Source organism: Chenopodium quinoa, unplaced genomic scaffold, assembly GCF_001683475.1.
Source record: "Chenopodium quinoa cultivar QQ74 unplaced genomic scaffold, ASM168347v1, whole genome shotgun sequence".
NCBI lineage: Eukaryota > Viridiplantae > Streptophyta > Magnoliopsida > Caryophyllales > Amaranthaceae > Chenopodium > Chenopodium quinoa.
In genome coordinates, this window is record NW_018744466.1 from 2,544,587 (window position 1) to 2,616,675 (window position 72,089).

At 42.0% G+C, this 72,089-nt stretch overlaps 1 protein-coding gene across 1 annotated transcript; it reads right to left on the reverse strand.

Annotated features, from left to right (window-relative positions):
* Positions 1–31,368: 31,368 nt before the first annotated feature.
* On the reverse strand, positions 31,369–41,870 carry LOC110697513 (ubiquitin-like-specific protease ESD4). The gene is made up of 9 exons (XM_021874878.1): positions 40,451–41,870; positions 40,231–40,310; positions 40,056–40,149; positions 39,868–39,966; positions 38,240–38,332; positions 38,043–38,162; positions 36,475–36,578; positions 33,928–34,000; positions 31,369–32,247 (listed from the first exon to the last, which is right to left on the reverse strand). The coding sequence occupies exons 1-9, from the start codon at positions 41,282–41,284 to the stop codon at positions 32,185–32,187; spliced, it is 1,560 nt and encodes a 519-aa protein (XP_021730570.1). The 5' UTR covers positions 41,285–41,870; the 3' UTR covers positions 31,369–32,184.
* Between the last annotated feature and the right edge of the window lie 30,219 nt (positions 41,871–72,089).

A 72,089-nucleotide genomic window follows, 5' to 3' on the forward strand; every position in this document is an offset into this window, starting at 1 on the left:
TCACTTGACCTTACTGAAGAATTAGCTCTGTAATAATTCTGAACCCTCTATCGGAATAATACACTTGTTGGAAGGACACCATTCCTTTCACCAAGCTACTCTTCGTTCGATAAAACGTCGCATCTAATTCTTCCTTGACATTTTATCTCCATTGCCACAACATCTAAGGACTCCTTACTAATATCGTTGAGCTTAACCAAGACAACTTGTATACCTAGTATACCTTGCGTTCCTAGGGAAGCGGTGATGCCTCGCTTTGGCGTAGCCCATCACCACGCGCATTAGTTCGGTAAATGTCGTTATTTGAATGGCAAATTTGGCTCAATATTATACGGCCCTAGGGTTTCTATGTTGATTGATTTAAGTGAACTTAATTAATCATCGCAACATTTGAAATCCTAAACATGCATCAATCATACAATTCAATCATATATAAACACAATATATATAAATCATAAGTATAAGATGCATTTGGCAACTAGCATGACCCCTTGAAATCTTCAAATCTTCATGGGTCTCCGATGCAACTTCTTTGACTTATCTTCTTAGAAACGTCGTCTTCAAGACATCTCTGCCAACTATGCATCTACTAGCTACTACGACTAGGAATAATCTAAATATTAAGGTACAAAAATACGCAATGGTACGCAGACCGTATTTAGATTTACAAAAATACATAATGGATCGCAGTCTGTATTTACTATCCTAGTCGGGCCCCACTAGTTGCCATTTTCACAAAACCTGTGAAACAATATTCATTCCATTCATCCATTCACTATATGTGAATGGCCCATGCATTTTACAACGATAAACAAGTAACAATGCATAACACGCGCAAACTAGTAACTAACTTAGGTGGTTAATCCAATTAACGCGCCTAATTAAAACTAGTCAAAGTTGTTAAATATTTTATGCGATTAAGATTAGTTCATGCAATTAACGAAGCTCCCACTAAATTCTGCATCCAACTTAATTAATCTGATTAATTAAGTCGGTTAACCCAAATTTTGTCAAAATTATTTTTGCAAGAGCCGGAAGAACCGAGGCCTAGCCTCATTAAAATAATTAAATAAAATTAAAACGGCAAACTCATAGCCCACGTAACATAAAAATCATCCCACTAAAACAGTGTGCCTAGCATCCTAGCCATGGGGATAGGCTTACTAGGCACCAAGGCTGCTCTTGTGCGTGCTTGGCGCGTTAATTGGATTACCCACCTAAGTTAGTTACCAGCAGCATCGCAGCATGCAAGCTGGCGTTGGCAGTGTGTGGCTGGGCTTGCTGAGGCTTGCTGCCTTGCTAGGTGAAGAGGTTCTTGAATTTTATTTGAATGCAAGCATGAAATATCCTAGTTCTACCTTAGAGAAATGCATGAAATGGACACCATTGATTGTATTGTGAATTCTATGCAAGAGCACTTTCTTTCCACTAACAATGCCCTTGAGAATGTCTTGTTAAACAAGGAAAATATAGGTGATCAAAGCAAGGAAATGGCGTTGTATAAAGAGTTTCTTGATGAGAATGTTGAAGGAAATGTTGAGCAAGCTTGCATGGGAATCACACCCAAACATGCTATGGAGATTGCCACTACAAAGGAAGGTAAGGGTGTGCCTAGGGTAGAGCCTAAACCTCTACCATCACACCTTAGGTATGAATTTCTTGGACCCAATTCCACATTTGCCGTTATTGTGAATGCATCTTTGAATGAACACCAAACTCAAATGTTTATGTGGTGTGTTAAGAAACCACCAAAATGCCTTGGGATATACCCTTGATAATCTCAAGGGTATTAGTCTCGCTATTTGCATGCATCACATAACATTGGAGGAGGGTGCAAAGCCATCCATAGAGAGGCAACGAAAACTTAACCCTCAAATGGTGGAGGTGGTGAAGAAGGAAATCACCAAGCTCCTAGATGCCGGCATCATCTTCCCCATTTCAAGCTCAAGGTAGGTTTCCCCCGTGCATGTTGTTCCTAAGAAAGGGGGTATGACCGTAGTTGAGAATGAGGAAGGTGATCTCATCTCAACTAGGACGGTGACTGGTTGGCGGATGTGTATAGACTATAGACGTCTAAATGCATCTACCAAAACGGATCATTTCCCCCTCCCCTTTATACATCAAATGCTTGAAAGACTAACTAGGCACTAGTATTATTGCTTTCTCGACGGTTATTCGGGTTTCTTCCAAATTCCCATAAACCTAGATGACTAAGAGAAAACAACCTTTACTTGTCCTTATGGAACTTTTGCTTACAGGAGAATGCCATTTGGTCTATGCAATGCACCTGGGACGTTTCAAAGATGCATGATGAGCATATTTGGTGACATGCTTGAAGAGGAAATGGAGGTATTCATGGATGACTTTTCGGTTGGTGGCCTTACATTTGAGGATTGCTTGACAAATTTGGGCAAGTGCTTGGCAAGATGCAAAAAAGTCAATTTGGTCTTGAATTGGGAGAAGTGCCACTTTATGGTTGAGGAAGGAATTGTCCTTGAGCATAAGATCTCCAACAGAGGAATTGAGGTTGACAAAGCCAAGATTGAAGTAATCGAGAAGCTACCACCCCCTATCAATGTGAAGGGAGTAAGATCATTTCTTGGGCATGCAGGGTTTTATAGAAGGTTTATCAAAGACTTCTCACTAATTGCTAGGCCCCTTAATGCTCTTCTTCAAAAGGAGGTTGATTTCGTATTTAATGAAGAGTGCCTCAATGCTTTCAACAAGTTAAAGCAAGCTTTGATTTCTACTCCTATTGTGCAAGGGCCAAGATGGGATTTGCCCTTTGAACTTATGTGTGATGCTAGTGATGTGGCCATAGGGGGTGTGCTTGGGCAAAGGATTGACAAGAGACTTCATGTGATCTATTATATGTCAAAAACTTTAAATGAAGCACAACGCAGCTATACAACAACATAGAAGGAATTTCTAGCCGTAGTCTATGCTTTTGAGAAGTTTTGGAACTACCTCATTGGTTCCAAAACTATTGTTTACACCGACCATGCGGCTATTAAGTATCTTGTAGCCAAGAAGAAATCCAAACCACGCCTCCTTCGTTGGGTGTTGTCTTTACAAGAATTTGATCTTGAAATTCGGGATAAGAAGGGGGCGAAAAATGTTGTAACGGATCACCTCTCCCGGTTGGAGAACATGCTAGATAATGATGATGGGGTCCCAATTTTTGATGAGTTGAAAGATGATGTGCTTTACTTGTTGACCGAGAAAGATCTTCCTTGGTTTGCGGATTTGGTGAACTATTTGGCTTATGGGGAGTTTCCTCCAAATGCTTCAAGGAACCAAAAGATAAGTTGAAAAGGGAAGCAAGACACTACATATGGGATGATCCGATCCTTTTCAAAAGAGGAGTAGATGGTTTACTCCATAGATGTGTGCCAAATGATGAAGTAAAGAATGTTTTGAAGATGTGCCACTCCGATCCTTGTGGAGGACAAATGGGTGCCAACAAAACAGCCTTGAAAGTGCTACAAAGTGGGTTATGGTGGCCTCATATCTTCAAAGATTCATGGGGTTTTGTGAAAACGTGTGACTCTTGCCAAAGAACTGGTAGTATTTCGAAGAGAAATGAAATGCCTCAACAACCGATTCTTGAGCTTGAGGTGTTTGATGTGTAGGGAATTGGTTTCATGGGACCTTTTCCCTCATCTCATGGGAACCATTATATACTTGTGGCAGTCGATTATGTTTCAAAGTGGGTGGAAGCAATCGCCTCTCCGACAAATGACCACAAAGTTGTGATGAAATTGTTCAAAAAGGTCATATTTCCTAGATTTGGGGTCCAAGAGCGGTTGTAAGTGACAATGGTTCTCATTTTGTCCACAATGCGTTTCAAAAGATGTTGAGAAGGAATGGGTTCCATCAACGCTTCGGTACGACTTATCACCCACAAACAAGTGGGCAAGCGGAGGTTTCCAATCGCCAAATCAAGGTAATTCTTGAGAAAACAGTGGCAAGAAATAGGAAAGATTGGTCGGACAAGCTGGATGATGCCCTTTGGGCCTATAGAACTTCTTTCAAAACCTCCATCGGCACTACCCCCTACCGGCTTATATATGGTAAGTCTTGTCACCTTTCGGTTGAACTTGAACACCGTGCTCAATGGGCTATCAAAAAGATCAACTTTGATTTGGCAAGTGCAGGTGAACAAAGGTGGCTAGATTTGCATGAGTTAGATTAACTAAGGATGGATGCATATGATTGTGCAAGCTTGTACAAAACTCGGTCAAAGGAGTGGCATGACCGGCAAATTGAAAAGAAGACCTTCAATGTTGGTGAAGGTGTTGCTTTACAATTCAAGGATGAAACTATTTCCGGGTAAACTCATGTCTAGATGGAGTGGACCTTTTACCATAAAAGGGGTCTTTCCTCATGGAGCCGTTAAACTCAATGATTTGGATGGAACGAGGTCATTCAAGGTCAATGGGCATCGCCTCAAGCTTTACTATGAGGGTGCTCATGTTGGTTTGATTGAGTTAATGCAATGTAATCACACCTTTTAAGTGTGAAGTACGTCAAGCTAGTGACGTTAAAGAAGCGCTTCCGGGAGGCAACCCGTGTATTTTGCTTTGATTGAAAAAAAAAAGATAAAAAAGAAGAGAAGAAGGAAAAGGAAAAAAAATATTAATAAAAAAAGAGAGGGGGGAAGAAGAAAAAAAAAAGAGAGAGGAGAGTTAAAAAATAAAAATAAAAAAAAATAAAATAAAAGGGAAAAAAAAGTTTTGATGAGAGCAAGGAGTAGTGCAAAGAGATAGGAATAGGGAAAGTCTTCTGAGAAGACTGCACGGACGTGCAACATTTGGCACGACCGTGCAAGGATGCGAGAAAGTTAACAAAGGTTTCTGTGAAGACTGCACGGTCGTGCAACATTTGGCACGCCCGTGTTTTTTGCTTCACGGACTTGCAACATTTGGCGCGACCGTGCAAAAAAGTTGGCAAAGGGTTCTGTGAAGACTGCACAGGCGTGCAACTTTTGGCACGTCCGTGCTGGTTGATGCACGATCGTGCAACTTTTGGCACATCCGTGCGTGTTGCGCGAAGGTAATCTGGGTGCAGACCTGCACGTCCGTGCCGTATACCAGCACGTCCGTGCATGTCGGGCAGTGTCGAATTTTTTTCCCTCTAATATCCCCTTCTTACTTTCTCTCTCCTCAAATAAAACTCAAAACCTCCTTCCTCTACTTTTCCCATTCCCGTGCTCCACTCTCTCTCTCTCTTTTTTCCCTTTGAAGATCCTCAAAACTCCATTAATATTTCTCAAAACCTTCAAATCCTCCATCTTTATCATCTTCTATCCTATTTTACAACATCTTTCAACAATTTCCCCCATCTTTCTCCTCTAGTATTCGAATTTCCCAATCAAACTTTCAAACCCTAACTTTCAAATTTCAAATTTGGGGGTTTTCAAAGATTGAATCTTTAAGAGGAATTGGTGAAGAAAAAAGGTTTAGCAAGTGCAAAGAAGTGTTGATTGAGTTCATTTGCGGGTTTTACACCCACATAAAGCATTGGTATACTCACTTCACCTTGATTTTTGATATTCATGTATATTTGCTAACCTTGTTTCAAATTGTTGAATTATTGGTGTTTGTGATATTAATTGATTATTGTCTTGGGTTTTTGTGATTTGATTGGTGTTGTGTTGATTATTGTTGGAATTTGTTTTCTTTTGGCCTTAGTTTTTCACCCATTTCATCATGTCTCGTCGAAAAAATGCCTCTAACGCTAACAAAAGAACCCGTACCCAACCTACCCCTTCCATTGCTCCACCATGGGTGGATACCCTAGGGATTGAATTTATAATCCGGACTTTATGACCAATTTTCTTAGGGTAAGCAAGCGGAGAATGAGGCCCACAAGATTTTATGACCTTTCAGTAGGGAATTCTCTAGGGGTTAAAGGGGATATGAGGCAACTATTTTCATATGCTAGGATGGTGAGTTGGTTAGACTTACATGCAAGCACATATAGAAGACTTACACTTGATTTTTTATCCTCTTTATATGTGCACCGTGACACCAACCACTCCCCGCGTTATATGACTTTTCATTTGATGAACCAACCCCATAAAATGACTATAAAGCAGGTGAACACGGCTTTTGGGTGGCGATCGGGTGGCAAGTTTGGGCCTAAGGATAAGACATCCAAAAACTTCCTTCCCGGTGCCTTTTGGCAAAAGATCACGGGTAAAACCAATAGGAATCCTAGGTCGGATAAGGCCACTTCAATTGTAAACCCCGCTTTCCGCCTTGCTCAAAGGCTCATAGCCCTTACCATCTTCGCTAGGGGGGATAGTTCCGGAGTCGTCTCTAGTAGGGAGCTTCTTTTCCTATGGCACCTTGGTTGGTTGACCACCTAGAGGATGTTTCCAAGGGGGGTGGGGCGATCACTATTGGGGGTATGATTACCATTATTGCTGTTTTCTTTGACCTTAACTTTTCAGGTGAAGAGATCTTACCGGGGCCAACCCGGCTTGACATGAGGGCTCTCAAAGCCATGCATTGGTTGGAGGAGACCCAGAAGGAGGATTTTTTTGTGGCTCGTGGGAGGCAAGTCCTATGCATATCTCCCAAATCCCGAGAAGACAGTCGTCTACAAGCCCGAAAATTGGCTCTTTACTCCTGATTTTGAAGGTAACAGCGATGATGGTGATGATGATGATGGTGGTGATGAACAGGGTCAAGGGAAGGAGCAACCCCAACAACAGCAAGGCATGCAACAAGGCCAGCAACAATTTGGGCAAGGGTTTGATGTCCCAATGCCGGAAGCCGGGAGTAGCTCATTTATTTATGAGCAGCACTTTGACGAGTTACAACAAGGTTTTCAAGGCCTCCACGCGGATTTTGAGGGACGACGGTTGTCCAACGAGAGCGTTAGACGGTCTAATGAAGACATGACGGTTGCCTTCACTACCATGAGGGATAGCTTCGATCGTCTTCATGGTGAGCTCACGGACTTCCGTTTCGTTTACCGCCAATTCTAACCGGGACCGAGCTCCCAAGGCGGTGGCCCTAGCCATTGAGTGTTCGTTTTTGTTTATTTTCATCTCACTGTGTAGATTTGAAGATTCATAAAAGCAACATTTGGATAATCGTCAAATTATATGGTTGTATGGTTGTACCTTCAAGAGCATTTGGTGAGATCTTTCTTCTAGTTTTTATTTCTTTGGTGTGCTTAGTCTATGATAGTTTTAGGATGGAGTTGAATGGTTCAAGGATGTTTGATTAGTTCTAAGGAACCTGGGATCATTGATGTTGATATCACGATCATTGTTTGTCGATTGGGATTTATTTGGATTTATATGCCTCTTTTGTGAACCGTTTGATTTCTTCTTATTTTCCTTAGTTTTGAGCATGATAAGGCAAGATGATGTATTTGGTTTTGGATTTTTGCTCATGTATTTGGGCTCGGTTCTTGCGATTATTGTGCCTTAGAATGCTTGTTGTTTCTTGTGTCAATGATGGATTGAACGGGTTGAGAGTGCCCTTAATTGAAATAGACGAGATTAGCTAAGGTAGCTAGGTTAGAACTTTTGAGATCATTTGAAACCTTAGTCCACGGGTTTGTGGTAAGATGGAGTTACTCCCTATGGTGGATTTGAACCCTTTTGGTTGGTAATTGCTTAACTTTCTTCATCCCTTGTGAGGATTTAATTGTTTTAGCCTTCATCATTCTTGTTGTGTGGCACTTTTGGATCCTTGATTATGCATGTATTGATCTTTGTGTTGACTTTTAGCCCCCAAGACCGTGACTTAACACCTTTAGATGAGGAAAAGGGCATTTTCTCATCTTCCTTTTACTTCTTTTATTTAGTTACAAATTGATTTTCTATTTTGCATCAACCTACTTGCTAGCCAATTTGAGCCTTATATTTCTCATTCTTGTCTACCCACATTACAACCCCAATGGCCAAAGTTTTACCGACCCTTTAGTTAGTGAAGCGTTTGGCTCGTGAGGCTGTTGTTTGAGCGAATTACCTATAAGCAAGAATTGTGTTTTGATGATTTGGAACTAGCAAAAAGTTGAGAGCTGAATTTGAATGTGAAAATGCAATGTAAGAAAGCTTTGAAAAAGAAAAGAAAATAAAGATTGCAATGTGAATGTCGATTTGTATTTCTTTGAAAAAAAAAAAGGTCGTCCAAAGTTTAAAAAGTCAAGGACATCAAATAAAGTTTCACAACCAAAAAAAATGGTAGTGTGACATATTCAAGGTTAGTGAATTGAGATTTGGTGCGTTTCTTGAGTTTTGTTTTGAGGGTGACGACTCTTTTGCTTCACTTAGGATATGCCTCCAATGTTTTAAATTGAATTCTCCTACCTTTACCCTTTGCCAACTCATTTCAACCTTTGAAAGACCCTTGGAATTTAGAGGTGTGTGGTCAATAGATCGGTGGAGGGAGATGAATTTCAACCCTATAGAAAGATCATGCATAATTGAGATGTCGGGATATCTTCGTTATTTCCTCAAAATATTTGAATCTTTTTCCGATTCCTTCGTGGAATCATAAGGAGCTAGCTAAAGGGGTGATTTGATACTAGTGGGGAGGACGCGGACCGTTTTAGATGGGGCAAGGGTGGAGAATGAATCACTAGTTCTCTATGCTTGGTTTAGATTTGTTTCTTTCAACCATGGGTCGTGTTTTCCTTCGTTTATTTGAGAAAAGGGCTAGTATTCTTTGGCGTTTATCTATTCTTGTGAGTCCGAATCGAGTATTCTTCCCGTTTTTGAAATTTGATGTGATTCTAATGCCTTGCCATGTTATGTAGTCTTTGTAGTTCTTGCCTTATCTCTACTGTCTATGCTTTGCTCAAGGCTTAGCAAAAAATTGACAACGTACTTTAGTGCGTGGTTTTAGGGTGATTTAGCGCTCACTTATTGCCATATTCTAGCTATTTTGCTCACTTATCGCTCTGTTTCCGCACTTTCTTCATATTTGTCATGCTTCAAGGGTTTTATTAGTGTTTTGATGCACTTTCAGGTAATGCTTGGACCCTTACGAGACATCCCGATGGTTGGGTAAGAAGCCATGGCCTTGAGGTATCTTTGGCTAGGCTTGAATTTCATTTGAAGACCTCCTGGGGCCCTGCTCGGTCGTGCAATGCTTGGCACGGTAGTGCAAGGAAGTTTGAAGATTGGCAAAACCTTTTGTGAAGTCTGCACGGACGTGCAGAAATTGGCACGCCCATGCTGGAAGCTGCACGGCCATGCATGATGGTGGCACGCCCATGCAAGCTAGCTGCTGAGCACGTCGAATTTTCTACCTTAGCTGCACGTCCATGCCACACAATGGCACGTCCGTTCCGTATGTGACACGTTCGTGCTGCATGTGGCACGTCCGTGCCAGGCCCCTGCTCTAGTTTCCAGCTCTTCTGACCATGCTGCACGGCCATGCAGTGTTTGGCACGTCCGTGCCGATCTGTTTCAGAGCAGTTCTTGTTCTCTCCGCCCCTTTTGTTTTGGACTAATATAAATAGATTGATTGCCTCATTTATGAGGAAGTAAGTAGAGAGAGAAAGGCTTAGTAATAGTGCTTTAGGGTTTAAACATTTTTCTTAGATTTTGTTTAGTTCCTAATCAAATTTAAACACTTTGTAATTGATTTGAAGAATATTCCAAGTTTGAAAAGCATTGCAATCAAGATTATTGAAGTTTCTCATTTAGTAACACTTCTTATCTCTCTTTACTCTTAATCTCTTGTTTGTTTTATTTTGCATGGTTATTTGAATCTCTTAGTCCCTATATATGTTTAGTTGAATGTTTAGCACTATTTTTGGTGAATTTCTCTTTGATGATTGTTGAGCAAGATAGAACCCTAGATTTTGATTTTGTGCTTTTCAATATGATGTGTGATTAGTTCCTTAGCTAGGGTTGGGTGAAGCCTAACCCAATGGTGATTATATGAGTTTGGGAGTGATTTTGATGATGGATTGTGATTAAAATGGATTATATGGGATTGCTTGTTAGTTCTTCATGATAGGAGTAATTAACCTAGATTATTGAACTTGATGGCATGAAATGTTTGGTTTGACATGGAAATGTGAGTTGAATGTTTCATTACCTATTACAATATGATTATGTATCTTTTGTTGCTAAGTTAATGAGGGATCTAAGCTTAGTGACTTGAGTTGCTTTCATATCGTTTAAAGTTGGTCTTGCATGTGGTCTTTGCTATTCCAATATCCTTGTTCCTCCCTATTTGCCTAATTGATATTGGTTGAGTGAATCCCATTCCCCTAGTGTTTTAATCCCTTGAATTCAATCCTTGGTTGTAATTTGTTAGTTAATCACCATTTTACACCTTGATTTCGATTTAGCTTGAGCGTTAAGATTATTTAGCGATTGATTCTCGTTCTCCGTGGACCGAACCCTTGCTTGCCATTGTACTTGTTTGAGTGAGGTGTTTGTTATAAATGTGTTTGACTTAGCCTAGATTGTGCGACCGATTTAGGTCTTGTCAGCATTAGATGCTCAATTATGCCTAACAAAGTATAAAAATCAAAACACTTAAAGAAATGGTTCTTAAAAGTTATGAGATGATGTATGATAAGAAATATAGGAAACAAGGAAAATTAGAAAGGAATACGAGATTCCAATTCTACCTAAGAGTTCATGTTATCATAGTTAAACTTAGCAACTCATTATCTTGACAAGTATCAAATACTGCTTGAGTGTTTCACTTTTAAAGTAACCTCAAATCATTGAAATTAATCTAAGTTATTGACTTACAAGCTTGGAATGAAGCAAGTAGTGCTACATCAGTTGTAAGGTCATATGCTTTGCTTAAAGACCTTTTAAAGCTAAGACTGGAAGAAATAAATGGCTATTGTGTTCCATAATCAGCAAACGATCCGTTTACACACGGAAAGACTCACATTCAAAGTAAAAGAGCAATAGTTGTTGGTTTTATTTGAATTCCATGGTTGTCTAAGCCATGAGTCAAGAATGCTTGATTAACAAACATTTTTCTAACATGAAAACTCACAAGGTCCAAGTCATGGACATGATTTGTGTTCCTAACATCTTTAGCAATGTCACATCGACAAGAACGTACTCAAGGCTCTATTAGATGGACTCTTGATAGTTGATCGATTCGGAATTGTTCTAAGGCAAGCAAGTCTTACTTGTTGAAATCGACAAAGAAAGGAGCCATTGTGCTTGGTATAAACAATTGACTCCGAAAGCTAAAGAGGATTCCATTACTTCAACGTTTCACAAGTAATTTGTATGAATATGACTATATTCATCAAATGTGAACAAACAGGATCTTGAGTAGCTCAAAAGTTCAGTGAAGTATAGAATCGACTTGGCAAGATATCAAAACGTCTATATTAGAACGAGTGATGTTTGCTTGAGCCAAGAGTGATCATATCAAGGTTATGAAATTGGAATTTCATAATTAGCTCCACACAGAATATAGTATGTCTTGGCGGTTACCTTGATGCCATTTGGAAATAACTCGAATGATGATGGATCACATCCCTTCCTATAAAGTTCTTAAAGATTTGCACAAATGACTAGTGTTACACTAAACAAAAATTGTCGAAGCTAAGAAAGGATACCATATTCAGTTATGGATAGAAATAGTTTCTAGTGTCTTTTCAAGTATATGTTTAGGGCCCTTAGCCTCAGTGGGAGCTCATTGGCTCAATGGGAGCTAAGTGGCTCAACAAGGGCTAAGATAGCTCAAGTGGGAGCTAACTGTTTGTTCACAACAAACTTATACCCAAAGACATATACATATCTCTTTGTAAGCATTCAAATGAGACTACGGGCATTACCTCCACAACCTGATTAAGAACATAGTATTTGTTGCTCTAAGCGATGTCTTTCTGGAAAGTAACACGTTTCCAAAACGACAAGTGGGAGGATAATGAATTCGATGACCATCGAGATTAGCAACAAACTAGAACTGAGAATCTCGGAAGACTTTAGAAGGGTTTCATGAGAATGATTGATCAAGAATACTCAAAGGACTTTACAAGTGCCTTAAGAGAGAATTCATTACTCACAAAACTTTAGAAGTATTGGAGTAAGATCAATATAATCAAAGGGCTTTAAAAGTACCTTGAAACTCAGTGTTTGATGCAATTACCCCATATAGGTATAGAATTCACCAAAGGCTTGGATTGAATCCTATAAATTTCTATTAATTTAGAAGTAAACCTAAGACTTACATGCATACTATTTACTATTGGATGGTTAGGGAATAGTGTCTTGTAAATAAGCTACGAAAAATCCAAATTCCGAATAATGGATAGAGGCCATAAAAATCCGAAATAGAATCATGTTTGAAACTTGATAAATTTGCATGAAGAGTAAAGACTCATTAATTGCAAATAAGTTTTCAAGGAGAAAACTAACAAATATGGAAATGTATATGCATACATAGCTAGATTGGTTGAAAAGATTACAATTAAATTCACGGCGTTGATTTTAATAAAACATATTCACTAATCGGAATGCTTAAGTCTTTTCGTGATTATTCTAGCAAAATTGCGCATATGAAACATGACAAAATAGATATCGAAACCGCTTTCCTAAAAATGGGATTTTGGAAGAGACTATGGATATAGTCTAAGGGTTTTGTAAATCTAAATAATGTTAGATTTGAAAGCAAGCTCAAGAAATCCATTGGTGGATTGAGGGAAGCATGTAGGAATTGGAATGGGTTTTCTCATAAAGTTAATATAAGGTTTGGCTTGTTGAGAAACATGGAAATTCATTAGTGGGAGCAAAAGTAAATTTTGTAAGGTCCAATAAGAAGTTAATGAACTCTATTGTAAAATAACTATCAAATACTAAATGCTTAGATTTAAAAGAATTTTTCAATGATGAACGAAGCTTAAGGCGATACTTAGTACATAGTGGGAATTAAGATCTATTGGATAGACTTAATAAAATGTTTGAACGAGTAAAGGAATTTACCGTGTTAAACATGAAGGACCTGAAAAGGCTTTCGACCCATATGTATAAAACTAAGCAAATGTTTTTGAACTAAGTACAAGCTAGGCAAATACTAAGTCAAACAAGAAAGACTCTAGTAGAGACTTTCATCTGTATCATATAACAAACAGTTTAGCTAGACTCAGTGAAACTAGATGAGCTAAAAGTCACATAAATGGAATGAAATTGGGAATATTTCAGCAATTGAATCCATCATGTATGCTACAATATGGAATCGTCACATGACCTGCATGCTTAGAGCATGACCAGTATAAAATACCAATCGACTTGAATCTAAGCAATGGATTGTTATATTATGATAAAAAAACATCCAAAGTACTTGGTTAAGTATAAAGGATGAGTTCTTGATGCATGGAAACAAATATAATTTGAGTATTGATGTTGCGAGCACAACCTTAGCAGGGATCAGATCATTAACAAGAAAGTCATTTATAAGCACGAGCTTGGATGCATCGTGGCTTAAGAATGGTAACATGGACTAGCATCCATGTGCAATGTGTGGAAATTTAAGGTAAATTTCCATGATCACCAATGGTTAGGGTATCCCAAATCATTGTGAACCGGTTGGACTAAGCAAAGCATCGTTAGGAACTCTACTAAAATATATGTTGAGAACATTGTTGCCTTAAAGGCAATAACAAGGAAGTTGTTCAATGGATAGTTTGTTATTGAACTTTGATGATTGTAGGTTGTCAAGTTGGACATCTCAAATCATGAAAATGAGTGGGAGCCATCACTTGGACAATAAATCCTAAATCGCATAAAATCCATAAAACTCTCAAATCTTATCATTTTATTATGAGAGTTTTTGATAACGAAGATGCTAAGTTTTGCAAAGTAATCATAACTAAACCTATGCAATAAGTGAACCACAAAATTCACAATTGCATAAAAGGAATCAAGCATATTAGATATGGGTGTGATTTCTATAAATGTTTTGTTAAATTATTACTCTTAAAACATTTGGGAAAACCATTTATCATAAGATTAAACGTTTGAAAGTTTCATAGTGGAATAAAATTTACTAATTATTCCACAAAACTATTTTTTATTGTGGTTTAAAATTTAATAATGAGTCCGTCGATTTGACGTAATTCAAAATAGGGTATCAAGACCATGTCTTGGATAAAGAAACACCTATTAAGTGAACATTGAATATCATATCGAAATTATCCCTAATTGAGGTCATTTGACAGTTGGACGACTAATGACCGCATGAGATTAGTGTGTAGTATGATTTATAGCACCATTTCTTGTGCTACAAGGACAAAATTGTCATAAATCATGTGCATAGGTATCAGTTTGGAACTATACCGGATCGACCTATGAGAATACTTTAAGAGATTTAACAATCGTCATAAGTATATTACTCATTATGGCTATCAAAACCTCTTTCCTCGACCATGAGTATTGTTAGTTCTCTTATTTGAGTACTAGTCCGCTTTGATGTTGTCAAACGTCTGTCGTACAAGGGGATTATAAAGGCAATAGTTGGGTGGCTAAGGCCTCTTAGTAAGGGAAGCTGACAATGCAAGACTGGAAATGTCCCCCTATTAACAGTAGGGAACATGTCTATGTTGTTTACAAGGCCTCTCGAAGAGCGAGACTATGAAAATGCATAGCCGTGCTCAGATGGATTTTAGAACTCAACTGCTTATTGACAGTCAAACTCGGAAAACGAGAAACACTTCTGGGCGTAATAAGGATGACGAAAAATCTTACCTTATAGTTCACGAATAGACGTTAAGTGACATAGGAAACAAGATATACATAATCAGCACACTTATCCGGAAGGACAAGTGGGAGATTGAAAGGAATGGTGTCCTTCGAACAAGTGTATTATTCTGATAGAGGGTTCGAAATTAATTAGAAAACTAATTATTCAGTGAGGTCAAGTGATCGGAATGCCTAGCTGGAGGCCGCTTCCGATCAGTAATATTAATGAATAATTAATATTACAGCTTAATTTTGACTAAACCCTTCAGGTCACACTCAATCGTGTAACCAAACCCAACGACGAATTAATCTGAAGGATTAAATGAGTCAATAGAGTTTTATGAACAAAGACGTCGGATTACGAGCTTAGAGCGTCGAAACCGAGCGCCGTGCGTCGAGTCGATTTTAGGAGTCGACGAAGACGAGAAAAATAATCAAATAATATATCGTGCTAAACTTACGAGGATAGCACGAGCCCTAGCCACACCTCGGATCATAGGCAAGTGGCTAGGGGGCCGCATGCATCAAGGCGCCAAGCTATCGCACCCCACAAGGCCCAGCTAGGCTGCCCGTGGCGTGTGGGGCTGGCTAGGATGGCTCGTAGGACTGCGCGCCACGGCACACCCCTAGGCGGGCTGCCCAGAAGGCCAACAAGCAAGCCGTGCTTGCGAGGGGTGCTGCTGGGCCTGCTCTGTTGCTGCTGCTCGCTTGCGGGTGCTGCTGCTGGCCTGCGTGTGTGCGTAGGCTTTCGGTGGCATCCGTAAGCTTGCGGCCATTAGCCAGCACGCCTAGCCTTGGGGCGCAAGGCTACCAGCAAGGCTTGCCCAAAGTCGGGCAGCTGCCCGGGCTGACCGAGTAGGTGGGGAAGGCAAGCCTTGCCTTGCTCTCCAAGGCCAAGGTGGTCCTCTAACCTACTCCCTCTTTGTATGATGACACTTGGCATTTGATTTATTGTTTCATGGCTATTTAATTTAATTTGGAATTAAATTAACTTCTATTTTTGCTATTTTACCAACTATCCCACATTGAAAGATGATTGGATTTCAAGGGGCTCTATTCCCTATAAATACCAATCATTTGGCATTTGGGAAAGACACTTGAGTCGGTGAACTTTAAGGGATCTCCAAGATGAGAAAGCCTTTGTTCTAATAACACTAAGTTATTTTTGGTCTAGCCCCAACTAAGCTTCGGGGTAGGGACCGGTGCAGTTCGGTAGCGAGGGTGTGAGTCGTCGGAGGTTCTCGCACTTGCGGAACTTGAAGCTTTCAAGTCCGAGCTCGAGGTTAAGCGAAACACGCTACAAGGGTAATGATTCTTTCTTTCTCTTCTTGTTAATCATGTGATTAAGGTTTTAATACATGCTTAGTTACTTTAATTTGTGTGCGGATTTTGGGCAGGTTTCCTTTCGCGTAGTGTTGAACATCTCGAAACCCAACAACAGTGTGGGGTGAATTCATTTTAATGACCTCCTGTATCTTCTGTGGATTTTCCTCTATCCCCCTTTGATCAATCAAAAATCCGAGAAACTTCCCAAACTCAACACCAAAGACATGGAGGTTAGCAAGATGATCCATCTGTAGCTTGGATTTGACTATTATATCATCAATGTATGCCTCTACATTTCTTCCGATTTGATTAATAAAGACCGTATTAATCATTCGTTGGAAAGTAGCAGGCGCATTCTTCAAGCCAAATGGCATCACAGTATAACAGAATAACCCCTGAACAGTGACGAATCTCGTCTTCTCTTGATCTTTCTTCCCTAGGGGTATCTGATGAAAGCCTGAATAGGTATCCATTAAACTCATCAAGGCATGTTTGGTTGTAGAGTCGACAAGACTGTCGATCTTTGGAAGCGGATAACTGTCCTTAGGACATGCCTTGTTGAGATCACTATAATCAACACACATGCGCCAGGTCCCATTCGACTTTTCACAAGAACAACATTCGCAACCCAATTTGGGAAGTAACATTGCCGAATAAACCCAGCGTCTAACTACTTCTTAACCTCGGCGGCTTTCGCCTGAAATCTTTCCTCGCCGTGATTTCTTTCCTTTTGCCTAACAGGCTTCTTCTTTGGATCAACGGCGAATTTGTAAACAGCAAGATCCGGGCTGATGCTTGGCATCTCTTCCACTTCAAAGGCAAAAATGTCCTTGAATTCTTTCAGTAGGTTATGCAAGCCTACCCCCAACTTTTCAAAGGCAACCGTCCCCACCTTAACAGTTCGCTCCAGACGGGTGTCATTTAGAGCAATGTCAATGTGTTCACCAGCCGTCTGGGGACGGAGTTCATCTGACCGTTCCCCGGTCAGTGATTGATATTGTTTTTCTTTCTTGATAGTCACCAGGTGGTCGGCCTTTCTCTTCTTGCCGCCTGCTGGTGGGGCAAACTCAGGTTCCTTGACATCGTCAAGGTCTATTGGCTCCACCTCCCAGCCAACTATTGTGGGCTTAACGTCTGAGAGATAGCACTCTTGAGTTGTCTTCTAATCTCCTTTCAAGGAGCCAACAGAACCATCATCTTTCTCAAATTTCAGCAGCATGAGGGATGGAATAATGACGGCCTTGGATTCGTTCAGAGTCGGGCGGCCTATAATGAGGTTGTAGGCGTTCAGCTTCTTTACGACCAAGAACGGGACGACCATATTGCGCCCTTGCCCCTCTCCCCTTGTTGGATGGATAGATCAATCCGGTCGAGTTGGTGCACCACTCCACCCCCAAAACCAACCAAGGGGAGAGTGACCTTGTGCATGATGCCTAGCTTGTACTTCAGCTTGGATAGATAATGCCAGCTGTTAATGTCAGACGAACGGCCGGCCTGTATCAATAAGGATCCGACCAACCTTTTGGTTGGCCACCTTACATTCAATGAAAATGGGGTCGTCATACGACCGGCGGACTTCGCCTCGGTCTTTCTCAGAGATGACGACCTCAGGGAAAGTATCGGTAGACGTCTGGCCTTGACATCCATCTGTCTAACATGGTCCTTGGTGCCTCTAATAGTTGGGCCCCCAAAGGCAAAGCCACCTACAATGGTGCAGATTATGTCCGAATCAGTGTTAGAACCACTATCAGCATTTGTTGACTTTTTTAACGACTGCCTGGGGTCCCCTTCTGGGTCACCTTAGACTTGAGGATGTAGGACTTCAAAACCCACTTATCAGCCAATCTGTCCAACAACCGCTTGAGGCTATAGCAGTCGTTGGTGTCATGACCAATGTCCTCATGGAAGTGGCATTACTTGTCCTTGTTCTGGTTTTTGGTCAGACCTTTCATCGCCGCTGGTTTCTCTAGCACCACCCAGTCTTTGATTTCCATGAGGATAGTGTAGCAGTCTTTGTTAAACTCGTATCTGTGAATGTACGCTTAAAACTTTTTCTTCTTCTTCTTCGACGGCTGGTCAAAGTCCTCAACCGCCCAAAGTTCTTTTCTCTTTTTGCTCTCTTCTGCTTTTTGAGCCAGGTGATCTTGCCGATTCCCTTTTTGTTTGTCAGACTTCCTTGAGTCCGACTGCTTGCTGGTGGAGCAGAGCTCAGTTGCTTGTATATAAGCTTCTGCCTCCATCAGCGTTTCTTGAAGAGTGGAGATTCTCTTCTAGACGAGGTCAAACTTGAAAGTTGACCCGTCTTTCAGATCCTTTAAGAAGTCTGTATATGCAACATCGTCAGACAGCCCTTGAATCTGGATTCTCACCAGATTAAACCGCCTGACGTAAGAACGAAGCCCCTCCCTATCTCTTTGTTGTACTGCGCCCAAGTCAAGGCTTGTCTTCTTAGCGGGTATGTTTATGGAGAAGTTAGAGGCAAACAGGAACGCAAGCGTCCTGAAGTTGTTGATGCACCCAACCGGCAGATTGCCGAACCACTGTTGGGCAATTCCGTTCAGGGTAGCTGGGAAGCACCTACATCATGTGGCATCATCCAACCCCCGAAAGTACATCATAGGCACCAACCAACAGATTCTTAACCTTGGTCGGTTGTGCCGCCTCGGTTATTTCCTTAGAGAACATAGACGGTTGTTCTCCAAGTTTGAGAAGACGTAGCTGCCAGTCCAGTGGCTGGACTTGATATACCGCCTGACCTCCGAAAAGGGCAGGTTGCTGGTAGTTCTGAGCAAACGACCAGTATGGTTTTTGAGGCACATACGGGACCGAACCTATCATCTGAGGACCTGTACAGACGGACTAGCCACCTGACAGGTGCTCTTGAGCAAATTGGGAATACCTTATCGAGGTATTCTTGAAACTGTCTGGCATTGTCGACGTTGAAGTCGTGTCAGACAGTTGGGTGTTACGCTTGTGCTCAAGGAAATACCAAGCATCGGCATAACTCTTTTTGCTGTTATCCGGTCGTACATGTCAGACGGGCTTTCTCTGATTCTCCCTTGGGGGACGGAATTTACTCCAATCAATTAGAGGTCTTTCCCCCTCCTTTTGTTTTGGATACGGAGTGGGATGCCTAAAAGGAATGGTGTCCTTCCAACAAATGTATTCTTCCGATAGAGGGTTCAGAATTATTACAGAGCTAAGTCTTCAGTAAGGTCAAGTGATCGGAATGCCTAGGTGGAGGCCGCTTCCGATCAGTAATATCGAGGTACAATTGATATTACAGCTTAATCTTAACTGAACCCTTCGGGTCGAACCTAATCGAATCGTCGATCCGAGACGATAAATTAATCCGAAAGGATTTAATGAGTCGACAGAGTTTTACGAATACAAACGTCGGACATCGAGCCTAGGGCGTCGAGACCGAGCGTCACAAAATCACAATCGACAAGTATGAGCGTAGCCATAGCTAAGCTAAGTTAGCTCATCATAGGCACTAGGCGCGTCATAGCAGCCCTAGCATCATGCCTAGGCGCTGTCGCAGCCCTAGCGTGATGGCTAGGCACCATGGCTGGCTATCGCTAGCACCAGGCGCGCCAACACAGCCCTGGCATCATGCCTAGGCGCTATCGCAGCCCTAGCATGATGATGGGCGCCATTGCAAGCCAGCAGCATCACTAGGCGCACCATGCGTGGCCTAGGATGGCTGGACGCCATAGCAGCCCATCGCAAGCCTATGCGCATCACTTGGCGCACCATGCGTGGCCTAGGATGGCTGGGCACCATCGTAGCCCAGGCAGCATCACTAGGCGCACCATGCGTGCCCTAGGATGGCCTGGTGCCGTAGCAGCCCTAGCATACTGCTGGGCGCATGGCAGAACCACACGCACCAAGCACAGCTAGTGCTAGGCACTGGCGCATGCGTGGTGCTTGGGCGAGGCATGTGCGTGCATGGTGCACGGTGCATGGCCGAAACTGATGCGTGTGGCTGTGCGAGAGTGTGTGCGAGGGGCTAGCGAGCTAGCAACGGCAAGCCAAGCATGCGTGGCTCGCTAGCAGCATGCATGCTAGGCATTGCGTGCGAGAGAGATGCATGGCGCGCATGATGTGGGAGTGTGGTGCGTAGCGAGAGGCCAGCATGCATGGCTCGCTAGCAGCACGCATGCTGGGCAATGCGAGCAGCGATGATGCGTGGGATTGTGATTGCATTTATTTATTGATTTATTTTAGAAATAAATTAATTAGCAAATAAAACATTCTCCCACATTGGTTGGGGAATGAAAATCAAGGGATCATTTCCTTATAAATACCAAGCTTGGTATTGGGAATTGATACAACCTTGAGTGGAATTAAAAAGGCAACTCTAAGAAAAGAGTAAACCTTTGATTCGTAAAAACTCATAGTTATTTTTTTCCGGGTCTTAACTAACCTTCAAGACTTAGGACGCTTGGGTCGGGTCGAGGGTACGATCTGTCGTAGATCTCGTCTTTTCGGGATTTTGAAGTAAGAGCTCTTTGGGAGCGAAGCACGCGTCAAAGGTATAATTCTTGTTCTTAATCTTGTTTGATTAAGTTTATTATGCTTGTTTAATTGCTTTAATTAAGGGGCGGGTCTTGGTGGGTTTCCTTCCGCGTAGTGCCGGGTCACTACGAAACCCTACAGCGGTATCGGAGCCACGCTCCTTTTAAGTTTTGCAATTATTGTTTAATTAAGGTGTTTTAAAAGAATTTAATTTTCTGGTTCATGTTCATCTAATTAGATTAGATGCTCGTTTTAATTAATTTTTTAAAACTCGATTTTATTTTCGATTTGGCTGTCGAACCTAGATTTTGGCTCAAAAATAGTGATTTTTGGGTGGAATCGACATTCTGGAACTGTTTCATCCCTATAAGGATTGTCCAGAAGCCAAATTTGAACCAGAAACCTAATTTTTCTGGGGTTTTTCGTTTTTCAACGAAAATTTTAATTCTTTTTAAGCCTTGATTAATGCAAGCATTACAAGGTTAGATTAAATGCACATTTGCATCACTAATCTACTGGTTTTAAAATATCCTTGAGCATAATAATGGAGTGTTTATTAGTGCTTAAGTTGATATACCAATTTATCACATAAACTTGTTTTTCACAAATTTTGCAAATAAATTGCAATAAGGTGTGAAAACTTGTTGTGATTTCGTATTTTAAGTTCCCAAATAATGTTAAAGTTCTAATCTTTAAAGGTTTAAATGATTGGAACCCTAACCCTAAATTCCATGTTGAACAAAGTTTGGATTTTTTCATGTTTTGGTTGATTAAAATCCATTAAGTTCAATTACTTGTGAGTAAAATTTGATTAATCTTCGTATTGGAAGATGTAATCTTGGTATTTTACACAAGTATGCAAGTTGGAAAATTTTTATCATTGGATGGTTAATTTATTTTTCCAACTCCCTTTTGTCAAATCCATTATTAATTGCATATTGGCATGATTAATTTTGGACATAGCTCATTTTATTTGAAGCATAAAGTTTGACCTAATTTTGTTCAAAATTGAAATTTTGGATAAATTTAGGCTTGTGCACCAATAAAATAAATTTTTTTAAGTTAGACTTAATTTTATTTTATTTTATTTTCCCTCAAAAATTAATTCTAAAATGTAATTTAGAATTGATTATTATCACACACAAATCGGAATTAAAATTCTGAGTAAAATGCACGCAAAACGATGCAAAACCGCAAGCGTCACCAAGGCTAGCCGGGCTGCTTAGCAGCCCACATGTAGGCTGCCTGTGGTGCGCATATGGCTGAGCATCGTTTGGTGCGTGGCTGTGTGGCGAGGAGGGGTTTGTTGTGTGGTGCGTGTGCTGGCGCATGGGCCTTAGGCTGCTGGTGCGCTTGTGCTGCTGCAGGGCAACGAGGCAGCAAGCCCCAGCCAGCCAGCCCACTGCTGCCTGCGCCAGCAAGCTGCTAGCATGTGTAGCATGCTGCTGGTGCTAGCTAGCAAGGCCGGCTGTGCTAGGCACACTTGCTAGCTGCCAGCACCACGCACCATGGCGCAAGGGCCATGGGCTGCCTAGCAGCCATGGTGCGCCATGCATCATAAGATGATGCCCTTTTTGCTAAGTACTTGAGCTATGATTTTGCGAATTTTTCGTGTTAATAATTTTAATTAATTATTTTAACGAGGCTAAAAACCTCGATTTTCGATTTTGCAAAATTTTGACAAATTATGGGTTATGTCGACTTAATTAATCGGATTAATTAAGTACGGATGCAGAATTTAGTGGGAACTTAATTAAGTGCGTAAGCATTTCGCGTTTAGAAATAATGGATTAAATCACTTTGACTAGTTTTAATTAGGCGCGTTAATTGGATTAACGACCTAAGTTAGTTACTAGTTTTGCGTGTTTAATTATGTATTTCGTAAAATTGCATGGGCCATTCACAAATAGTGAATGGGTGAATGGAAGATTGTTTTCAAAACAGGTTCTTTGAAAAAGGCAACTAGTGGGGCCCGACTAGGATAGAAAATACGGATTGCGTTCCGTTATGTATTTTTTTAAATCTAAATACGGTCTGCGAACCGTTAAGTATTTTTGTACTATTAGATTAATCTTAGTCGTTCTAGCTAGCTTCTTTTATTTCATTTTGGCCAAGATGTCTCAAGACGGCGTTTCGACGAAGACGAGCCAAGATGAAGACCCATGGAAATTGAAGATTTCAAGGGGTCATGCTAGTTGTCAAATGCATTTATTTTATGCCTTATATATATTGTTATTATATATGATTGCTAGATGCATGTCTAGGATTTCTATTATGTTGCGACGATTAGTTAAGTTCACTTAAATCAACCAACATAGAAACCCTAGGTCCCTTAATAATATTGAGCTAAAATTTGTCGTTCCAAGAACAACACTTACCGAACTAATGCGCGTATGTGATGGATTACGCCAAAGCGAGGCATCACTACTTCCCTAGGAACGTAAGGTATACTAGGTATACAAGTTGTCTTGGTTAAGCTCAACGATATCAGTAAGCAGTCCTTAAATGTCGTGGCAAAAGAGATAAAAATGTCAAGAATGTATTAGATGCGACATTTTATCAAACCGAGAGTAGCTTGGAGCTATTAGCAATTGGATTGCTTACCTTAAGATATTTAATGGTTAAGACAAGCCAAAGCATGCTTAACCATTTCTTGATCTTTGGGATCTCGGAATCATTTTATTCTCGCCCATAAGGGACATTCTTAAAAATGCGTGGATAAAATGCTCAATAAGTTTGAATATGTGCATGAACGCTTTAAATTTAAACTTATTGATGTATGAATGGTTTTTCACTTCAAATTCTTTCAATTGTAGAATCATGTCTGCAAGTAACTCAAACAACAACCAAATGTGCCCGGAACTCCCCGAAAAGTTGGCCTTTCCCTTAAACTTGGTCAACTTTAAGGAATGGGAGGAGGAACTCAGGAGAACTCTCCGGAATTGTTCCTTGGAGTATACTCTTGATACTCCCATTCCAAGATTCTTTGCCAAAGGGATCATGACCGACGAGGCTCATGAAGAATGGTCTTCCAATTGCAAAAGGGTCTCACGACTCATGGAAAATTCCATCCCGGAAGATTGGAAGGAAACTCTTTCCTCCTACCTTCCGGACATGTTCCTCAAAGCCCTTGAGGACGTTGTCAATGTAAGAGTCACCAAGAGTGACAATGGCAACTTTGATGGACTCGTGTTTGACTTGTAGGTCACTCTCAAACATGAGGATAAAGCCACCAAACGTGGGATGTCTTGCTAAGGAAAGGCGACGGCTTTGGACCAAGGTCTACAATGCTAAATTGAGACCCGGCATGCCCCTCCGACCTCATGTGCTTGGTATGACTAGGCTCTTCAAACACATGCAGCTTCTCGGAATTCCATTGGAAGATGAGATGGCGGGGCATATCTTGCTTGCTTCACTCCACTCGGGCTATGATGCACTTAGAGTGCATATCGCTGCGGGAAAGGAGACACACTCCCTTAAGGAGGTGGTGCAACTTCTTAGCCAAGCCACCGCCTATGGAATGACCAAAAGGCCCTTGAGAGATAAGAAGAAGGAGTTCAAGAAGGTCAAGGAAAAGATGAGATGCTTCCATTGTGGCATGCAAGGCCACTACAAGAGGGAATGCATGCTCATCAAGGCCACCTAGGAATTTCAAATGTAAGACTTTGACAATAGTTGTTTCAAGTTTTTCTTACAAATTTATATTCAATTAAATTGCATGTTTTACATATGATTAGACAAAAGTTGATACCATTAGCTAAGACCATCAAGTCGAATCAAACCTACTTGTGGCATTGTCGTCTTGGCCATATTAACATCAAACGCATCAAGAAACTTCTTCAAGAAGGTGTTCTTGACTCATTCGACTTAGAGTCGTTTGAAAATTGTGAAGGATGCTAATTAGGCAAGATGATAAAACAGCCATTCTCCAAGTTAGGAGAAAGGGCAAGTGACTTATTAGGTCTAATACACACGGATGTATGTGGACCTATGAGCACACCCGCAAGGCAAGGTTACCGATATTTCATCACTTTCACCGACGATTATAGTAGATATGGCTATGTCTACTTAATGTCGAATAAATCTGAATCCTTTGAGAAATTCAAAGAATTTCAGAAAGAATTTGAAAATCAACTTGGCAAGAAAATTAAAGCACTTCGATCGGATCGAGGTGGCGAATATTTGAGCCATGAATTCGATGATCACTTGAAAGAAAATGGCATTCTTTCAGATTTGACACCTCCCGGAACTCCTCAATGGAACGGAGTGTCCGAATGGAGGAATCGGACCTTGTTAGACATGGTTCGATCAATGATGGGTCTTAGTGAACTCCCTATCTCTTTCTGGGGACATGCACTACAAACTGCAGCACTAACATTGAATAGAGCTCCGTCAAAAGCAATTGAAAAGACTCCATATGAATTGTAGACTAAAAAAACCTCCTAAGTTGTCTTTTCTCAAGAGTTGGGGATGTGAAGCATATGTCAAGCGATTAATTTCGGACAAACTTCACCCCAAATCGGATAAGTGTTTCTTTGTGGGATATCCAAAAGAAACCAAAGGGTATTACTTCTACAATAAATTCGAGAACAAAGTATTTGTTGCTCGTGATGGTGTCTTTTTGGAGAAGGATCACCTTTCCAAAATGACAAGTGGGAGGAAAATCAAACTCGACGAAGTTGGAGAGGACGAGTAACAATGTCAACCTGACAAAACTGATAATCTAGATACTTTGGAAGCATCTAAGAAGATTGGTCAGAATCAAACAGACAATGAAAATGCTCAACCGATTACCCTACGTAGGTCGCAACGGCAAAGATCTCAACCAGACAGATACCTTGGTATCGTCTTAACCGATGATCAGGACATCCTAGTTATGGATGGTGATGATTCGGCGACATACAAGCAAGCTATGACGAGCCCCAACTTTGCAAAATGGCAAGAGGCCATGAAATCCGAGATGGACTCCATGTCTGAAAATCAAGTCTGACTTGGTGAATTTGCCCGAGGGTTATACACCCATTGGTTGCAAATGGATCTTCAAAGTGAAGACAGACAAGGATGGAAATGTATCAATATACAAAGCTAGACTGGTGGCAAAAGGTTATAGACAAGTCCACGGGATTGACTATGACGAAACTTTTTCACCAGTTGCAATGATAAAATCCGTCCGGATCATCCTAGCGATTGCTGCATATTACGATTACGAAATATGGAAAATGGATGTCAAAACCGCCTTCCTTAATGGGATTTTGGAAGAAACTGTGTACATGACACAGCCAGAAGGTTTTGTCGATCCAGGCAACGCTGGAAAGGTTTGCAAGCTGAAGAAGTCCATTTATGGACTAAAGCAAGCCAGCAGGAGTTGGAATCTGCGATTTGATGAAGCCATCAGCAAGTTTGGTTTTATCAAGAATCCAGATGAGTCTTGTGTATACAAGAAGGTCAGTGGGAGTGATATTGCATTCCTAGTCCTGTATGTCGATGACATACTGCTCATTGGAAACAGCACAAAATTGTTGGAGTCCGTAAAGGGCTGGTTGGGAAAGTGCTTTTCAATGAAGGACTTAGGATAGGCACAGTACATATTGGGCATCAAGATCTACAGGGATAGATCTAAGAGGATGATTGGATTAAGCCAGAGTACTTACATTGATAAGGTATTGGCTCGATTCAACATGGAAAATGCCAAAAGAGGGCATTTACCCATGTCCCATGGCATAACTCTCAGCAAGAAACAGTGTCCCCAGACACCTATTGAGCGAGAAAGAATGAATCATATCCCATATGCTTCGCTAATCGGATCGATCATGTATGCCATGATATGTACAAGGCCAGATGTATCGTATGCCCTGAGTGCAACGAGTCGATACCAATTGAACCCAGGAGAGGCGCATTGGACTGCGGCCAAGAACATCCTTAAGTACATGAAAAGGAACAAGGATAAATTCCTAGTGTATGGAGGCCACAAAGAACTGGTTGTTGAAGGTTACACCGACGCTAGCTTCCAGACTGACAGAGACGACTTCAAGTCACAGTCGGGGTACATATTCTGTCTGAATGGAGGAGCGTTTAGCTGGAAGAGTGCCAAGCAGAGCACCACTGTAGACTCTACAACTGAAGCCGAGTACTTGGCCGCTTCAGAAGCTGCCAAGGAAGCTGTTTGGATTCGCAAGTTCATTAGCGAACTTGGTGTTGTACCCTCAATCAAGGGGCCGATAGACCTCTATTGTGATAATAATGCAGCTATCGCTCAGGCCAGGGAGCCGAGAGAACACCAGAAGGTCAAACACGTGCAAAGGCGATTTCACATGATAAAGGAATGGAAATCCGAAGGTGAAATCAGAATTTGTAAGATCGGCACGGATGATAATGTAGCCGATCCTTTGACTAAACCTTTGCCTCAAGTGAAACACAACAAGCACGTTGAGGCAATGGGAATTAAGCATGTTGGAGACTGGCTTTGAAATTCCCTGTACATGTGTTTTAATTAAATAGGATATTTAATGTAAGACACTATACTAAAACCATACATTAATGGAGTAATTAATTTTGTGCAAAATTATCATTCACTCCATTACTATTTAATTCTGGTTTAGAATTAAATAATGAGTCCATTCGATTTACGGAAATATTCAAAACAGGGTATCAAGACCACGTCTTGGATAAAGAAACACCTGTTAAGTGAACATTGAATATTAAATCGAAAAGTGTCCCTAATCAAGGTCATCTAACAGATGGACGATTGATGACCGCCATAGATTAGTGTATAGTATGATTTACAGCACCGTTTCTTGTGCTGCGAGGACGTGACGGTCATAAATCATTTACACAGGTACAGTTTGGAACTGTACTGGATAAGACCTATGAGAGTACTTTAAGAAGTTTAAATTTTGTCATAAGTACATTTCTCATTATAACTATCGGAACTTATTTCCTCCGACCATGAGTACTGTGAATTTTTCTTGTTTGAGTACTAGACTCTTTGATGTTTCCAAACGTCTACCGTAACTGGGGATCATAACGGGAACACTCGGGAGACTATGTCCTCTTAGTAAGAAGAACTTACAATACAAGACTGGGATTGTCCCCCTACTAACAATAGGGAAAATGTTTTGTTGTTTACAAGGCCGCTCGAAGAGTGAGACTGTGAAAATGCATGGCCATGCTCAGATGGATTTTAGAAATCATCTACTTATTGACAGTCGAACTCGGAGATCGAGAAACACTTCTAAACGTAATAAGGATGACAAAGAATCTTACCTTATAGTTCACGAAGAATCATTAAGTACATAGGAAATGAGCTATACACTGTATGCACACTTGTCCGGAAGGACTAGTGGGAGATTGAAAGGAATGGTGTCCTTCCAACAAGTGTATTCTTCCGATAGAGGGTTCAGAATTATTACAGAGCTAATTCTTCAGTAAGGTCAAGTGATCGGAATGCCTAGGTGGAGGCCGCTTCTGATCAGTAATATCGAGGTACAATTGATATTACAGCTTAATCTTAACTGAACCCTTCGGGTCGAACCCAATCGAATCGCCGATCCGAGACGAAGAATTAATCCGAAAGGATTTAATGAGTCGACAGAGTTTTACGAATACAGACGTCGGACATCGAGCCTAGGGCGTCGAGACCGAGCGTCACAAAATCACAATCGACAAGTATGAGCGTAGCCATAGCTAAGCTAGGCTAGCTCATCATAGGCACTAGGTGCGCCATAGCAGCCCTAGCATCATGCCTAGGCGCTGTCGCAGCCCTAGCGTGATGGCTAGGCACCATGGCTGGCTATCGCTAGCACCAGGCGCGCCAACACAGCCCTGGCATCATGCCTAGGCGCTATCGCAGCCCTAGCATGATGATGGGCGCCATCGCAAGCCAGCAGCATCACTAGGCGCACCATGCGTGGCCTAGGATGGCTGGGCGCCATAGCAGCCCATCGCAAGCCTATGCGCATCACTAGGCGCACCATGCGTGGCCTAGGATGGCTGGGCACCATCGCAGCCCAGGCAGCATCACTAGGCGCACCATGCGTTCCCTAGGATGGCCTGGTGTTGTAGCAGCCCTAGCATACTGTTGGGCGCATGGAAGAACCACATGCACCAAGCACAACTAGTGCTAGGCACTGGCGCATGCGTGGTGCTTGGGCGAGGCATGTGCGTTCATGGTGCATGGTGCATGGCCGAAACTGATGCGTGTGGCTGTGCGAGAGTGTGTGCGAGGGGCTAGCGAGCTAGAAACGGCAAGCCAAGCATGCGTGGCTCGCTAGCAGCACGCATGCTAGGCATTGCGTGCGAGAGAGATGTGTGGCGCGCATGATGTGGGAGTGTGGTGCGTAGCGAGAGGCCAGCATGCATGGCTCGCTAGCAGCACGCATGTTGGGCCATGCGAGCAGCGATGATGCGTGGGATGCTGGCACCAGCGCCAGCACGCACCAGCCAACATCAGCGCCAGCACGCACCAGCCAGCACCAGCGCCAGCACGCACCAGCAAGCATCAGCGATGCTGCTGGGCTTGTGCTAGCATGCTGGGCTAGCTAGCACAACCAGCTGGCGTGCTAGCTGGCAGCTGGGCAGCAACCTTAGGTGAGGCGGTTTGTGAGGAGAGTGGGGACCAAGGCTTTTTGGAAAGCCTTGGGGAGCAAGGCATTGGTCCCCCCACCTCTCCATGGTCCTCACCTAATACTCTCTCTCCCTTTGACACTTGTCGAATTGTGATTGCATTTATTTATTGATTTATTTTAGAAATAAATTAATTAGCAAATAAAACATTCCCCACATTGGTTGGGGAATGAAAATCAAGGGATCATTTCCTTATAAATACCAAGCTTGGTATTGGGAATTGATACAACCTTGAGTGGAATTAAAAAGGCAACTCTAAGAAAAGAGTAAACCTTTGATTCGTAAAAACTCATAGTTATTTTTGTCTCGGGTCGGGTCGAGGGTACGATCCGTGGGAGATCTCGTCTTTTCGGGATTATGAAGTAAGAGCTCTTTGGGAGCGAAGCACGCGTCAAAGGTATAATTCTTGTTCTTAATCTTGTTTGATTAAGTTTATTATGCTTGTTTAATTTCTTTAATTAAGGGGCGGGTCTTGGTGGGTTTCCTTCCGCGTAGTGTCGGGTCACTACGAAACCCTACAATGCCTGTCCTTGATTGACTTTGTCTTCGCAGAGTGAGAAGGTTTCTTGGACGATTGTCCTTTGCTTGGACCAGCCGTATGGGTCTTAATGAGATCTCTCATCTCACCTTTGAAGTTCATCATGAACTTTGCAAACTCCTCACGAGTGATGTGAGCTGTCTGTCCTATAGCCTGAGGCTGGCCGGCTGACTAGCTCGGACCCACCTGATCACCGCCCCGTTCCCTGTTATCCTTGGAACGGACGCGTTTAGTGATGAGGGATCCATCTTTGGCTAGAAATACTTCAACCTCTGGATCCGACTCTGTATCATGGTCCAAATGGACTTCAGCTAACGGATGCTTTTCCTCGGAAGGGGGTACAGTCTCTTGAGAAACCATCTTAGAGGTACTCTCCCCCACATACGGCGCCAAATGTTTTGGGGGTTTTTGCGAGATGTCCTGCGGGAGAGTTACGTCACCAAGACTGACTGCTCTTCAGTTGTACCTGCAAACACACGAAAGCTCCGGGGGTTCGGAGTTCCGCCTCCGACGATCAAGTTAGAAACGGTCGAAGTAAAGTAAATGTGCGGAAAGTAAAAGTCTTCTCGTATCCCGACATCTGGTGTTTTCTCTGATGTGAGAGAATTGATTGTGATGTAATAAATGAATGTGCCCCTAAAATGGAGTAAATGTCCCTATTTACAGGGCACTGGAAATCAGCGCCCCAATTCTAGGTCATCAACCTAGGTAAGTGGGTTGCGCCGTTTTTACGGCGTATCGGGATTTGGGCCTCTGAAGGCCGCCTTTTTCCCTAATGATTGGGAATGCGACGTGTCAACTGGTGATTGGTCCTTTTTGGACCTCTCCTGGGGTGACACATGTCCCCTTCTGATTGAGCCACGTGGCCTGGGTATTTTTACCCAAATCACGATAGTTTTGAAAAGATGGAGTAAAAGTGAAATTATTTATTTTCATTTTTCCTTTTTTTTAATTTATTTCTTTTTTACAAATTCCCCCTTTTTCTTTACATTTATGAAATTTCTATATAAAGTTAAATTTTGACAAAGTTACCCTTGCTTTGTTTTTTATTTCCCATGTCCTCAATTTTGCATGTTGTAGTGTACCTTTTTCAATTTTACATACTTCCTCCGTTCTTGTATTATTGCACCATTCGGTTGAGCACAAGATTTTTCGTAGTGGAAAAAAATATTAGAAAGAATAATAAAAATACAAAATTGTCCATGTGATTTTATATACAAAAACTAAACATTCAAGTGTTGAATAGCAAGAGTATATTAGTTAGGTATTTTGCAATGTGAATATAGATATTTCTTTTTCTAAAATGAATATGGTATAATATTTGTAAAAGTTCCTTAAAAAGCAAGTGGTTCAATATTTAAAAAACAAAAGAAGTAAATTAATTTAATAATTACAATACTCATTATTACTCTCTCATTTCTTTTCTTCAATAATTTCTATGTCATTTTTTTAATCCCCTATAGCATTTTCTCAACCACAAAAATGCCTATATAATTATTTTTCCTTAAAACTCGCGAATAATTCCAAACGTAAAGAACAAATCGGAACGGATGGAAAATTTAACAACATATTTCATGGTATAATTTGGTTTTTTACATTACTAAAAAACTAATGGTCAAAGTTAGCATATGAAGAGTTAGAAATAAAAAATAAAAAATCAAACAAAGGTAGTAATTCTAGGAGTTAATTGACACAAAGAATATCTTACAATTATAGCAAAATCACTGTGTGACTAAGGAATCAAAGTAGATGCTATAAAAACATGGCATTACAACCTGGCAATAAAATCTCTTTTCCATCTAGTTCAAGATGGCAAGCCTTTAAACACTTCAAAAGATCTGAAAATCTTGCAACATTATACTATATAATAATGACTAATCTAACAAGAATCAGGATAAAGTTAAGGTACCTACTCCTGAAAGCCATCTAGGCTCATCACTAATCGATAATTAACAAAGCCTTAACCTTAAAATGGAGGACCGAAAATCAAACTGCCGTTCAACAAGCTTAAAACCGACTCTTCTGGTGCCCTAACTCCTCAAGATAATAAAAAGACCAATAAATTTTTTTAAAAAATTTCAAAAATGACGAGGCAGCTGGTTATCTCTGATACAATTGCAACTGTGATGAGATCAGAAAACTGATTATCCATTTTCAGTAAACATGGTGAGCCCAATACAATTAACCTGAATCACATGGACCAGGCCAAAAGAAATAGGGTAGACAGAGTTGCGGGTAAGCAAGAATCACAACTACATATTATATACAAGCTTATCAGTCAACTCACAATGCAAGATTCTAAATTTCTGTACGATCCAGCACATTAAAGACCCCATGCTTTCCCCATGGCTGAGATCATCTCAATCAAAGAACTTATCATCTCAATCAAAGAAGAACTTTTAAATCCCATTTGCCCACCACCTCACGTAGGTAAGTACATCTGCCAATACATTACAGGAATTATCTCACAGGATCATGCATATTAGTCTGCTCTTAGCCTCAAAATCTCCTTTGCTGTTCTTTGTCGAAAATAAGGCATGTTTTCCTACAATAAGAAAATTATTTAATCAAAAACCAGGAGTTTACATGTTTATACCATATAAAAAATGCAAGGTTAGCCAATGTTGATGTCCAAAAACATGGGCAGGTTAAATTTAGGCAAGGGCATTATATTTCACTGTCAAGACAAGTAACAATTGAACATGATCTGGCACCAGTTAGGATGTTAAGCAACAAAATGCAATAGCATGTAACAACAATCTAGCAATCATCTTCAAACGAATTATCCCATCATATGTCGATAAAATCTGGAAAACCACGGGGTAAAAATGTTATCTTCGAAGCTCATTAAGGAAAGAGCAAGTGGCCTACAGTGATTCACAATGAGGGTAGTCACCATCCTGCACAACTCAGTAAATGTAAGTATACACTACTATTACTGAGCTTCTTAAAATGAGATGTGTGTGTGTGTGTGTGTGTGTGTGTGTGTGTGTGTGTGTGAGAGAGAGAGAGAGAGAGAGAGAGAGAGAGAGAGAGACTGTCTATAATGGGTATATTAATAATTGTCAATCACAATATGCTAGTGTCGTTCTTCTTGCTGTTTTAAAACCTACCTCGTATATGCGACTCTACCTTGTCAAATCCCTAGTTATCAGATTGGGCTGCATAGCATTGTGTCTCATTAACCTCTCACTCGAGAACACAATTATCACCTAAAATTTGGGTAAATAATCACATTTGCTCAAATTTACAAAACAAGAGCTCAACCAAAGATGCTAGATGGATGACATTGATAAAAGAATTCTGAATTGATGCTTAACAGTGAACAGTTTAATAGAATACAAACTTTTTTTTAATGGGAGATTCATCAATGAAATTGGCAACAAAAGCGTCAGAACTCAAAAGAAGAGTAGGTGACCAAAGTTGGGGAATTTGAGGATGAATTGGAGAGGGAATGGGATTTGGGTTATTAATCAAGGAACGGGGGAAGCTAATTTGGCTAAGAGCTACGTGATTTGGGAGAGAGGATTAAAAATTGAAGGGAGAGATGAGAAGTGAGAGAGCCAGACAGAGTCAACGCCATTGTTGAAGCGTAGAGCAAATGAAGGAGGTATTAGTTGACGTGAAACAAGAACAAACAATTATCAGACGATGTAATTTTTTGTTTTCAGTTTTCACAATATATGTTTATAGTGGGTGGATCCTTCTATATATTTTAGCAATAGGTTGTGTAGCAAACAATTATCTGGGAGAAAAAAGATAAATGTGGTTGAACTAAGCTCCACAGACCTGATGAAAAATATCCACTGCCTTTTTATATACACCCGGGTGCACATAGAGATAGGTGCACCCATATTATAATCTATTGAGCATAGTTTATGGGATTCATACTAGTTTCTACCTCACAATGAAAACACTCCTTTTCAATATGGACAACAATGGGATTAGAGTTATTACCCACAATGCTTTTAAGAATAAAGAAACATTTTATGCCAGTACTATAGACTAAACCAGTTGGCAATTATAATTGAGGTGGTATACATCTAGACAGGCCTTTCTTCTTGCTAAAAGAACTTGTCACATATGCTCCATATAATTTGCTAGATCACAATTAAAACAGAATACTTCTAGGAGGTTTAAAAAGAATGATCGGTCAATTTATATACAGAAAAGGAGCAGAAGGAATTCCAATGTAAAGTAATTGCAGTTAACCCGAGTTACATACCTGGGAAAAATGTAGCCCCAAGCCTCTGCTATAAAAATCAGCATACTTGACCATAAACACACCACAATCATACCTGTTCCAAAGCATAACTTGATTCAAAACAACATTTATAACAATTAAACTACAAACAAACAAAAAGTTAAAGCAAAAGCAACCTTACTCCTTAAAAGAAACAGAATGGGAGGAGAAAATGAGAAAAATGAAGAAAAAAAAAAAAAAAAAAAAAAAAAGACCATCTACAATTTTGGAAAAATAAACTACTCAGTATATCTGTAGCAGGTGAAGATAAAATTATTATATTTATCTTGGGTAAGTTTAAAAAAAGATATGCGCATAGAGCTATAATTCATTCTTACATAGTTGTCAATAAGAGTACAAGTCAAAATACTCTTAACAAATTAAGAGAATTAATGTAAGCCACATGAAATAGCATTTCTCTTTGATACTAGCGTTTTCATCTTCACATTGGATTTTGATATAGTTTATCCATGAGCAAATGCAAGACAACTCATATATGAACAATATTCATCTTCAAACCCCAACAACAGGTGAAGTCTGCAAAGGGTAACTGACAGTTGCATATGTGTCATTGTGTCTCCCTTTAGAGATCCCCAACATCCTCTTGGCCTCAATATAGAGATATACCTTTAATATGAGATACTAACTTTATCTCAGCATGATTGGCATTCTTTGTTCTTGTATCATATATGGAGGACTACTTGGCCACTTCACTATGAAATTAATTATCAATTAATAATTACAAAATCCTATTAGAGCTAAGTAGACTTAAACCCAAGGAATAAGGAGTAAGGTTAAAAATCTTGTTTTAACTTGTTTCCTTTAGAGCTAAGGTTAAAAACAACCTCTACTTGTTTTAACTTGCTACGTAAAGCTTTTTTGAAGTTCAGGTAATAATGTTCATCACCGAATCTCATAATGTTAAATTGTAAATCATATAACGTTAGTAACTATTGTTTGGAAAACAAAAGATTCTGGTACACAGTGTATATGGAAACAAGGACTTGTTCTCATGGAATGCAGAACACTAAGTCTAATAATTTGATGTAAACCATTATCAAAATGCTAAGAAAGTTACTATTCTTCAATTTATTTAGCCCAGTGTAAGTTGCGATTTTTTTTACAAAAAAATATGAAATTCTTCCTTATCTGGCTATATTAGTAAAATATACTTGAAACTTTTGGCCACATCATAACCAATAATTTTGATCCAGCCATGTCATAATTGCCTCATAACAAGGTATCAACAAAGTGTCCCTTCCTGATCGTCAATTTAGATAATTGTAAATACCCTATTAATATTCTAGTATGCGACTTTTGCTGTGTCTTCATATGAAGAAAGATCACATGAGAAGGGGGTGCTTCTCAGATAAATACAGCATAGGTCAAAAACTTTCCTTTTAGGAGTGTTAAAAATGCTTCAAATAAAAGGGGTGTATTTGGGTTAATTGTATTGGTTATGGGGTTAGTTGTATAGGTAATGTCAAACTTTTGATTGTACCACCTATAATCATATTGAGAAAGTCCCTATCACAAGCTTGGAGTATAGGTGAAATGCTGAAATAGTTCCCACAAGGAGGCCCAATAAAATGGACATATGTTCTCTCAAATAGCAGAAATCTAAAAAAACAAAGCATTGAGATGATTGGTAAAAGATGGCTAAAGTTCAACAAATTTAGCCTAATCCAGACAACCAAAGATCATAATGGGGCTAAAATGGGGAAAATCCAGCTAACTAGCAATTAGATCTCTTCCTAAATGGCTAAAGTCTCTAAGTGCAACTCTTCTCCACCAGCCACATTGTACTTAGGCCTAATGCATCATCAGATGTATGCTTATCAATTACATCAAATTAGTAATTTTGACACTTATCTTCCTTCAAACTCTTCTATCAATGAGTAGCTCATTACACTTTTGGACTCCAACCTTTCAAGAACTGAGTTTCTATGGGCTAACCTAAATTTTATTGGGCCATAACATCTACATGAAAGGTGCATGCCAGGAGCATCTACCAAAAAAAAGAATTACTGATTCACTAAAGTTCATCTCAAAAGCTCAATACTGATTTTAATCAACAGCCATCTACAATTCAAATCACCTAACCCCAATTATAAAACCACTTACATATAAACAAATTTTGAAAAATCAATGAACTAAATAATTCTCAAATCTAACATAACTAGATGCTAACATCCTTAAGACACCAATATAATTTTCTCTTCACTAGCCATACCAAAATAATTCTTAAACTCCGTACTACTCAATTTTATAATCAGCATCATAATTCACTTTAAACGAAGATCAAACATCAATTCCAAAGAAGAGAAGTAACTGAAGGTGACAAGAATGGAGAACTTGGTGCAAATTAAAAGGATTCACATGAATTCCCACAAAAATATAACAGCACATAAACACAGATAAAAATAAAAAGTAAAAAAAATAAAATAAATATCATCCAAAGGCATGTAAATAAATAAAACTTGTCCTACTGAGAGAAGAATCCAGCAAAATAAAAAGTTAAAAAAATACCCATTCTCTTGTTCTGGAAGGTCTTCCACAAACTCTTGCTTCCATGAACTAACATCAATCTCTTGCCCGGTTTTGTCCTTGACTTCATCCGCAAAATATCTAGCCTAGAAATAAGGGCAAGAAGAAATCTTTCAATCAACGCAGAATTCAGATGTAAATATCCTAGTTGATCAATGTGATTGGTCTACACACAAAAAACAAGGGAAACAAACCAAAGGAAAAGGTATCCAGCAGAGCTAATTGCTACATGCATTAAAAATGTGAGAAGAGAATAGAGTAGGGGACTATGTCAAATATGATGCTTTTTCAAGCTAACCTCAATATCTAAGTTAAAAACAAAATTGAAGATTTACCTAACCACATGTGAAGAGTAAAACCAAGTGTAAAAAGTGTTTTGAAAACATTGACAATAATTTACATGAGTTGGACTCCAACTTTTAAACTTGATTTTACATTTGAAAAAAATCATATTATAGAAATTATGGCTGGATGTGAGAAAAGCTGAAATATAAAACCCAAATTCAACCGGAAGAATTAGAGAATGTTCAAACATTAAAAGGTTAAGAATGTTGCTACTTAGTTTGTGAAGATTACAAAGGTAGGTAATCTTTACAGCAACAATCAGGTCTTAATCCCAACGATGGGGACAAGTACATGAATAGAGATTTAAACTCAGCAAATCGAATTTTACTACACATATAACACTCTCAATCCCAAACCTGGGTAAAGGAAATGGGTTGTGGTAGCATATTACTCCCTCTCTAGTGCTAAGAGCCTGAGACTTACAAATCCAATGACCCCCATAGGCCCTTACATAATTTTTACTTTGTTTTAAAAAAAAAAGGTATAAATCATCACACACCCACAACCTCTCACTAACAATGCAAAGTACTATCATCTGATCTATTTTATTTATAGTTAATTTTATCACACTTGAAGGTTTAAAAAAAATTCCTAGACAGTTAGTAATAAAAGCTTACTGACAACATTTTTCAATACATTCACATCTACCAATAATTATAATTTATTCCTCAATAAATCGCAATTCTGTTAGAGTACAAATGCTAAACTCATATTACTATTATTTGAATGCAATGTCAGGGGCAGTAAGCCATTCAAATCCTGAAGATTCTGCTGATGTTGAGTGAGTTAAAAGAGGAAGCTATCTGCCATCTCCAGCAAGTAACCTGGATAATGATTGGCTTGATAGTGTAACTTTTGGTTTCAAAGAGGCAGATTAACATGCGCAGGATTATAACATGATAAAACTCAAATAAAAATGAATTCAGTGCCACCAGTAAAACATAAGTTAAGGCCCCTTTCCTAGGATAACACTAGGAGCAAAAAAAAAAGGCATAGAAAGCTGGAAATATTAAAGTTCAGGATTTACTCTAAAGAGGCTTTTTCGATATTGATGTCTTGTAATTGATGTATTCTTTTATATCTATTTCTAATAAACATATTTTGATAAGAAAATTCAATAAATTCATACAAGATAGATAGATCTCTTTGCGTGGAGTGATAACACATTAACAATTCTGGACCCAATAAAGGCTAGCAATACATACCAATACTCTCAAAACATGAAGATCTCTTCCACCCAATGAGTCTAGATACTGAAATGTTTTATCCTTCTTATTAATGACTGCCAAACACCAATGCACTTCCTTGTGGATAGGAACAAATATCTGCCATGTTGGAACATTTAGGTAAATAAGCACATGTATGATGAAATCAAATGACCATTGAGAAGACGAAAACCTACTTTGTCACACTCCAAGAGTCCATATCCAAGCTTCCTCTGTGAGGTCCATCTTCTGACAGCTTTATAGTCATAGCCATTTCTTCCACCTATCAGCTGCACTCATGAGGAAAATAATAAAAATAATCAATATTATAATCATTTACCAGTAGATAAAGGGTAAATCATCAGAATAGAATAACCAATACTGTATAACAAAGAGTCCATTTTTCAAAAGCACCAATATGACCCTAATCATCAAAGACTATTACAAGGCAGATGCCACCAATAACAGGCAGACATAACTGATAAGACCGAAATGAAATGTTATATACTTCCACCACAGACAACCACCACAAGCTCAGATTTGCAGCAATCACATCCATTTGCAAAATTCAGATCTTAACCACATTATACATACTGGTTATGTGCAAAATCCATTTGCAAAATTCAGATCCCTCAGTCATAGCCATTTCTGCCATAAGACCAGTGTTGATCTATGGTACAGAATATTAGGCTTCTAAGGAGGAGCACATTAAAAAGATGGAGGTTACGGAAATGCGAATGTTAAGGTAGATGTGCAGAAACACTCTGAATCAGAAATGAGGTTATTCGCAAGAAGGTAGGTGTGGCAGGCTTTGCGGACAAACTAAGGGAAAATCGTCTGCGTTGGTTTGGACATGTAAGACGGAGACCCAAGGGTGCACCGAAACGAAAAGTGGAAGAGTGGGACCATGGAGGTGTTAAACGAGGAAGAGGGAGATCGGGAATGACTTGGTTGGAAGGAGTTAGGAAGGATATGAACTATATGGATTTGCATGAGGATGAGGAATTGGATCGTAAGGGATGAAGGAGGAGGATCTTTGTCGATGATTACACGGAATAATCAAATTTTGTTCATGTAGCCAACCCCACCTATGGGATTAAGGCTTTAATTGATTGATTGATTGATTTTATGTGCAAAGAATCATTTCAGTGTCTTTCATTTAAATGAAAAAGTACACACAATCAATATCAAACATGAATGACCCATGAGATCTGAATTCCAACATCACATAACCACCACTATAAAATTGTTAGTCCTAGCAGGTCCATGGAACGAGTCTGGGTCATATCTGGTTACATTTATCAAAATTGTTTTATTAAAATAATATGTAAATTTACAAATTACAATATTACGATATGAACTTAATATTGATATATGTTTAGACACAGACCCAACCTAGACTCTAGCCAGTCATGAACTTTCCAAATCGAGCAGATGGCCCTCCAAAATTTTTTTGTTAGGCTTGTCTTTTCAAGGCTTGTCCAATCCTCTTATCTGCTCCTCAATACATTGTTATACAAAACCATCGACTATTATCCCATAATCTATACAAGCATATGTATAACCCTTAATTGCACGTGTGTAATTCTGATAATCAACGCTTTGTTCTTATATGCTTTAAAAAATAATTCTTAGTTTAATATGTACTAATAAAATTTAAACAAGGGCTACCCATGTTCAATTCAAACTAAAACAAGGTCCTGATACGTTTTTGATAGGTTCAAATCATTTCAACTGAAAGGAAATAAGCTCAAGTACCAAACAAAGTATAGTCCAATAGAAAGCATAAAATCAGCATACTTGGCCAGGGAAATCAATCACAAACCTTCTTATAGAAAAATGTATTGAAGAAATGACAAGTCAAAAATTTCTCTGGCTCTCTTCTTTCCCTCTCTTTCAGCAGTTCAAGATATACATTGATGACCTGCAACCCAGAGAAAAAGGGGGGAGATGTCAGTGACAAACATGCTAATATCCTAGTACAAAGATGAAAAATTGGGAAAAGCAACTTACTTCATCATTCAACCATGCACCGGGTCTCAAGCACTGCAAATGCTCACCAGTGATCTGGATGTTGGAGTTGTCATGGGTGACCAAAATCTTTCTCCTGCAGCAGAAGCAAACAAAAATGTTATACAAGCAAAGCAACACTAGTATACCAAATGATTCATGTTTGATGCTTAAATACCGATTAGTATTTGAAAAGGCACGTGCAACATCTCTCTGCTCCTCTTCTGTCAGCGGCACAAAAGGCTCACGCAGCAAGCCCTGCAATTGCATAGTAAATAACATCAGTAACCTAAAACCCAGAAACAAACATACAAAAACGTTAATCATGTACAGTATGATAATTAGACTTGTCAGTTGTAACAGCCTCAAAGACCAAAGCAATAGCAAGGAAAATCCACCTCTGCTGGTTTCTTCAGCTCCTTTGCTTTCGCCTTCTCCCTTTGTTTCCGCGACACCCGTAAAGACTGCCACTTGGCCTCTTGTATTTTGATTTCAGAATCTCTAGTACTTTGCCTAGGAGAATAATTTCGGTCTACAGTATTCAGCAATTGTCTATATGCCTCACGGCCAAGTGCTACAACTTTACCAGAACGTTCAGCTTTGATCAAATCTGGCACCGCCAAGAGACCTTGAATAGCACCATTTCTCAATGCTTTCCCGTACAATTCCCGGGTCTGTGGCTCTAATTCATCACCTTTCACCACTCTACCGTCATCAGAAACAACTGATCTTACTTCATGGCCATCTTCTACATTCTCCACCTCTTCCCACCCCTTCGAAATCACATTTTCCTTCTCAGGCTCAACTTCCACATCTATAACATTCTTATCCTTACCTACCTTAACATAGCGCAAACCCTTAACGGCAATGTGCTTCGTCTGCTCATCCTTAGTCCACAAATTCCCCATCGATTCCTTCACCCCGAGCCCACTACTCCTACGCTTTAATCCACTCGGCAATGGCCCAAATCTGTTCGACCTAACAGGAGCATGAACCTCCCTTCTTAGCTTCTCCGGTTCCGGATACCGACTTAACCACGACACAGCACTGGGTGGTGGTGAAGTAATCACCTTCTTATGGCTTTGAATACTAATTCTACGTTTCTTCGATGTATGCAATTCAATGTGATTAAGATAATAATGATTATGATTCGATGAAACAATAGAAGGAGATTGATTACATAAACTAAAACATTCATCCACCCGCTTACGATTATTTGTTAGGGCACCCATTGGCTAAACCCTAACCCATCTACCCACAACAATTGCAGATAATAATAGCAATATATACCATCAATTCGACAAATAATCAACGAAATTTGAGAAATATAAACCCTAAGAAAGAGAAAAGAAACTTTCAATCGAACAAACAAGTAAAGAATTCAAACCAGAAAGCGGCGAAATTGATGTCGTATAAACCCTAGAAATTGAAGGAGAGAAATGGCAGGTAAATATGAAATCGAAATTCGGCAAATTAGCGATTGGCGAAGATGGAGAATGGGTGCAGAAGAGATGTGCGTAATTTTGGGTGTTAAAGAAAGAAATTGAAGATTAATGAATTCTGGGGGTTTTGAGAAATTCCCAATTTATGTCCTAGAGTAACCGAAGGAGTATACTAAGCGGCAATGTGGCAATATGCAAAAAAGAAATTAAAAAAAAAATAATAATAATATTGTAGTGACTACTGAGTAGTTAACATTAGGACAAGTCACATCCTCTAAAAAATTAAAAAAAAAAAAAAAAAAAACATCATTTGGTTTTTTTTTTAAAAAAAATTACTTTAAGTAATTCAATATTTGCCCAATTCTCTTATAATAATTCCACCTTTTGATTATTTCAAATTTTTTTGGGATTACTTAGGAAGAATGGAGTAAAGGTTGGACTATTTAAAGCAATTTCTTCTTTTTGTTTTTTGGAAAAATTGCCCTGAATAATTTGACCTTTCACCCCTATTCTAAAAATAAAACGATTTCGGAATAAAATGACCTTTGAGATGCATCTTGTTCAGGGTAAAACTACCCCCCTATCCACGTGGACCAACCACGTGCTAACACGTGTCAGCGTCAGAGAGGTTGTAAGAGAACCAACCCTTTGGTGACACGTGGCACTCCAATCCATGAAAGGGGAACTGATCCCCTTACACTATAAATAGAGGAAAATCCTCATTTATTGCACATTCATAAATATACACACAAAACCCGAGCTTAATTGCAAAATTCTCTCGGAATCCAAGAGAAAAACCTTTACATTTCGCACTTTTATACATCCGGACATGTTCTAACTTGATCGTCGGAGGCGGAACTCCACCCATCCGGAGTTTTCCGTGGTTTTGTAGGTACAAATGGTCGACGCACATTCTTGGAATCGTAACTCTCCCGAGGGACTCCAAAAAACCTCGAAACATTTGGCGCCGTCTGTGGGGAGAGTACTTCTAAGATGGCTTCACAGCAGTCTGTACCGCCTGCCAATGAGAACCGGCCTTTGGTCGGAGTAGAGGTCTATATTGTAGGGTTTTGTAGTGACCCGACACTACGCGGAAGGAAACCCCCCAAGACCCGCCCCTTAATTAAAGCAATTAACAAGCATAATAAACTTAATCAAACAAGATTAAGAACAAGAATTATACCTTTGTTGCGTGCTTCGCTCCCGAAGAGCTCTTACTTCAAAATCCCGAAACTACGAGATCTCCGACGGATCGTACCTTCGACCCGACCCAAGCGTCCCAAGTCTTGAAGGTTAGTCAAGACCCGGACAAAAAAAAACTATGAGTTTTACGAATCAAAGGTTTACTCTAATTACAAGAGTTGCCTTTTTAATTCCACTCAAGGTTGTTTATTTCCCAATACTATGCCTTTGGTATTTATAGGGAAATGCACCCTTGATTTCCAATCTCCCATCAATGTGGGAGTGTTGGTAAAATCAACAATTTATTTAATTCCAAATTAAATAAATAATCAACTTAATCACATTGCGACAAGTGGCACAATCATATGCAAATGAGTGATGGCCAAGGCTAGGAGGGGGGACCATTTGCCTTGCTCCCCAAGGCCCTTGATTGGTCCCCACATGCATGCACAAAACCGGGTCAAGGAGGGCTAGCTGGCTGCCAGCTAGCGTGCCAGCTAGTGCTGCCAGCTAGCATTGCCTTGCTGCCCAGCATCCCAGCTAGCCAGTGCATGCTGGTGTTGGGCTGTGCTGATGCTGGTGCTTTGTGTTAGCGCCTGGCACTGCTAGCACATTGTGCTGGCGCTGGCCCCAGCATCCCACGCACCACACGCATCCCCGCTGCACCTCTCGCACATGCTCGCATAGCCAGCATGCGTGCTGCTAGCGAGCCACGCATGCTGGCCCCCTTGCCTCGCACCATACGCGTCAGCCTCGCAGCACCTCTCGCACATGCACTAGCATCTACGCACCAGCCTCGCGCAACATGCTTCAGCCTCGCACCATATGCACTAGCCACGTACCATACGCACTAGTCACGTACAGCATGCATGAGCCACGCACCACGCACCAAGCATTGCTAGCCCAGCTAGTGCGCCTCTACACGCAAGGGCCTAGCATGCGTGTTGGGCGATGCTATGAGGCATCCACGCACTAGCACATGCGCTAGTGCCTAGCATTGGCTGTGCTTGGTGTTGTGGCTCTGCCATGCGCGCCAAGCATTGTGCTAGGGCAGCGATGGTGCCCAGCCATCCTATGGCACGCATTGTGCGCCTAGAGATGCTGTATGGGCTGCGATGGTGCCCAGCCATCCTAGGGCACGCATGGTGCGCCTAGAGATGTTGTATGGGCTGCGATGGTGCCCAGCCATCCTAGGGCACGCATGGTGCGCCTAGAGATGTTGTATGGGCTGCGATGGGCTGCGATGGTGCGCCTAGCACACCTAGTGTGCTTAGGCTTGCGCCTAGCCATGCTAGGTGCATGCTAGTTCGAACTAGCCTAGCATCCACATGGATAGGCCAGTGTGGTGCTAGGGCTATGTTCATACTTGTCGCTTTGTGATTTTGCGACGCTCGGTCTCGACGCCCTAGGCTCGATATCCGACGTCTCTATTCGTAAAACTTTGTCAACTCATTAAATCCGTTCGGATTAATTCGTCGTCTCGGATCGGTGATTCGATTGGGTTCGACCCAAAGGGTTCAGTTAAGATTAAGCTGTAATATCAATTGTACTTTGATATTACTGATCGGAAGCGGCCTCCACCTAGGCATTCCGATCACTTGATCTTACTGAAGAATTAACTCTATAATAATTCTGAACCCTCTATCAGAAGAATACACTTGTTGGAAGGACACCATTCCTTTTAATCTCCCACTTGTCCTTCCGGATAAGTGTGCATACAGTGTATAGCCCATTTCCTGTGTCTTTTAATGTTTCTTCGTGAACTATAAGGTAAGATTCATCGTCATCCTTATTACGTTCAGAAGTGTTTCTCGATCTCCGAGTTCGACTGTCAATAAGCAGATGATTTCTAAAATCCATCTAAGCACGACCATGCATTTTCACAGTCTTTCTCTTCGAGCGGCCTTGTAAACAACAAAACATCTTCCCTATTGTTAATAGGGGGACAATCCCAGTCTTGCATTGTAAGTTCCTCTTACTAAGAGGACTTAGTCTCCCGAGTGTTTCAATTATGATCCCCAGTTACGGCAGACGTTAGGAAACATCAAAGAGTCTAGTACTCAAACAAGAAAACTTCACAATACTCATGGTCGGAGGAAACAGGTTCCGATAATCATAATGAGAAATGTACTTATGACAATTTTTGAAATTTCTTAAAGTACTCTCATAGGTCTTATCTAGTACAGTTCCAAACTGTACCTGTGCAAATGATTTATGACTGTCACGTCCTCGCAGCACAAGAAACGGTGTTGTAAATCATACTACACACTAATCTATGGCGGTCATCAATCGTCCATCCGTTAGATGACCTTGATTAGGGACAGTTTTCGATTTAAATATTCAATGTTCACTTAACAGGTGTTTCTTTATCCAAGACATGGTCTTGATACCCTGTTTTGAATATTTTCGTAAATCGAATGGACTCATTATTTAATTCTAAACCACAATTAAATAGTAATGGAGTGAATGATAATTTTGCACAAAATTAATTACTCCATAAATGAATGGTTTCATTACAGTGTCTTACATTAAACATCCTATTTAATTAGTACACATGTACAGGGAATTTCAAAGCCAGTCTCCAACATGCTTGATTCCCATCGCCTCAATGTACTTGTTGTGTTTCACTTGAGGCAGCGGTTTAGTCAAAGGATCGGCCACATTGTCATCTGTGCCAATCTTACAAATTCTGATTTCACCTTCGGATTTCCATTCCTTTATCATGTGAAATCGCCTTTGCACGTGTTTGACCTTCTGGTGTTCTCTCGGCTCCCTGACCTGAGCGATAGCTCCATTGTTATCATAATAGAGGTCTATCGGCCCCTTGATTGAGGGTACAACACCAAGTTCGCTGATGAACTTGCGAATCCAAACAGCTTCCTTGGCAGCTTCTGAAGCGGCCAAGTACTCGGCTTCAGTTGTAGAGTCTACAGTGGTGCTCTGCTTGGCACTCTTCCAGCTAAACGCTCCTCCATTTAGGCAAAATATGTACCCTGACTGTGACTTGAAGTCGTCTCTGTTAGTCTGGAAGCTAGCGTCGGTGTAACCTTCAACAACCAGTTCTTTGTGGCCTCCATACACTAGGAATTTATCCTTGTTCCTTTTTAGGTGCTTTAGGATATTCCTGGCCGCAGTCCAATGCGCCTCTCCTGGGTTCGATTGGTATCGGCTCGTTGCACTCAAGGCATACATTACATCTAGCCTTGTACATATCATGGAATACATGATCGATTCAATCAGCGAAGCATATGGGATATGATTCATTCTTTCTTGCTCAACAGGTGTCTGTGGACACTGTTTCTTGCTGAGAGTTATGCCATGGGACATGGGTAAATGCCCTCTCTTGGCATTCTCCATGTTGAATCGAGCCAGTTCCTTATCAATGTAAGTACTCTAGCTTAATCCAATCATCCTTTTACATCTATCTCTGTAGATCTTGATGCCCAATATGTACTATGCCTCTCCTAAGTCCTTCATTGAAAAGCACTTTCCCAACCAGCCCTTTACTGACTCCAGTAATTTTGTGTTATTTCCAATGAGAAGTATGTCATCGACATACAGGACTAGGAATGCAATATCACTCCCACTGACCTTCTTGTATACACAAGACTCATCTGGATTCTTGATAAAACCAAACTTGCTAATGGCTTCATCAAATCGCAGATTCCAACTTCTGCTGGCTTGCTTTAGTCCATAAATGGACTTCTTTAGCTTGCAAACCTTTCCAGCGTTGCTTGGATCGACAAAACCTTCTGGCTGTGTCATATACATAGTTTCTTCCAAAATTCCATTTAGGAAGGCGGTTTTGACATCCATCTGCCATATTTCATAATCGTAATATGCAGCAATCGCTAGGATGATCCGGACGGATTTTAGCATTGCATCTGGTGAAAAAGTTTCATCATAGTCAATCCCGTGGATTCGTCTATAACCTTTTTCCACCAGTCTAGCTTTGTATATCGATACATTTCCACCCTTGTCTGTCTTCACTTTGAAGATCTATTTGCAACCAATGGGTGTATACCCCTCGGGCAAATTCACCAAGTCCCAGACTTGATTTTCTGACATGGAGTCCATCTCGGATCTCATGGCCTCTTGCCATTTTGCAGAGTCGGGGCTCGTCATAGCTTGCTTGTATGTCGCTGGCTCATCACCATCCATGACTAGGATGTCCAGATCATCGGTTAAGACGATACCGAGATATCTATCTGGTTGAGATCTTTGCCGTTGCGACCTACGAAGGGTAATCGGTTGAGCATTTTCATTGTCAGTTTGATTCTGACCAATCTTCTTAGATGCTTCCAAAGTATCTAGATTGTCAGTTTTGTCAGGTTGACATTGTTGCTCGTCCTCTCGAACTTCGTCGAGTTCGATTTTCCTCCCACTTGTCATTTTGGAAAGGTGATCCTTCTCCAAAAAGACACCATCACGAGCAACAAAGACTTTGTTCTCGGATTTATTATAGAAGTAATACCCTTTGGTTTCTTTTGGGTATCCCACAAAGAAACAGTAATCCGATTTGGGGTGAAGTTTGTCCGGAATTAATCGCTTGACATATGCTTCGCATCCCCAAATCTTGAGAAAAGACAACCTAGGAGGTTTCTTAGTCCATAATTCATATGGAGTCTTTTCAACAGCTTTTGACGGAGCTCTGTTTAGTGTTAGTGTTGCAGTTTGTAGCGCATGTCCCCAGAAAGAGATAGGGAGTTCACTAAGACCCATCATTGATCGAACCATGTCTAATAAGGTTCGATTCCTCCGTTCGGACACTCCGTTCCATTGAGGAGTTCTGGGAGGTGTCAATTCTGAAAGAATACCATTTTCTTTCAAGTGATCGTCGAATTCATGGCTCAAATATTGGCCACCTCGATCCGATCGAAGTGCTTTAATTTTCTTGCCAAGTTGATTTTCAACTTCTTTATGAAATTCTGTAAATTTTTCAAAGGATTCAGATTTATTCGACATTAAGTAGATATAGCCATATCTACTAAAATCGTCGGTGAAAGTGATGAAATATCGGTAACCTTGTCTTGCGGGTGTACTCATTGGTCCACATACATCCGTGTGTATTAGACCTAATAAATCACTTGCCCTTTCTCCCAACTTGGAGAATAGCTGTTTTATCATCTTGCCTAATAAGCATCCTTCGCAATTTTCAAACGACTCTAAGTCAAATGAGTCAAGAACACCTTCTTGAAGAAGTTTCTTGATGCGTTTGATGTTAATATGGCCAAGACGACAATGCCACAAGTAGGTTTGATTCGACTCGATGGTCTTAGCCCTTTTGGCAGTATTATCGATGTTATAAACCTGTTTGTCTAGTGAAAGCACATAAAGACCATTTTCTGAATGTGCCTTACCATATAAAACAGTATCAAAATAAATAAAACAACTATTGTTTTTGATTCGAAATTCGAATCCTTTGGTGTCCAACGCCGATATTGAAATAATGTTTTTGGTCACTCTTGGAACATGATAGCAGTTTTCAAGTTCTAGAATAATCCCTGAGGGCAAAGACAAACTGAGAGTTCCAACGGAGACGGCAGACATCCTTGCTCCATTGCCGACCCGAAGCTCGACCTCTCCCTTCTCTAGCCTCCTATTTATCCTTAGTCCCTGAGCATTGGAACAAAGGTGTGAGCCACATCCGGTATCTAATACCCACGATGTTTTGCTAGCAAAGTTTAAGTCTATAACGAAAATACCTGATGAAGAAGCAACATTGTCGTTCTTCTTATCTTCCTTGAATTTGAGGCAGTCCCGTTTCCAATGTCCCTTCTTCTTGCAGTAGAAACATTCGGAATCAGATTTAGAAGAGGCTGCCTTTTTGTCCTTGCTGCCCTTGGCAGATTTTGACTTAGGCGGGAACTTCTTCTTTTTCCCTTTAAAGATCTTATTTTTGCCCGGACGTTTGAATGGCTTGCCCTTCCTCACCATGAGCATGTCATGCTTGCCCTCATCCTTGAGGATTTGCTCGGCTTGCTTCAACCTACCATGAAGCTCGGTGAGGGTTTTCTCCATACCATGCATATTATAGTTCATTTTGAACTGATCATAGCCTTTGTGAAGCGAGTGGAGAATGATGTCAATTGCCATCTCAGTTGAATACCCAGCATCAAGCCTTTCCATGTTCTCAAATAATCCAATCATTTTGAGGACATGCGGGCTGACTGGTTCTCCTTTCTTGAGCTTGCTCTCAAGGATCTGCCTGTGGGTTTCGAACCTTTCAGTTCGGGCCTGCTCTTGAAACATATTCTGAAGCTCAGAAATGATCTCAAAAGTCGTCTCCTTTTCAAAGAAAGTCTTTTGAAGGTCCGGAGACATAGTGGCCAACATGATGCATTTGACATCCCGATTGGCACTTTGCCATCGGTTAAGGGCAGCCTGAGTGACCTCCTCATTGGGAGCGTCGGGCATTTCCTCATTAAGGACGTATTCCTTTTGCTCTTGCATTAATACAATGCGCAGATTTCTTTTCCAATCAAGAAAGTTTGGCCCGCTCAACTTCTCCTTGTCGAGAATTGAGCGCAAAGAGAATTGGTTGTTGTTTGAGTTACTTGCAGACATGGTTCTACAATTGAAAGAATTTGAAATGAAAAACCATTCATAAAAGAATAAGTTGAAATTTAAAAGCGTTCAGGCATATGTTCAATCTTATTGAGCATTTTATCCACGCATTTATAAAATTGTCCCTTTTAGGCGTGAATAAAATGATTCCGAGATCCCAAAGATCAAAAAATGGTTAAGCATGCTTTGGCTTGTCTTAATCATTAAATATCTTAAGGTAAGCTGTAATACTCCGTATTTTTATGTATTTTATAAATTATTTAATTAATTATAATATATATTTTTAAGGGATAAAGTATTTTAAATTAGTGAGTTTTATAAAAGTATAATTTATTTTGGGCTAAACTTTTATTAATTGTTGGGCTCGTTTAAATAATAGTATGTAAACAATCCTTACATACTCCTCGTGGACCAACCCATTTCATTTAAGTAAGCCCAATTCTTTTATTTGAACCCTTGTGGGTCAAATACTTCATAACTAAAGCCTACCTATTTATTAAGCCCAAACCCAATACCTACTTTCTACTCTATAAATATCCCCCCAAACCCCAAAATTTTCCTACACAAGAGATCAAAAATCAGATTTTGGGGTAAGTAATCTTTTCTTTTCTTTTTCCTTAATTTTCTTTTCTTTTCCTTCTTTTCTTATTCTTTCCTTTCCTTTTTTTTATGATGTTGTACGTGAGGGTTTTGGGAGAAACAAACCCCCACCTCACGCCACCTTGCACCACCTTGCTGCCGCCTCCAACATCCCGCCGGCGAGCAACCTCCGGCCGCCCAAAAATCGCCGGCAACCACCCCACCGTGAGCCACCCTTATCTCCCCTCTTGTTTTAAATATTATACTATAATTATATACTATGGATTTTATATTTTAATTATTGAAACGTGATTAGTGTTTCGGGGTTTTCTGATGTCCTGCGGGAGAGTTACAATTCCGAGACTGGAACCGGACGCCTGTACTTGCAAAATAACGGAGAATCCTGTGAGCTCCGCCTCCAACGGTCAAGTTAGTACCTGATTAAGGAGTAATTAATGCGGAAATTAAAGTGATTTGGTCTCTCTAGGTGAGAGTGTTTAATGTAGGTAATCTGCTTTGTTAGCGAGATCAGCCGGTTATTACTGTGTGTAATTAATGTGTTTTTTCCGTAATGTTTCTGTTCTCTTTTTGTCCTTCCCCTTAATGAGGATTAAGGGAGGTATTTATAACCTTGGGAAACGTGCCCATCCTAGGTTTAGGTAAACCTAGGGCCGATTGGGCTTCCCTCGGAAGTTGGGCCTGGGTGGCCGGTTTCTCCATTAGGCATGGAGTATGCCACATGTCTTGACATAACAGGTCCAAGGTGGACGAATAAGCGCGTGCCACGTGGGAAGCCCTGACTGTTCCAACTGGGGGACACTTGGCAGGACCTGATTGGTCCACGTGGCGCATTCCGATTGGTGGGAGCAAAATCCCCTAATCATTTTCCCCTCACAGGTGGCACGTGATTGGTCACGTGTTACCTGTGACAGGTGTCGCACTGTAACAGGCGACGGCCTGCTACAGGTGTCAGTCGGCGAAAGGACGAGAGATTTTGCCGCCCAAATTTTGAATTCTGAAAGTGACCCTTCGCCTTCTCACTTCGCCTATATAAGGGAGAGTTGTCTTGAGTCATTTTCACACTTTGAGAACTTTTTGAGAACATTCGGACCCCTGAACTTGCTCTGACATTTTGGACCTTTTCTGCCTACCGCCTGTTCTGACAAGCCGACTGCACCGGATTTCCAGAACTTCATCAACCGTTACTCGTTCAGGTAACTCAGTTCTCTTACTCTTAATTTTCTTTTTATTTTCTGAAATGGCACCACGGAAGCACACGACACGACCTAGGTTAGTGATCAGCCGGTCACCGGGGACGGCTGAATCTAGGACTAGGAGTGCCGCCTGCCCTTTTCCGGACCCATCTTTTCCCTTTATACAAAGTCCGACTGTATCTGTGTCTATGCAGAGCAGGATGGCCAGAACGAAAAAGACAGCTAGGATCTCAAATTCAGACGGCTCCTCCCACAGGGTGCCGCTTAGTGAAATATCTGACCAGGCGCCAGATGTGGAAGTGAAACAAGGCGGCCTGGATGCCGGCAATTCTGTAGGGGGAGTCATAGTGACCCCTTCCCATTTAACAGTTAACAAATCTGCTCCTTTTCAAAGAGAGGAGGCGGGCCCCTCCGGGAGAGGGGAGGAGTCGTCCTCTTCAGACTCGTCGGAGGACGATTCCGAGTCAAGCTCTTCTGGCCATGCTTCTTTGGGTACAGAAGAGAAAAACAGCCGCCTGCAAGAGGCGAGACTTTCTCACGCAGTTGAGAAGGGGGACAATTGGGCGGAACCATCCGCCTCTTACCGAGAGCTAAATACCCCCTACTACTGCACGGTACCTCGGGGCCGAATCACAGCCATGCAAGAGAAAGTGGAGAGCTTTATTGCAAACCACACCATGGGCCCCGACTTTCTAGTGTTTGTGCCGGATCCAGAAGACACAGTCGTCTGGCCGGCTGGTTCCAGTTATGAAAGCGCCTGCTTTGGCTGCTACGAGGCGGCCATCAAGGCAGGGCTTCGCTTCCCATTACATCCGGTTGTTCAGCGGATTTTGGATGGGTATGAGTTGGGGTTATGGCAGTTAGCCCTAAACTCCTGGGTCAACGTACTCGGCTATGTGGCCGGGTGCGAACTGCACAGGGTGGAGCCGAGCTTCGAGGCTTTCGCCCATATGAACTATCTCAGCCGGACCCCTAAGACAGGCGGTACCGGCTGGTATCAATTGACAAGCCACAGGGGCTACCTCATGACAAGAGGTAAAGCAAACAAGTGGAAGGACTGGCGGAGCACCTTCCTCATCATTGAGAGTTCTGACATTGAGCAGAACAAGCGCTTCAATAGGTGGAACAGGAATCCGCCCCTTCTTGCAGGCGGCCGTAGCATGCCGCCTGTTCCCCCCAAGGCTAAGAAAGAGATCCTTGATAAAGGACTCTTTAAAGTAGAGTCGAGGGTCGACTCTACTTCAGGGGTACGAGAGCAAGTACCCCTGCACTGCGTCCCGAGCTTCAAGTGGCTCTATGACGAGTACTTTTTGGCCGCCTGCGGCCTCAGCAGTCGGTGCTCAAGAGGTAGTCGGCCTGTCGAATACTCTGTTGTTCCATACATTTGTTGTTTATCTTTTATTAACTTTGCTGTTTGTTTTTGCAGCTGACGCCATGAGCAAAATCACCGCCTCCAAGACTGCGGCGGCCATGTTGCGGGCCTCTATTATGCAACAAGCTTCAACCGACTCCCCCAAGAAGGGGGCACCCTTGGTGAGCTCGGAACCTTTCACCCTCTTTTTGGAGTGTTTATGGGGCATGCCCCTCTGAAGATAGAGTGAAAAACTCAATGGAGAGTAGCCGACTGTAAAGGTACAGACGGCATGCCCCTCGTAGTACAAAATTGAATAGTAAGTGCAAACTTTTATTAAGTAGCTCTTTACTTTACATCATTCATAAGAAATATTTCTTAAGATTATCTACATTCCAAGTTCGAGGCAACGGTTGTCCGTCTGGTGTTTCCAGACGGTAGGTACCGTCCCTGACTTCCTCAGAGATTCGGTAGGGTCCTTCCCAGTTGGGAGTTAGTTTGCCAGACTCATTAGCCCTACCAACTGCTTCCATTTTTCTAAGTACAAAGTCCCCTACTTTGAGTGGACGCCTGTGTACTTTTTTGTTGTATGATCTAGTCATTCTCAGGCGATAGATCTCATGGCGCAAGACATCATTGCCCCTCTTTTCAGGAAGTGAGTCTAATGCCAGGCGCATGGCTTCCCAGTTTGCCTCTTCGTCATATAGCATTACTCGAAGAGTCGGCTCGTAGTGTTCTATTGGAAGAACAGCTTCCGCACCGTAAGTTAGGAGGAATGGAGTTTCTCCAGTTGCCCCTTTTTCAGTCGTCCTAATGGCCTAGAGAACATGTGGTAGTTCATCCGCCCATAGGCCGCCTGCTCGTTCAATCTTTTTCTTGAGACCGTCTGAGATGATTTTATTAAAGGCTTCTACCTGGCCGTTTGCTTGTGGATGGCCGACAGATGCAAAGTAGTTTGCAATTCCTTGATCACCCAACCAGCTTTTGAGAACAGGCGTCTCAAATTGGGGACCATTATCAAAAACCATAGACATGGGAACCCCGAACCGAGTGATGACATTTTTCTAAATGAATGAAATTACATCTTTCGTCTTGATTCCCTTTACAGCCTCCGCCTCTACCCATTTAGTGAAGTAGTCGACGGCAACAAGTATGTACCTCCTTCCGCCTGTAGCAGGCGTATATGGACCCAGAATGTCCATGCCCCACTTAGCAAACGGTAGTGGGCTGTGAATGGTAGTGAGGTCAGTAGCCGGACGGTGAATTAGTTTGCCAAACCTTTGGCACTTGTCACATTTTTTCACCATCTCCATTGCATCTGCTTCCAAAGTAGGCCAAAAGTAGCCCTGCCGCCTTGCCCTTTGAGCAAGCATCCTACCACCTATATGAGAAGCACAGTAACCAGAGTGAAGATCGTCTAGTATCTCTCGTCCCTAATCTGGAGTAACACACTTTAAGAAGGGTTGAAGGTACCCCTTTTTGTGAAGTTCTCCCTTTATCATTTCAAAACAGGTGGCTCGTTTTTTCAGTGCTGCCGCCTGTTGAGTATCATCCGGCAGTGTACCGTTTGTCAGATATGCCCTGATTGAATCCATCCAGGTTGAGCTTCTGTCTAGGATTCCAATAGGGTTTTCCTCGATGCTTCTCTTCTCCGTTACCTCCCAAAAAACAGTTCGAGGAGTATCAGAGGAGGCGGATGATGCTAATTTTGACAGTGCATCCGCCTGGTTGTTTTCTGATCTCGGCACTTGGATTAGATGGAAATCCTCAAGGGAGCCGACTGCTTGTCGGACCGCCTGTAAATACTTGATCATGGCCGGATGGGTTGCTTCGTATTCGCCATTGTACTGACTCACTATCAATTGTGAATCGGAACAGGCGTCTATTTTTCTTGCCCCTGTCGCCTTGCACATGCGGATCCCGGCTAGTAAAGCTTCATATTCTGCCTCATTGTTTGAAGCCTGAAAACTGAAGCGTAGAGCATACTCATACCTGTCGCCCTCTGGCGACTGACATATGACGCCTGCTCCACAACCATTTGAAGTAGAGCTTCCGTCCACATATACCTTCCATACTTGGTCTGGAACTTGAGAGTCAGGAGGACGAGTCATCTCTACAATAAAGTCAGCAAAGGCTTGCCCCTTCACTGCTTTTCTAGGCTCGAATGTAACTTCGAGGCTCTGTATTTCTATGGCCCATTTGATCATGCGGCCTGAAGACTCCATGATGGTAAGTGGCCGCTTGATAGGTTGGTCTGTATACACGACGACTACATGTGCCAAAAAGTAGGGCTTCAATTTTTTAACAGCCATGAAGAGTGCAAGACCAAATTTCTCCACTAGGGGATACCTTAACTCGGCATTTTTCAGTACGTGACTGACAAAGTAGACCGGGAGCTGACAGCCGTCCCTTTCAGCAAGGAGAACAGCGCTTAACGCATGACCAGAGACGGCCAGGTACATGTAGAGAACCTCTTTGGGCAAAGGGCTGACCAGCCTCGGCAAGGAATGCAAGTGAACTTTTAATTTCTGGAAGGCGGCCTCAGCATCCGGCCCCCATTCAAACCTTGCCTTTTTCTTAATTGCCTGGAAAAAGTATAGGCACTTGTCGCATGATCGGCTTAGAAATCTTCCCAAGGCCACCAGACAACCTGTTAACTTCTGAACCTCTCGGATGGTACGAGGCGACTGCATGTCAATGACCGCCTGCACCTTCTCAGGGTTCGCCTCTATTCCTCTCTGATTGATAAGGAATCCGTGAAATTTCCCAGACTCAAATCCAAATACACATTTCTTAGGATTGAGCATGACATGGTGCCGCCTGAGTGTGGCGAAAGTTTCTCGGAGGTCCGACAGATGATCTTTCTGAAGTTTAGTCTTGACAATCATATCATCAGTGTATGCCTCGACGTTTCTCCCAATCTGATCAAAGAACACAGTGTTTATCATTCGTTGGAAGGTAGCCGGGGCATTCTTAAGACCAAAAGGCATGACCGTGTAACAGTATAACCCCTGATCAGTGACGAAGGCCGTCTTCTCCTGATCTTTCTTCCATAAAGGAATTTGATGGAAACCAGAATAGGCGTCCATAAAACTCATCAAAGCATGGCCGGCTATTGAGTCGACCAGGTTATCAATTGGGTAACTGTCTTTGGGGCACGCCTTGTTTAAGTCTGTGTAATCTACACACATTCGCCAGGTGCCATTCGGCTTTTTAACAAGCACCACATTTGCAACCTAGTCTGGGAAGTAACATTGCCGAATGAACCCTGCATCAAATAATTTTTTAACTTCGGCGGCTGCCGCCTGACTTTTCTTTCTTCGCCATGGTTCCGCTTCTTTTGCCGTACCGGCTTCTTTTTCGGATCCACGGCCAGTTTATGTACCGCCAGATCAGGACTAATGCCTGGCATTTCATGGACTTCGAATGCAAAGATGTCCTTGTATTCTTTCAATAGGTTGTGAAAGTCGTCACCAAGGTTTCTCAAAGCAGTCGTCCCAACTTTGACTGTTCGGTCAGGACGTGAGTCGTCTAAGATCAGGTCCGCATGCTCACCAGCCGGCTGTGGGCGGAACTCATCCGGCCGCTCCTCTGCCAATGATTGCTATTTTCTTGCTTTTCTTGTGGCCCCTGTCTGGGATGCCTTTCTCTTTTTGCCGCCTGCTTCTTGAACAGGCGCACTCTCCTTGTGAAGGTCTGTTTTTTCACCGCTTGACCCAGTAGCCATAACAGTGGGCTTGACATCCGAGAGATAACACTCTCGGGCCATCCTCTGATCTCCCCTTAGGGAGCCGACTGTTCCATTATCCCTCTCAAACTTGAGCAACATAAGAGATGGGATTATAACAGCCTTGGAATTATTCAGGGTAGGTCAACCCAGAATCATGTTGTAGGCCGAGAGCTCCTCTACTACCAGGAACCGGACTACCATGTGTCGTCCTTCCCCTTTTTCGCCCAGGCGGATGGGTAAATCTACTCGTCCTAGTGGGTGGACGACTCCTCCTCCAAACCCTACTAAAGGGTGGGAGGCCGGATGTATGCAATCAGTCTGATATTTTAGTTTCGACAGACATTTGCTACTGATGAGATCTGAGGAGCTTCTGGTATCTATGAGGATTCGGCCAACTCTCTGGTTGGCCACTTTACATTCAATAACGAGAGGGTCGTCATGCGGCCCACTTACCCCTCCTAGATCTTCTTCAGTGATGACAATCTCAGGAAATGAATATTTGGACGACCGTTCTTGGTGAACGGAATTTATATCTAACCGCCTGATATTGTCTTTGTTGCCCCTAATAGTGGGGCCGCCTCCTGAGAAGCCGCCTGCAATGGTGTAGACGACTGCATCATCTGTATCAGAGCTGTCGGCCTGCTGATTCTTTTTGGCCGACTGCTTTTTTGAGGAAGTGTTCCCCGTAGATTTCTTGACATAAGTGTCAAGATCACCTTTCTCAGCCAGGCGGTCTAGGTACCGCATGAGACTGATGCAGTCATTGGTGTGATGACCAACATCATCATGATAAGCACAGAATTTATCTTGGTTCCGGTTGTTTGCAGAACCCTTCATGGGGACCGGCTTCTCAATTGAGATCCGTCCCTTGATTTCTTTTAGGATAAACTGGTTATCCTTGTTAAACGCATACTTTGGGGAGTATGGTTTGAATTCTTTTTTCTTTTTCTGGGCCGGCTGTTTAGAGGAATCAGCCGCCCAGACCTCTTTTCTTTTCTCATCTTTGTTTGACGACTGTTTCTGTCGTCCTTCTCTTTTGTCGAACCTTTTCCCGTCCGACTGTTTTATCGTACAAAGATCAGTCGCCTGTATATAGGCTTCTGCTTCAATCAAGGCCTCTTGAAGAGTCGCCACCCTTTTTCGAACCAAATCAAATTTGAAGGTAGACCCGTCTTTGAGACCTCTGAAAAAGTCAGTATAAGCTACCTCATCCGGTAACCCTTGAATCTGTATTCTCATCAGGTTAAACCGCCTGATGTAAGAACGAAGCCCCTCCTTCTCGCCCTGCTGAATTGTTCCCAAATCAAGGGTCGTTTTCTTCGCAGGGGTGTTATGGCGAAGTTGGAGGCAAATAAGTAAGCAAGCGTCCTGAAGCTATTTACACAACCAGTCGGCAGGTTGCCGAACCATTGTTGTGCGATTCCTTTGAGAGTCGCTGGGAAACACTTGCACCAAGTGGGATCATCCAACCCTTGAAGGTACATCAGGTTGGTGAATGCCATCAGATGGTCTTCTGGGTTAGTAGTGCCGTCATAGGCGCCTACTAGTACATTTTTCACTTTGGCCGGCTGAGCGGCTTCAGTAATTTCCTTGGAGAAGGCCGACGGCTGTTCACCAAGTCTAAGCAACCGTAGCTTCCAGTCCATAGGTTGGACGTTTTTTGCTGCAGGTCCACCAAACGGAGGTGGCTGCAAAAAATACTGTTGTTGCGGCACAAATGGTAAGTTTGGTACCGCCTGGTCGCTATGAAAGCCGGACTGACGGGAGGTGCCGCCTGACTGATTCTCATGATACGACTGAGTATGCCTCATCGAGGCATTTCGCAAACTGTCTTGAAAGTTTGAAGTAGAGGCCGACTCTGACAATCGGTCACTCTTCTTCTGCTCTAGCAGTAGCCGAGCATCTGTGAATGTTTTCTTCGACCCGTCCGCCTGAATATGACGAACAGGTTTCCTATTTCCTGTAGGATAACGGAATTTTGTGAAATCAAGGGCAGGTGGCTCCCGCTTCCTAAATTTAGGATGAGGAGTCGCCTCTCGCCCTTGAACTGGCTTCCTCTTCAGTGAAGTGGAGGAATTCTTGGCCGACTGCTCCTTGACTGGAGCAGGCGGCTTCTTGTTGATCAACTCTTGAATCTCTCCCTTGAAGTCCCTCATGAAGGTCATGAGTTCGTTCCTTGTGATGGGAGCAGACCCATCAGTCGGCTGTTGCCGAACAGGCGGTGCGCCTGCTGGCTCGCTTCCTGTTTGAAGATGCTCCCGTTCCCTCCTTTCGGTATGACGGGTACGTCGGGCCCTTAGGGTCCCGTCTGAAGCTGTATGAGCTTCAACTTCGAATTCACTTTCGGTATCATGGTCCGACTGAACTTGAGGGTCGTCTAGGGGACGCCTCTCTTCAGGAGTCGGTACAGACTTGGATGCCATCTCAGAAGTACTCTCCCCACAGACGGCGCCAAATGTTTCGGGGTTTTCTGATGTCCTGCGGGAGAGTTACAATTCCGAGACTAGAACCGGACGCCTGTACCTGCAAAATAACGGAGACTCCTGTGAGCTCCGCCTCCAACGGTCAAGTTAGTACCTGATTAAGGAGTAATTAATGCGGAAATTAAAGTGATTTGGTCTCTCTAGGTGAGAGTGTTTAATGTAGGTAATCTGCTTTGTTAGCGAGATCAACCGGTTATTACTGTGTGTAATTAATGTGTTTTTTCCGTAATGTTTCTGTTCTCTTTTTGTCCTTCCCCTTAATGAGGATTAAGGGAGGTATTTATAACCTTGGGAAACGTGCCCATCCTAGGTTTAGGTAAACCTAGGGCCGATTGGGCTTCCCTCGGAAGTTGGGCCTGGGTGGCCGGTTTCTCCATTAGGCATGGAGTATGCCACATGTCTTGACATAACAGGTCCAAGGTGGACGAATAAGCGCGTGCCACGTGGGAAGCCCTGACTGTTCCAACTGGGATACACTTGGCAGGACCTGATTGGTCCACGTGGCGCATTCCGATTGGTGGGAGAAAAATCCCCTAATCAATTAGTATGTTTTATAATTGTGTTTTAATGATTAAAGATTATAAATTTCATATTGTAAAGTGTTTTAAATTATGATTTTTATAAAGTATTAAAAGTTAGGGTTTTAAATATTAAAGTGTTGATTTTTAGGGTTCTAATAATCAATTAAATTAGGGATTTCATTCCTATTGAATTTATAAAGATCAATTAAACATAAAAACAAATTTTCGGTAATTAAATTCCGATCTCCGTTCTTAATTATTTTTAATCACGTGTTAATCCCGCTGAGATTATAACTTGTCCGATTTTTACAAAAAAATAGTGTTTTTCGTGTGTAATCAACGTTCTAATCATAAATCACTACCTTTGGTAGTTTGCACCACCCTCTCGTGGCCAAAATCAGCCTCTAAATAGGGTTTTCGGACAGTTTTTGATTTTTGACGAAGGTTTAATGTTTTAAAAATAATTTTCAGATTTATTTGGGGGGTTTAAATTTCAAAAAGTGTGCTGGAATTTTTATATAAACACCATGAATGAGTTTTTACTTTGTGGTTTTAATTACCCACTTAAAGAAAGAGTTTTAAAGGTTTTAAACCAAAATTTCAGCTTATTAGAGAAGGTTTAAAGTGTTTAAAAGTTGCTAGAAATTTGTGTAATCAAGAAAGTAATTGAGTTAATGTATTTGGTATTGTAGGAGACTTTAAGTTGAGTAATTTCTAGCATTGTGGCTAGTTGGAAAGATGATTTAATTAAGGTACGTATAAGAATACGAGAAACTTGATTTTAGGAGCATGTTTAGGGACTTGGAAAAAACCTAGAATCATTCTAGGGAACTTGTGGATTGGTTGACATTGTTTGGTAATGAGTTGATTGATGATAAATGTGATGATTGGTTTAATTTATGCATGAGAAAATTTGCATTGATTTTCCTTATAAGCATTATTTATGCAATAATTTGCAAAGTGAGCTTAGAGGCAAAAATACAAGGATATATGGAATGAATCATTTTAATTACTTATTCATCTGTATTGAAATGGAATGAGTAAAGGAAGAGTTAAAGTCTTATAAGACAAGAGTGTGGATATGAGGTGCCTTATGCACTTAAGGTGTTTATACACCGAGGTAGTTAAAGGATTCAATAATAAATGTTGTTTGTCACTAATAAATTAAGAATTGAATTGGACACTTGAATGATTTGAATGATTGATGTACGATTGGTTGTGTTGTTTGCATATGAGTCATCACCAAATTTAAACTGGTAAATCACGTAAAGTGCAAGAAGGATGAGCAATAAAACTCTGGATTTGTGCACATCTAGAGTAATGACAAACAGGGGTTGGGGTTCACGGGGTATTAGCCGTGTACTTTTCAGAGGCTGTCTGATCTACGAGTCTCTTGTTTTAAATTCTTTTAAAATTATAATGAGTTAGATGAGATCTCATACTAGCTATGGCCACGGAGTCGCGCCCGTCTGCCATTGGATGTTTATTAATGTGTTCCGAAAGGAGGCATAGGGTTTTCTTATTTAATGTTCCGGAATGGAGCACAGGGGGACAACCCGGTCTGATCTATTGCTTAATCCAATTAAATTAATGAAGTGATCAATACTATTAGAGAAACTTAGTAATGAGTAACAATTGAGTCATGTGTTCGAGTCAATGATTATATTGTGTGTATTGATTGCTTATTAGTACTGTGCTAGGAATTCTTTGCTATATTTCGTAGCTTGTATGTACTCAGCGTTGTTGATTGCGTGCTTTGTGTGTCTTTTCTTGGTCATGGCCTTCGCCTTTCAATGACCCTGTAATGATCCAATTCTTACACTTATAATATTGGGGAGCAGATTAATCACAGGTTTTTGAATACACTGATTTGCATCAGGATGATGGGATTTGAGTGGAGCGTTGGTTAATCACTTAGCTTATTTTATATCATAGATTGAATTTTAATTTGGTTCTAATTCCATTTACTTCCTATTATACTGGATTTTGAATAAGGGCCGTTATGGTTCCAACTTGTAAGACTAAATTGAGTTTTGACTTTTAGTTTTGAAACTTATATTCTTTTTAAAACTAAGTTAGTTTTCCGCTGCTGATTTCTAAAACCAGCCTTAACGTTTGAACACGTGACGGTAGCACGCCAGTAATTCTCTCGCAGGTTATTAAAAGTATTTACAGGTGATTACAGGTTAATACAGGTTTTAAAGAGAGAATTATTGGGGTGTTACATAAGCAATCCAATTGCTAATAGCTCCAAGCTACTCTCGGTTTGATAAAATGTCGCATCTAATGCATCCTTGACATTTTATCTCTTTTGCCACGACATCTAAGGACTCCTTACTGATATCGTTGAGCTTAACCAAGACAACCTGTATAGTTGTATACCTAGTATACCTTACGTTCCTAGGGAAGTAGTGATGTCTCGCTTTGGCGTAGTCCATCACGTACGCGCATTAGTTCGGTAAGTGTTGTTCTTGGAATGGCAAATTTTAGCTCAATATTATTAAGGGACCTAGGGTTTCTATGTCGGTTGATTTAAGTGAACTTAACTAATCGTCGCAACATATAGAAAACCTAGACATGCATCTAGCAATCATATATAACAACAATATATAGAAAGCATAAAAATAGATGCATTTGGAAACTAGCATGACCCTTTGAAATCTTCAATTTCCATGGGTCTTCATCTTGGCTCATCTTCATCGAAACGCCGTCTTGAGACATCTTGGCCAAAATAAAATAATCTAACTAGAACGACTAAGATTAATCTAATAGTACAAAAATACTTAACGGTTCGCATACCGTATTTAGATTTACAAAAATACATAAAGGAACGCATTCCGTATTTTCTATCCTAGTCGGGTCCCACTAGTTGCCATTTTCAATAACCTGTTTTGAAAAACAATCTTCCATTCACCCATTCACTATTTGTGAATGGCCCATGCAATTTTACGAAATACATAATTAAACACGCAAAACTAGTAACTAACTTAGGTGGTTAATCCGATTAACACGCCTAATTAAAACTAGTCAAAGTTGTTTAATCCATTATTTCTAAACGCAAAATGCTCACGCAATTAATTAAGCTCCCACTATATTCCGTATCCATACTTAATTAATCCGATTAATTAAGTTGGCATAACCCACAATTTGTCAAATTTTTGCAAGACCGAAAATCGAGGTTTTTAACCTCGTTAAAATAATTACTTAAAATTATTAAAATTGGAAAAATTGCAAAATCGTAGCTCAAACATTAAGCAATAACTTCCCACAAAACCCCTAGTTGGTGCGCACCATGGCTGCTAGGCAGCCCATGGCCCTGCGCCATGGTGCGTGGTGCTGGCAGCTCCAAGTATGCCTAGCACAGCTTGCCTTGCTAGCTAGCACCAGCAGCATGCTACGCATGCTAGCTGCTTGCTGGCGCAGGCAGCAGTGGGCTGGCTGGCTGGGGCTTGCTGCCTCGCTACCCAGCGGCAGCACAAGCGCACCAGTAGCCTAAGGCCCATGCACCAGCACACGCACTACGCATCTGCCTCCTCGCCACACATCAATGCACAGCAGCACGCTACGAGGCTTCCCCTTGTGCGCACCATAGGCAGCCACATGCGGGCTGCTGGGCAGCCCGGCTAGCCTTGGTGACACTTGGGGTTTTTTCCTCGATTTGCGTGCCATTTCTCGAAATTTGATTCCCATTTGTGTGTGACAAATTTTAATTCTAAATTACATTTTAGAATTAATTTGAGGAAAAATAAAATAAAATAAAACTTAAATAAACTTATTTTTATTGGTGCACAAGCCTAAATTATCCAAAATTTTATTTTGAACAAAATTAGGTCTTTCTTTATGCTTAAAATAAAATGAGCTATGTCCATAATTAATCTTGCCAATATGCAAATTAATAATGGATTTGACAAATGGGAGTTGGAAAAACAAACTAATCATCTAATGAAAAATTTTCCAACTTTCGTACTTGTGTAAAACACCAAGATTACATCTTCCAATATGAAGATTAATCAAATTTACTCACAAGTATTTGAACTTGATGGATTTTAATCAACCAAACATGAAAAATCTAAACTTTGTTCAATATGGAATTTAGGGTTAGGGTTCCAATCATTTAAACCTTTAAAGATTAGAACTTTAACATTATAGGAGCTTAAAATTACAAGATCACAACAAGCTTTCACATTTTATTGCAATTTATTTGCAAAATTTGTGAAAAACAAGTTTATGTGAAAAATGGTATATTAACTTAAGCACTAATAAAAACTCCATTATTATGCTTAAGGATATTTTTAAAACCAGTAGATTAGTGATGCAAATGTGCATTTAATCTAACCTTGTAATGCTTGCATTAATCAAGGCTTAAAAAGAATTAAAATTTTCGTTGAAAAACGAAAAACCCCAGAAAAAATGGGTTTCTGGTTCGAATTTGGCTTCTGGACAGTCCTCAAAAAGGGTTGAATCTGTTCCACAATGTCGATTCCACCCAAAAATCACTATTTTTGAGCCAAAATCTGGGTTCGACAGCCAAATCGATAATAAAATCGGGTTTTAAAATTAATTAAAACGAGCATCTAATCTAATTAGAAGAACATGAACTAGAAAAATAAACTCTTTTAAAACACCTTAATTAAAAATTATTTGCAAAAATTAAAAGGAGCGTGGCTCTGATAGCGCTGTAGGGTTTCGTAGTGACCCGACACTACGCGGAAGGAAACCCCCCAAGACCCGCCCCTTAATTAAAGCAATTAACAAGCATAATAAACTTAATCAAACAAGATTAAGAACAAGAATTATACCTTTGTTGCGTGCTTCGCTCCCGAAGAGCTCTTACTTCAAAATCCCGAAACTACGAGATCTCCGACGGATCGTACCCTCGACTCGAACAGAGCGTCCCAAGTCTTGAAGGTTAGTCAAGACCCGGACAAAACAAAACTATGAGTTTTACGAATCAAAGGTTTACTCTAATTACAAGAGTTGCCTTTTTAATTCCACTCAAGGTTGTTTATTTCCCAATACCATGCCTTTGGTATTTATAGGGAAATGCACCCTTGATTTCCAATCTCTCATCAATGTGGGAGAGTTAGTAAAAATCAACAATTTATTTAATTCCAAATTAAATAAATAATCAACTTAATCACATTGCGACAAGTGGCACAATCATATGCAAATGAGTGATGGCCAAGGCTAGGAGGGGGGACCATTTTCCTTGCTCCCCAAGGCCCTTGATTGGTCCCCACATGCATGCACAAAACCAGGTCAAGGAGGGCTAGCTGGCTGCCAGCTAGCGTGCCAACTAGTGCTGCCAGCTAGCATTGCCTTGCTGCCCAGCATCCTAGCTAGCTAGTGCATGCTGGTGCTAGTGCTTTGTGCTAGCGCCTGGCGCCGCTAGCACATTGGGCTGGCGCTGGCCCCATCATCCCACGCACCACACGCATCCCCGCTGCACCTCTTGCACATGCTCGCATAGCCAGCATGCGTGCTGCTAGTGAGCCACGCATGCTGGCCCCCTTGTCTTGCACCATACGCGTCAGCCTCGCAGCACCTCTCGCACATGCACTAGCTTCTACGCACCAGCCTCGCGCAACATGCTCCAGCCTCGCACCATATGCACTAGCCACGCACCATGCGCACTAGTCACGCACAACATGCATGAGCCATGCACCACGCACCAAGCATTGCTACCCAGCTAGTGCGCCTCTGCACGCAAGGGCCTAGCATGAGTGCTGGGCGATGCTATGAGGCATCCACGCACTAGCACATGCGCCAGTGCCTAGCATTGGCTGTGCTTGGTGCTGTGGCTCTGCCATGCGTGCCCAGCATTGTGCTAGGGCTGCGATGGTGCCCAGCCATCCTAGGGCACGCATGGTGCGCCTAGAGATGCTGTATGGGCTATGATGGTGCCCAGCCATCCTAGGGCACGCATGGTGCGCCTAGAGATGTTGTATGGGCTGCGATGGTGCCCAGCCATCCTAGGGAACGCATGGTGTGCCTAGAGATGTTGTATGGGCTGCGATGGTGCCCAGCCATCCTAAGGCACGCATGGTGCGCCTAGAGATGTTGTATGGGCTGCGATGGGCTGTGATGGGCTGCGATGGTGCGCCTAGCACACCTAGTGTGCTTAGGCTTGCGCTTAGCCATGCTAGGTGCATGCTAGTTCGAACTAGCCTAGCATCCACATGGCTAGGCTAGTGTGGTGCTAGGGCTATGTTCATACTTGTCGCTTTGTGATTTTGCGACGCTCGATCTCGACGCCCTAAGCTCGATATCCGACGTCTGTATTCGTAAAACTCTGTCGACTCATTAAATCCTTTCGGATTAATTCGTCGTCTCGGATCGGTGATTCGATTGGGTTCGACCCGAAGGGTTCAGTTAAGATTAAGCTGTAATATCAATTGTACCTTGATATTACTGATCGGAAGCGGCCTCCACCTAGGCATTCCGATCACTTGATCTTACTGAAGAATTAACTCTGTAATAATTCTGAACCCTCTATCAGAAGAATACACTTGTTGGAAGGACACCATTCTTTTCATATACAGACCAAGAGAGTGGTGACGACTTCGATGTCGACACCTATGTGGCCCCAGACGGGTCACTCAGAACAAGACGCACCCGTTCCAAGGAAACAAGGGAACAGGGCGAAGAGAAAGCTGGTCCAAGAAACCCAACCGTCAAGACGGCTGGGTAACCCCAGGCGGCGGAGGGTGCTGCTCCCGTTACTAGAGACGAACTCATGAAATTCATGACGAGTTTCAAAGGGGAAATTAAGGACCTGATAAACAAGTCAACTGGCACCAAAAAGGGCCAGTCGGCCAAGAAGCCTTCTCCCTCAGGGAAGAAGCGTGTGAAGGATCGTGTGCCTACTCCTCACCCTAAACCGAAGGGGACACACGGGCCCATGGTTGATCTATCAAAGCTCCGTTTCCCTGAATCAGGGAAAAGGAAGGCCATCCGACAAGTTTAGTCGGATGGATCGAAAAGGACTTACTCAGATGCCCGGATGTTAATCCAGCAAAAGAGAAGTCAACAATTGTCTGAGTCGGCTTCAACGTCGACTTACTTAGATAGTTTCCAGAAGACTTCGATGAAGTATTTAGAGAAAAACCAAGAGAGTCAGTCACGCGGCTTGTCTTCACGTATTGGCCCTCAGATTATCCAACCGGCTCCGTATGTGCCCCAACAGCCATACATGCCATATGGATCACCCTATATGCAGCCGGCCCTCTTTGGGGGTCAGGCGACACAAAATGTCCAGCCAATGGACTGGCAGCTCCGGCTGCTAAATCTTGGGGAACAACCGTCAGCGTTCTCCAGGGAGATAACCGAGGCGGCTCAGCTGGCCGAGGTTAAGAACGTGTTGGTTGGTACCTATGACGGTACCACCAACCCGGAAGACCACCTAATGGGTTACACCAACCTCATGTACTTACAGGAGTTGGATGACGCCGCCTGGTGTCGATGCTTCCCGACGACGTTGAAAGGCATAGCCCAACGATGGTTTGGCAATCTGCTAGCCGGTTGCATCAATAATTTCAAAACTCTTGCATACTTGTTCGCGTCCAACTTCTCTATGAACATCCCCACCAAAAAGACAAGTCTTGACTTGGGAGCTATTCAGCAGGGAGATAGAGAAGGGCTAAGGTCCTATGTCAGGCGGTTCAATATGATGAGAATTCAGATTCAGGGGCTGTCTGACGAAGTTGCCTACACAGACTTCTTCAAGGGTCTGAAAGACGGGTCGACCTTTAAGTTCGACCTTGTCAAAAACAGGGTTGCTACCCTCCAAGAGGCTTTGATGGAAGCCGAAGCCTACATACAGACGACGGAGCTCTGTTCCATCAAGCAGCCATCGAACCCTAAAAAGTGCGACAAAAAAGAGAGCCGATTTGCTCAGCCGGCCAAAAAAGAAGAGAGCAAGAAAAGAAAAGAAGTCTGGGTGGCGGACAATTCTGATCAGCCGTCCCAGAAGAAAAAGAAAGAGTTGAAGTCGTACGTCCCCAAATACGAGTTCAACAAGGACTGTTCCTCCATCCTCATGGAGATTAAAGACCGGTTGACTATTGAGAAACTGGCTGCAATGAAAAGTCCCATAAAAAGCCGGGACGAGTAAGTATTGCCATTTCCATGAGGATATAGGCCATGACACCAATGGCTGCTATAGCCTCAAGCGGTTACTGGATCGTCTGGCTATTGATGGGGCTTTGAAGTCCTATATTCTGTAGTCTAAGGGTAACCCTAGAACAAACAGTGGTCAGCCGCCCAAGAAGCCTGACAACCTTGCTATAAGCTCTGACACTAACAAAGAGCATATCTTTACTATAGCAGGCGGTTTCACGAGAGGGGATCCTACCATCCGGGGCACCAAGGACAACATCCGAAGGCTGGAGGTCAACTTAGTGGATGAGGGTCAGGCGTCGAAAGACACCTTCCCTGAGGTCATCATCTCTGAGAAGGGGACTAGAGCAAGGTCAGGCAGCCTCATGATGACCCCATAGTCATCGAATGCAAAGTTGCCAACCAACGAGTGGGCCAGATCCGTATTGATACCGGGAGCTCGTCTGACCTTATTAGCTAGTGGTGCTTGGCGAAGCTAGTACAAGCCTAGCAGCATGCACAAAGTTTCTCACCCTTTAGTTGGTTTAGGGGAGGAGTAGTGCATCCGGTGGGGAGGATTGGCATACCCATCTGGCTAGGAGAAAAGGGGGAAGGACGACACATGGTCGTCAAGTTCTTTGTGGTCGAGGAATTGACCGCCTACAATCTAATTTTGGGTCGTCCAACCCTTAACGAGTCCAAGGCATTCATCATCCCATCCATCATGCTGCTGAAATTTGAGAGGGATGATGGGACAGTGGGTTCCCTGAATGGGATTAGAAGACGGCAAGGGAGTGTTATTTCTCGGACGTCAAGCCTACTGTGGCCGCAGCCAGCCAAGGCGAGGAACCCATTGACCTTGATGACTTCAAGGAAGTCGCGCTTGTTCCCAAAGCAGCCGGCAAAAAGAGAAAGGCGGATCACTTGGTGGCCGTCAAAAAAGAAAAGCAATAGCAATCACTGATCGGGGAACGGTCAGATGATCTTCGTCCCCAGCCGGCTGGTGAAAATATCGACATTGTTCTTGACGACAGCCGTCCTGAACGAACTGTTAAGGTGGGGACGATTGCTTTTGCCAAGTTGGGTGCAGATTTGCACTAACTGCTGAAAGAATTCAAAGACATTTTTGCCTTTGAAGTGGAAGAAATGACAGGCGTCAGCCCAAATCTTGCTGTCCACAAACTCGATGTGGATCCAAAAAAGAAGCCGGTAAGGCAAAAGAAGAGAAATCACGGCGAGGAAAGATCTCAGGCAGCTGCCGCCGAGGTCAAGAAGCTGATGGATGCCGGGTTCATTCGGCAATGTTACTACCCGGATTGGGTAGCAAACGTTGTCCTCGTTAAAAAGCCGAGTGATACCTGGCGGATATGTAATGATTACACAGATCTGAACAAGGCATGTCCGAAGGATAGCTATCCACTTCCAAAGATCGACCGTCTGGTCGACTCTGCAGCCGGTCATGCCTTGATGAGCTTCATGGACGCTTACTCAGGCTTCCATCAGATACCCTTGTGGAAAAAAGATCAAGAGAAGACGACATTCGTCACTGATCAAGGGTTATTATGTTACACGGTGATGTCGTTTGGGCTAAAGAATGCACCTGCTACTTTCCAACGAATGATTAATACAGTCTTCATTAATCAAATTGGGAAGAATGTAGAGGCGTACATTGATGACATGATAGTCAAATCTGAGCTACAGACGGATCACCTTGCTGACCTCCAAGAAACATTCATCACCCTCAGACAGCATATGGTCATGCTTAGTCCCAAGAAGTGTGTCTTCGGTGTTGAGTCCGGGAAGTTTCTCGGATTTCTGATTGATCAAAGGGGGATAGAGGCTAACCTGGAAAAGGTACAGACGGTAATTGACATGAAGTCACCCCGCACTGTCAAGGAAGTTCAAAAACTTACCGGTTGTCTGGCGGCATTGAGGAGATTCCTCAGCCGGTCAGGTGACAAGTGCCTCTACTTCTTCCAGGCAATAAAAAAGAAGACTAGATTCGAATGGGGGGAAAATGCTGAGGCGGCATTCCAGAAATTGAAAGAGCACCTCCACTCATTGCCACAGCTGGTTAGCCCTCTAGCAGGAGAGGCTCTCTATATGTATTTGGCCGTCTCAGATCATTCCCTCTGTGCCGTTCTCCTAGCTGAAAGAGACAACATTCAACTCCCAATGTATTTCATTAGCCATGTACTTCAGAATGCTGAGCTACGGTACCCCTTGGTTGAAAAATTTGGCCTTGCTCTGTTCATGGAAATCAAGAAGTTGAAACCTTACTTCTTGGCACATCCGGTGGTGGTCTACACAGACGAACCCCCTAAGCGGCCAATGACAACCTTGGAGTCATCCGGCAGAATGCTCAATTGGGCTATTGAAATGCAAAGTTTGGAAATCACCTTCGAACCAAGAAAGGTAGTGAAGGGTCAGGAGTTCGCCGTTTTCATTGTGGAAATGACAAGGCCGGCGCAGCCGGACAATGTTGATCAGGTTTGGAAATTGTATGTAGAAGGGAGCTCCACTATGAACGGCTGTGGTGTAGGCGTAATTTGCAAGTCTCTAGTTATGAGTATGCACTACGGTTTAAGTTTCAGGCCTCGAATAATGAGGCAGAGTACGAGGCCCTGCTAGTCGGTATCCACATGTGTAAAGCAGCAGGGGCAAGAAAGGTTGACGCCTGTTCTAACTCCCAATTGATCGTTAGCCAATACCATGGTGACTACGAGGCCACCCATCCGGCTATGATCAAATACCTTCAGGCGGTCAAAGATGAGGTCGGGACACTTGACGAATTTCATCTAAGTCAGGTGCCCAGGTCAAAAAATAATCAGGCGGATACACTCTCTAAGCTGGCATCATCCGCCTCCTGTGATACGCCTAGGTCAGTCTTTTGGGAGGTCATGGAAAAAAGAAGCATTGAACATGATCCCATTGGGTTTCTTGACCGAAGCTCAACCTGGATGGATGCCATCCTGGCTTATCTGCTAGACGGCACTTTGCCGGATGCCCTTTAGAATCGGTTGCATTGAAGAAGCGAGCCGCAAGTTTTGAGATCCATAATGGAGAACTCTTTAGGAAGGGTTACCTATAGCCGCTGCTGAAATGTGTTATCCCTGAAAGGGGAAAGAAGTTCTAGAGGATCTGCACTTGGGCTTTTGTGCATCACATATAGGCGGCAGAACTCTAGCAAAAAGGGCCACGCGGCAGGGCTACTTTTAGCCCACTCTTGAGGTAGACGCCATGGAGATGGTGAAGAAGTGTGATAAGTGTCAAAAATTTGGCAAACTTATACACTGTCCGGCCACTGATTTGACGGCTATCTACAGCCCGGTTCTATTTGCAAAATGGGGCACGGACATCCTTGGTCCATATACGCCTGCTACAGGCGGACGGAGGTACATCCTAGTTGCTGTAGATTACTTAACCAAATGGGTTGAGGCGGAGGCGATCAAGGGCATTAAGACAGAGGATGTCATCTCCTTCATTTGGAGGAGCATCATCACCCGGTTTGGGGTACCTATGTTTATGGTATTTGACAATGGCCCTTAGTTTGAAACGCCTACCCTCAAGAGCTGGTTGGGAGATCAAGGGATCTTACATTGTTTTGCATCAGTTGGCCGTCCCCAAGCAAAAGACCAAGTTGAAGCCTTCAACAAGCTCATCTCAAACGGCATTAAGAAGAAAATTGAGAGGGCTGGCGGTCTATGGGCAGATGAGTTGCCTCATGTCCTATGGGCCATCAGAACAACTGAAAAGGGGGCAACCGGTGAAACCCCGTTTCTCATGACATATAGCACTGAAGCCGTCCTGCCTATTGAACATTATGAGCCAACACTTCGAATCATGCTCTATGATGAAGAGGCTAATTGGGAGGCCATGCATCTAGCATTGGATTCAATCCCGGAGCGCAGGGGCAATGCTTCCTTGCGTCATGAGATATACCGTCTGAGAATGACGAGAGCCTACAATAGAAGAGTGCACAAACGGCCCTTGAAAGTGGGGGACTTTGTGTTACGGAAAATGGAGGCCACCGGTAGGGCCAATGAGCAAGGAAAGCTAACCCCCAATTGGGAGGGCCCCCACCGGATTTTTGAAGAACTTAGAGGCAGCACCTATGGCCTGGACACTCCAGACGGCAGGCAGCTAGCCAGAACTTGGAATGTAGATAACTTAAAAAAGTACTACTTCTAAAGACTTGTAAATCTTTGTAAATAGAGTATGTTAATGAAAAGATGCTTTATTTATGTTTTCTTGTACAAAGTCCCATTTATGCAATGCACAACCGGGCATACGTCTGCTCTAAATTGAGAGGATATAAGCCAAGTCTCAAACTTAACAACTATTTATAAGGCCAATGGCTGGATAACCTTCAAACCGCCTGCTCCAACATGAGCAGGTAACCGGCGACGCCCATTTGAGTGAATTCGTCGAAGAGAGCATCTCCCATTTGGGTGGTACATTGTTCTATAAATCATAACACAAGCGGCTTTAACCGACGGCCTAGGTTAAATATAACTCACAGCCGTTTGAATAATTAATTGAAACCTAGATACAACCGGTCGGTGCTTCAAAGCAACACAAACGGTAACTAATATCTTCGTCATATGTAACCGGACTTTGCCCAAAGGCACTACAGTCGGTTACAAATCCAAATTAAGCAAGGTCAAAACCTTAGCAGCTAATTCATAACTGGTTATGATGCCTACGCCCGGCCAATGGCCGCTTACATACTAACAAACGACGATGACAGATACCCAAAGGGTAACTCACAGTCGGTTAAACGAATAATTTAGGTTGGCCCTGGCTGGCACCGTCTGCTAATCCAACTTGGAGAATAATTAAACTTCTTTTAATATGGTCAATGACCGTCT

Bases quoted from the DNA above. Each gene is read 5' to 3' on its own strand.
- LOC110697513 (XM_021874878.1), bottom strand. From the start codon at position 41,284: ATGGGTGCCCTAACAAATAATCGTAAGCGGGTGGATGAATGTTTTAGT. The intron at 38,333-39,867 runs GTTTGTGATTGA...TCATGAGTGCAG, and splicing joins ATACATTTTTCTATAAGAAG to CTGATAGGTGGAAGAAATGG. The intron at 34,001-36,474 runs GTATTTTTTTAA...GCTTTGGAACAG, and splicing joins CTTCCAGAACAAGAGAATGG to GTATGATTGTGGTGTGTTTA.